Raw genomic sequence first — 72,089 nt, 5'->3', positions numbered from 1 at the left:
GACTGGAGAAGACTTTGGCTGGCCCCAGGCCTTTTTGCAAAGAAACAGCTGACAAAGCGCCCCACAATGTTCCAGTTGTGGGTGTTTCCTTCAATAACAGAGAGTTTAAAACAGCACTCTGGCCTCTCCCCACCTCCTCCAAGTGATGGGCGGCAGGCCCACGGGCCACGAGGCTTCCTGTAGGAGAAGGCTCTCTGCTTCCCTCAGAGCAGCTCTCTAAGAAAATAAATAGCATGTGGTCATTATTCAAATGAGGTTTAATTAATGTAAAACTCGCCCCCTAAACTTTCCAAGACACCCATGATAATGAGCTCCCAGCTCTCTTCCCCTCCAGTTTGTGATGTCAAGCGGAAGAGGTGCATGTGACAGAACCTGGGAAACTTAGGACCCGAAAGCAGTTTGACTCCACAGTCTCACAACTTGTAGAAGTATCTCGGCCCCAAAGCCTGTGTTCAGCCATCCTTTCAGGGGTAAAGGAGGTGTGGTTGGTGACATGCTCCCCAGATAGCCTCTAAGGTTAAAAAAGAGGCTCAACTCAAGAGACTTTGAGGCTGTCTCTAATTTACACACCTGAACCAGCCCTGGCACTAATTCCTGCCAAAACATTTCATAAATAGGACAGTGAAAGGCACTGTGTCACGCTGACCTTTATTCATAGCCTCACGTCCTTGCTCAACTGACAAGAATACACCTCCAGAGTCCTGGAGGAAGCACTATTGTGCCTGTGGTTTGAACAAGGCAGGTTAGAGGAACTGGAGAGTTAAGGGTGACGCTAAAATGGAGAGAAGCTATCTTCAGGTGTCTAGCCTTTGTCTCCTGATAGCTGAGCATCAGAAACATCAACGCAACTGACCCAGCAAAGGCTGCCTGCAGAGATAGTGCATGTTTTCCTAAAGATATCTCAGTCCAGGCTGAGAAACACATGGGCCTGAAGAGATAGCCCATCAGTAAAGAGCATGTTCCAAACTCGCATGGAACCCAAATTCTGTTCTTAGGATCCACTTAAGCAGCTCACAGCTGCCTGTAAATCAGATCCCGGGAACCTGAGGTCCTCTCCTGGCCTCCAAGGCAATCTGCAAAAAATATGCATGCACGTGCATGCGTGTGTGTGCACACACACACACAATTGAAACTGTCCTTACTGAGGGTCAGGAAGTGTATTGCCTGTGGTTTCACGCGGTTACTAATCCACTCTCATTCCTAGATCCAAACGATGTAACTCATAAAACCATGTTGGAAATTTATTTCCAAAAAGAAAATCACCGAAGAGAAACAAGGGATGGGCTTGAGAGATGGGTCAGTCCTAAAGAGCAATGGCTGCTCTTGCAGAGGACCAGAGTTCCATTCCCAGCACCCATGTGGAGCTGACTACCATCCATAAGTCCAGTTCGAATGGATCAGACATCCTCTTCTGATCTCTAAGGGTACCATATGCATATAGCACACGCACATAGGTGCAAGTACTTATAAAATAACAAAATATATCTAAAAAATTTAAATAAAAACAAGTATATTCAATTACTATATTTTACCTAATTTTTAAACTTCACTTTGTCCTTCAACCTTGCTGTAAATTATATCTTTTGAAAAATGGTGCCTGAAAAGCCAAAGAAGTTTGTATAAAGCTCTCTTAAATGCCCATGTTCAAATCAGAAACAGTGACAGTCACCTTCTCTGTGTAATAAACTCACTAATTTCCCCCTGTGGTTTAGAAGAGGATACAGTTTTACCTGAATTGAGGTCTCTGAATGGGACAGGAACTGCTCAGTCTGTGACTGCAGAATCCAGTGTCCCCACCACTGCTGACAAAGGAAAGAGCCCTCCCCACGGGTCCCACAGACTCCAAATGCTGGTGCAATAATCGAGTCTCTTGATTTTCCTCTCTGTGAGAAAAAGGTATCCATTCACCTGGAATTCATCCAGAACCTTCAAGAGTCAGAAACATCCTGCAGAACAAAGCAGCTTCTCTGGCCCTCTCCAAGGTCCTGAGAACATCACTAAGTCAAGTCCACTGAGAAGATGAGGGCACCCTGCCATTGCCACAACCTCCTTGCTAACAGAGAGGGTGGGCAGAGGAGGCAAACAATCTCTTTTTCCCATTCCTCATTGTTCCCATTCCTTACATATTAAATATGCAACTTGCAGACTCATCAGACAAAACACCAGGGCCTGGGAGATGGCTCATTATGTTAGGGATTCAATGATCATAATTTAAATTCTCAGCCCTGAGCACTCTGTCAGGAGACACAGTCATATCGATGTGGGTTCTGAGAACAGGAAGATATCTGGCTGCCATGTACAGGGCAGTACTGTAGCCCCACACCCTTTCAGTCTTACATTCACTCTATAATCAGTAATCATGGGGTTCAGTGCAGAGGCCACTGGCTTGAAGAAGAGCCTGAGAACATCGAGTGTGTGCTAATTCAGCCTGATATCACGATGTTTCCGTGATGTCAGAGGCACAGTCTCCAAGATACCACCTGGACCCATTCTCTCTCTGATTTAACACCTTAATTGGAAAGCACATAACGGGAGGATACTGGAGAAATTCCAGTTTAGTTCAAGTCCTGCCAAATTCCCAGTAGCGAAGTGGTCTCACAGACACAAACACTTTCACCGCTCCATCCACTTAAGCTTGTGATTCACGAATGATATTAATAGAAACCAACCAGGCATGGCCATGACTACGGTGCTATTTCCAGCAACAGATGTTTCTTATTGTGGTTGTAGTAGAATAACCATAACTCAAGATTGCAGCCCACTCATCATTGCCAGATCACCTTCACTAACAAGGGTGGTGGTGCGATGGAAAAGGCAGCTGGAACTTAAGCTGTTCGTAAGCTGGTCCTGACTGAAATTGATCTGTTTCTTCGAGAGGGAAAATGAGGAATGTGATTACTTTCACATGTGTTTCTCTCAGCTCTGATATTGATGCCTTTGTTAGTCAGTATCTGAGATGGCCCAGAGGCCCTAGGGATTGTGGCTTGGGACAGGAGAGATGCTTTTCATCCTAATTCACCATGGTTCCCCCAAGTCATGACAACATGGTTTGCCTGGTCATTTGATGCTGTCCTGGCCAGTCTGCTGGCTAAGAGAGGAGCAGCACCTCTTCCTCTGCATCCAGCAAGGTCTATGCTCAACCCCCTACCAGCCCCAGACCTGCTTCTCCTATTTACTATGAGCACAATGAATTTTTAAAGAATTTTAGGGCCCCCAAAATGAGGGAAACCATGTGGTAATTGTCCATTTTGTTTGGGATGGGCCCTCCCAATGTAAGCCCTTCTCTATTTAAAAGATCATATACCAAACATACCCACAGAGCCATATCTCTACCCAGGAGCTTAGGAAAATACTCAAATTTCAGAGAAACCTGAAATCCAGCTATATACCCTTTTTCCTGCTATGTCCCAACACATGAACACACACACACTCACACACACACACACTCACACACACACACACACACACACACACACACACAATCTCTGGGTGCCCTTTCTTCTCCTATAGTAGAAATTGTAGGTAATAATGTTTGCTTTACATGTTCCCAAAGATCCCTGTGCCATGGTCTATCTGAACACTGAAATAAATTGATGCCTTAGAAAACGTGACTTGCCAGTACTCTGATTCTAGGTGCGGGGGATAGGGAGTGGGCACATGGCCAACCTCACTGTCCCCAATTCTATCTGCCTTGGTCCTAGTTTCCTTGTACAAAGACAGACAGTCTGGTGTCTACTCCACTCCAGGAAACCCATGCCCACAACTGCACCTCTGAAATTATTTCTCTTCCTCCAAGGAAAGAACTTCTTGATATTTAGAAGGTTGAGGCAGGGGAACCATTGCAAGCATGAGGCCAGCCTAGGCTATATAATGAGACACTGTCCTGAAAGGGGGAGTGGAGTAAGAAGGGGAAGGGAAAAGGAGCAGAAGGAAGCAGAGGGGTAAGGAGGGATAGAGGGATGGGGTGCTGTAAACATCTATCTCCAATGCTCACCAATATAGTTATAGGTTTCATTAACTCGATGAAGAGTCCCAATGTAAGGGTGCACAGTCATTCACCGAACACACACACACACACACACACACACACACACACACACACACACACACACAGAGTCATCTCATGGAAAGCCTCCATCTAAAGAGAGAACACACAGCTTAGGCTCAGACCCTCTCGGTAAATGGCAGTCAGCCTGAGCATTTGGCCATCATACCCATAGGATTCAGAGGCAACACATCAGAGGACACTTGCACACCATGCTTACTGTGGCACTATTCTCAATAGCCAAGATGTGGCATCTGCCTTTGCGTCCATCAATAGACCATTGAATAACTCATGGTACACATACACAATGGAATTTTATCCAGCCACAAAAGGGATTGAATTAAGTCTTTGGTAGGAAAACTAGAGACCACCACATAAAGCAAAATCAACCAGACACTGAGTAGAAATACTGTAATTTTTGTCTCGTTTGTGAGTCCTGTAATTCTTTACAGAATCTTTATGGGTTCTAAACAGATCTCAAAAAAATATGTCCATATGTCACGAATGCAGACAAAGGCCTGGAGAAGGAAAGAGACTAGGCCGGGGGTTGGGGGATGGGGGTGAACAGGAAGGTCTAATACGGTAAAGCACGTGACATGATTAATGGAAGTTGTCTTGAAGCAACCCAGCACTGTAGGTAATGAATAGACACTGATATAAAAAAAAAATGAAGAAGGAAAAAGAAAAAGTAAAGGTTACAATTTCAGCGTCAGAAACACTGATAAAGCTGAGGACCGCCACCTAGATTCCAAATGCACCAAGAGCCATGGCCCCCTGGCCTGAAATGGCTTAGGTGTCTTTCCTTTGCAATTTCAAAACACTCGTAGAGACAAATATGAGCATTCGACATACACTACAGAACCTGGGGAAATGGACCCACAATAAAGCACTTTCCATGGAAACAGAGATGTACAACTCCCCTCCCCTGGAAACCCACATAAATGGGGGGAGGGGTCAAAGGGGTGGGTGTTGAAGTGGCCTATAATTAAAAACTGGGAAGGCAGAGTTAGGGAATCCAGAGAGGAAAGTGGCAAGCATAACTCATCGTATCAATTAGTCTGATTTAGACTGAAAGACCTTGCTGCGGAGAATCTGAGAGGAAAGCAATGAAAATCTATGACATCATATCACACATACATACATTTGTGCACAATACACATTCAAACACATGAGTACACAAACATATCTCTCACACACTCACAAAGAAAGAAAGAAAGAAAGAAAGAAAGAAAGAAAGAAAGAAAGAAAGAAAAAAAGAAAGAAAGGAGGAAATGGATAGATTAAATACATAAGTAGAAACTGCAATTAGGCTCCATTTATCTGTTTTTGATAAAAAAAGAAAGGTGTTGGTCGAAATGCCCTGTTTTGTTCTTTAAGTAGTGCTGAAGACCAAATCCAAGACCTTGTGCAGCTAAACTCTCTTCCTGTAGCCCTATTAGGCGCTCACGGACCTACAAAGGGCAGATGGCCCCATCAAATTGGAGGGATACTTCTGTGCCCAGGTCAGAGGTGGATGCAGGTCTCCCAGGTGAGATCTCATGGAGATATCGTCCCTCTGACTGGCGCTAGAGGGCGCATGTGGCCTGGAGCCCCTCTCTGTGCTCTTCAATCTCGGATAATCCAGGCAGGGCTCTCCAAACCCCCACCCTCAACCCACCCTAAACCCGGAAAGTGGGGACAGAACCTGAAACAGCTTTGCAACTGTCAAGATGGGGGGACACTGCCTGTTCCTTCTCCTGCCACCCCATAGCTGGTCGGAGGGACTGGAGGAAGGTTTTCCTTGTGCACCCTAGAAGAGACCTCAACTTGTACAGAAGTTTTTCTCCATGCACAGTGGAAGTCAAGTCTTAGATATCTTGATGATCACTTTTGCTTTAGGATCAGTGGGTGGGGGTGGATATTTGCAGCAGTGTCTCTGAGGATGTCTTAAAGTGTCAGACATACCGAGAGTGAATCTCTCTCTGCCCTGCCCTTTGCTGTGTGGACCTGAACAAAGACATCTCTGAATTTCAGTTCTTTCTAGCCCGGAGACAGGATGAGTACCTCTTACCTGTAGGCTTGGGACAAAGACTGTATACCATCCTATACCTGCAGGTGGCTCAGAGAGCACCTGTAGAGACACGAGCCTCCTGCCACCCACAAGCAGCTCCAGTGCTGATTTTTCTGCCCAGGAAAAGAAATGCTTATTTTCATTGATCCATCTAATGGCTTTGTGTGGTTAATCAGCCTGAACTCCATCCTATTGTGTGTCTGCAGTTAGATCTAACTGTTGATCTAATTACCCAGGTCTAGAATTAGACTCTCACCCAGAGCTGGGAGAACTGCTTCAACAATCTACTCCTTCTAATGAAAACCTTTCTGAGACTGACAGCATCCTCCCTGAAGCCTCAAAGTTGCCTTGAGCTAAAATGTCAGGTAGCAAAGGAAATCTTATTTCCCCCCAAGCCCTAACTAATTACAAGATGTCATCACAGCCCGATTAGTATTTACCCAACAATGTGCTGATTCCTTATCCAGCCAAAAGCTTAACTGCCATTAAAATGGAGGACAATATTTAAATCTTAATTTCATTATCTGCTGGTAATAATCTTAGAATTATAAATCCAAAGTATCACTCAGAATACATTTTGCTACGTAAAAGAATCTGTCCTCATTGTTGTTCCATGGCACACATGGCTGTTGGTTTGACTTTCAAACCAGAGCTGAATATCCTTTTATGGAGAAAGAGATAATGGGATTTTCCTTGCACCGAAACCTGCTTGGAGAGGGAGAGAAACACATCCACACCATAAAAGGGCATCTGGGCAAGCACCAGTGCTACGACTGTAACCTGTGAGATATGAGCTACCTCTGTGTGGTTTACTGATTCTCTCACATTTCTGCTAACATGTCAGTCAATACAACAAAAGCTACTTCAGAATTCCAGGACATGCAACACTAATTGTCACAGAAGGGGCAGTGGAGACTGTCAGCCTCTGCAGAACTCTCAGGCTGCCATGGCCTCGATGCCTATATTCTGGCTGTTATATCTCTAGGGCAACATTCTCCCAGAAGAATAGAGTGTTTGCAGGGTTATCAGCACACGTGTGTGCACATGCGCAGAAAAGAACCATCTCAGCAGCTGGGAGTCCTACACCAATGGAACGGGAAGTCTCTGGTCCTGCCAAGACTGAACTCCCCAGTGAATGGGATTGATGGGAAAGGGCAGAATGTGGGGGTGCATCAGGAGAGGAACACCCCTATAGAAGCAGAGTGGGAGGTCCTAGGGAGATGTTAGCCTGGAAACCAGGAAAGGGAAAAACATTTGAAATGTAAATAAGAAATACCCAATTTAATAAAGATGGAATAAAAAAAGACACTCCTTCTGGAAGAGGAGAATGTATGATTTCTTTTCACCATCTGTGGGAAGACTTTGGACATCTGGGCAAATGTGGAATGACCTATAGGTCCTTGGAAACATTTGGATACTTCCAGAAACTCCTGGAAAAGTGGAAAATCCAAGATATCTATGGCAAGAGAGGAAGGTTTATGTGAACCTACAATGTGTGGGGAAGTTACTTGTCCAAGTTTGTTAGTAGAAGAATCAGCAGAAGGTGGGCCAGGCATAGTGTGATAATCTTTGAATCTTTCACTGTTTTCTCCATTACTGTGTTTGTAGATGTTGCAGGCACTCTGGCTAATAACTCATCAAAGGCCACATGTTCTTCAAACCCAGTAGACATAATTCGGCTTTTTTTTTTTCACCTTCCAAGAATTGGCACTAAAGATGAGGCCACTCTTTTTCTAGTAGCAGGATGTAAGCAGATATTCTTGTATCCCTGGTCCTCAGCACTGAGACGTATTAAAAAATTAACAATTAAAACACTTGTTTTATATGTTCCCACCACACCTGTTATTTACAATATGTGTCAAGGAATCCAGACTCACCCCTAGTTAAATACTTCTTTAGTTGTATTAATACGCAGCCCGTGGAATCTTATATTTCCAAATACTCCTTCCCTTCGGCTCTAGGTTGTTGTCTATTTTATATTAACTTCATATGTGAACATATATTGCTATTATTTCATGTTACAGAGCAATCATGACTGAAAATGTTAATTTTAACCCTGTTTTAATTACTCTGTTCCTCATGCACTGACTTCTGTGTATGATAATCAATTTCTGACTCATTATTTTGTCTCCTTAAATGATTCTTCTGTAACATTCTATTTCAAAGTCTACTTATTAATTTTTAATTATCTCTGTGAGTTTACGTGTGTGTGTGTGTGTGTGTGTGTGTGTGTGTGTGTGTGTGTGTGTGTGTGTGTATACACATATGAGCATGATGTCCAAGAAAGCCAGCAGGGGGTAGTAGATTCCCTGGAGCTGAAATAGCACGTCGTCGTGGGTCACAAAACACAGGAGCCTGAATCCAAACTCAGATCTTCTGTAAAAGCAGTTTGGATTCTAAATTACTATGTCGTCTCTGTGGTACCCTTCTAACATTTCTTCAATTAGTCCAGTTGGTTAGCAATTCCACTAGATGTTGTGTGGGAAAAAAAAAACAAAACTTTTTAAAAGTTTTATCTTTAATAGGTACTTTTTTTCTTCTGAGCACAGAATTGGAACTTTAGAATTACTTATTTCGGAAGTGAACTTGTGCCACACTGCCTGTTTTGCAGTGGGCGTGATTTCCAGTCTAACCACACCCGTAGCCTCTGTTTTCATTCTCTGTTCTTTTCCTTGTTTTATTTCTTTTAATCTTTTCCACTACCAAGTTCTTCATTATATAAATACATGATGTTATTAATTATGTATCTCCCAGCTCAGCATTTAACTCTCATGAGCACTGAATGCTGTTTCTGGCTGTACTATGTGTTCAGCACCTAGGATAGCTCCCGGGTCTCGGAAACATTAACTGTTTGTTAAACAAAGGAGCTTTTTATTCTTATTTTACAAATGAGATGCCTCAGGCAGAGAAAGGTTATGGTAACTGAACACACTGGGATTCCTAACGTGGTTTCTGAGAGACTTAATGAGTTGAAGACAGAACAGGAGAGCCTAGGTTTCTTAGGGTTGTTCTTAGCCACAGAAGATGAAAGGTAACACGTTCAGTATGGCGAGAACAGCTCAGATTTAGGTTACTGAAACTCAGTGTGGATCCGCTCACATCAGCCCCTCCCTGGATGTGTGGCTTGCCTGGAAGAGTGTTAAGACAATTGTACATTGAATCCTGTTCTGACATGCAAGCGTAGATGTTGAGGACAAATAATCTATCTATGATTATAGGTATAAAATTTTATTTTTTTGTGTTTATTATATTTTATTGTATTTATTGTATTTTGTTGCATTATGACATACACTAGGTACACTGATAATTGAAGGACATATTCTGATCTGTGACATAGACTAGGTACACTGATATTTGGAGGAAATTTTCTCATCTGTGACATAGACTAGGGAAACTGATAATTGGAGGAATTTTTTTTGATCTGTGACATACTCTAATTCTGCCTCTTGCCAGAGTATGTCCTGTGCATTGGGTACCTCTCTCACTTATTTTTCTTCATTTCAGGAAGTCAGTTACGCTATGATGTTTAGACATAGACATAGCACATCCTCTGACGTGTGATGTGCAGTGAGCCATTTCCAAAGAGTGTCACTGAGATTGGGTTTTAAAGCAATCACCTTCTGCTACAGTAAACCATTCCTCATCTAGCAAGTCGCTTCGGCTCTTCAAATGCACTTTCGAGTTTGGAATTTATTTGTATACAAATGGCTAGCTCTGTAACTACATTTCAGGACTTTCTTTATTCTGTCATTAGACTCAGAACAAGATTTTAGATTTATAAGGTATGTTTCAGACTAGGTCTCAGAAAGTCTTTTATGTCAACTACAACATCAGAAACTTCCAAATCTACCCTTAAAACATGCATTGGGTTAAGGAATCCAATTAGCCTTTTATTACTTTGATCATTCGAACAAAGAATTTCTGTTACATCTAACTGATACAGACATAAATTGCACTGTTATTGTGTTGGCTCGGTGTCCCTGAGTGCATTGCACCTGGACAGAGGATTCACAATAGTCCAGTTCTGTAACAATTCACAATGTTGCATTTCCAAATACAAAAGAATCCGCATCCACTCTCCATGAGTTTCTCACTATCAAACATTCTGTTCAATTCTTCAAATCAAAATTTATCATAGGCCACATATTTACTGAAGTCATCTTGAACATTACAGCATTTTAAAATATAACCTTTATAGCAAAGAAACAGAAGGGCACAGGATGTTACCATTTGGTAACTAAAAAACAACAACTAAAAAATATACATAATGAAAAACGGGACATAACTATTTCTAACCCTGCAACTTAGCTCTGATATATACTGAAATGATCACCACTATTTTTATATCAAATATTCATTTTTATTTATTTCTCAATATTTTATGCCATGTTTTAATTTCTTATTATGTGGAATCAGAAAAAGAATGTATTATTCTTTAACTCCAAGGAAACAATATAACTTACCTTCTGATACATAACCCTGAATATTCTACATTCTCATGAGGAATAAAATAGCGTATAGGTAAAATTATTGTGTCTGTATGTAGACTAGAAATTAAGTCTGTTATAAATATAAAGTTGAGACAAGAAGTTACCTTACTGTGAAAGACAAACTAAGCGCGAGTATCTCCTCTGAACAAAGATGCATTATCATCCTTTCTCATGTGTAGGTCAGATTTATAGACACCATTGCTAGATTTTTTCATGTAGGGACATGAAAAAAAGTGAAATTAGTGTCTCAAATTATTATCTTATTTCAATATAAACTATGTAGACATCCTGGAAAAATATACTGATACCTTTAAACTTCACATAATTCCTTTAGTGGTAAATAAGTTTGTTTTTAAAAGAAAAGTTTTAAGGGAGTTCAAAATGGATTAAAGATAAGAGTAACTGCTGTGCAAGTTTCATGATATCATTGAGTTCCATGACTCGATGCTGGAAAGTTGGATTCTAGTTACACACCTGTGAAGTGTGACATATACATGTGCAGACATATATGCAAATAAATATAGAGATGCACACACATTCATCCATGAAGGCACACACACTATAACAAACATATATTTTCAAAGGTGGTTTTGTTTTGTTTTGTTTTCTTTGCTTTGATTTCATTTACTAGTAAAGACTCATGCCTTTAATTATACCGTCAAATCTGAGAAGGGGCTGACAAGAAGGAGGCCAGAGCTTCACATGTGAGAACTTCAGAGCAGTTAGTACAAGGCTAACATGAAAAACATGAGAAGTTTTCTCAAAATCCTAAGAGCTTGAAATATAGATCAGGGCCTGCCTGGCACACACTAGGTTATGGCTTTGCTCTTCAGAACTGAATTTTTTCAAACAAATTTCAGGTACTTCTCTATTGAATGATTTTCAAATAACCCAATTGTGATTAATTTTTAGAAATCGTTTTGTGTTCAAATGTAAATATCCTAAACTCTAACTTTATCTCTGACTTTCTAAACCAGAAAAAGCATAGGAACATTCAATCTATCAGGCTTTTTTGTTGTATATTTTCATTTTAAATGGCTTCTTTTATAGCATTATACTGTTCCTGGGACTTACAGATTACCTCCTTGGAATATTAGGGGATACAGACTTAGAACCTTTGGGTCAGACCTTCACTGGTTCTTTCACACAATTTATCATTCCTCTTTCAGGTGACATAAGGAGCTGTTGCTGAGCTGTGGCTAAGACTGAGTGTGGATTAAAATAGTGTCGACATCCTTCTCCAATGTGAAGCCATACATGTTCCCTAAACACATTCTTGAAAGATAGTTTCCATAATTCATGGAGTTTTCATTAGATAGCTACATTCTTTCATTTTTGGAGGATGTTTTTGAAGGCTATTCTGACATTTATGTCAATTGCCATCCCTCTTTCATGGGAAATTCCTGTTTCTTTTCTGGATGCTTCTAGGAACTGTGTTTCTGCTGTTTGCCGGGTTCAGTTTGATCACCTGGGTTCAGATTTCTTTTTATTTATCATGCCTGACATTTGTTTGTTTGAGTATTATATTGTTCTCATTCTATGATTCCTTCATTGTTATACCTGCATAATTTTCTCTTCTTATTTTGACTTTTCCTCCTTTTACTCTTCTGTAGACCCATTGCTCTTCCACCTGATTGAAGCCTGGGTATTGCCCATCACTATTTCGCATGTATGAGCTGTTCCATAGAGTTATAAGTTTTCAGTCTCTAAGAGAATAGATTCTAGTTTTTGGTATTTATGAAATTTGCAGAGATCATAACTTCTAGAATAACATGATATCCTTACCTTTTCCTTTTTTAGTTTTTCTGGAATGATTAAAATTAACAATTTATAGAGAATAACAAACATAAGAAAAATGTATATTATGAACATATTTCTGCAAGAGGTGTCATGTATTCATGCAGCTGAAATAACGAGATATGCTATGCTCTCTGTGACTGCCCCTACATCTCCCTTCCCCTTTCCCCACAGTGATAGTATTTACTCATTTACTTTTCTTCTGCCCTTACATTTGTTTATTCATTATTTGTGTGCTCAAGTGACACAGTATTCTAGTTAGTTGAGAGGACAATTTTCAGAAGTTACCTATTAACTTCTGTCACGTGGGTCACAGGGATTGATCTCACCAGGTCAAGCTCAGCTTGGCAAACAACCACCCTTAGCCAGGGAACCTTTATGCAATCCCCAAATTTATTATTTCCTAATACTATATGAGAGCATTTCTGTGATTTCAGAATTAGTACCTGGATTATTTTACTGGAAAGTGATTATTTGGGAGTTAATTTTGTACATTATAGCCACAGTGCTATAATGGTACCCATTCTTCCATTTTATGCACTACTCATTACTTTTGTATATGTGTTTTAAAAAACCCTGCTTTGCCAACAAGCACAACCTCTGCTGATAATATTATGTAGCTTCCTTATGTTGATGGCTATGTCTCTACATCATTTTATGCTCACTGTTTTGGCATACTGATTTCTCTTTAATTTATCCTTATGATGCACATCATGGAGACCCTTTTGTTTTGGCTCTTTGGATGATAGTATTTTCCCTGATATTATTTCAATGAGGAAACAAACACTTACCGAACATTCACATATTTACATTTATACTGTATATTTTTATCTGGTGATTAGGCTATACTATTTATGGTGAAGCAGAAAGCAATCTCTAGTGAAGTAACAGTGTTTAAAAAATTGACTACCTGTATTCTTTTTATCTATCACTTATTTTCATAGTACGATACAAAGAAGCCTCTCTCATCCTAGTATTTACTGATACTTGTTTAAAAAAATAATTAGCAAATTAATTAAATTATTTTACTATAGTAGTTTCTCTATGCTTATAGTACCTAGATGTAATACTTTAGCCATGAGCTTTCGGAACTCTCCTGCATACTATAGAGTAAATACATTTAGTGTGTATGAGAACTACACATAAGAGGCTACAAAAATATCTCAGCTGTTAAAGGCTTGTGACCCAACAAAAATGTCAATGAAACTGAAATTAGTCACTGTATATTAGGTATTTGTATGAAATAGTCACATATTAGCTCTTTGTAATCTCTACATCATATCAGGTCTAATTATAATGATAGTGAATCCATCCAATTACAAAATTTACCATTATAGATAATACCTTATTTGAGTTTAACATATGTTTTGGTTTCATCTTCCTATCCTATACAAAATGAAGCATAGTTAGTGCTCTCCTATAATCAAATACCACTTCGTCTGCGGTAGTCTGGTACGTTAGAAAAATATCAAAATTGGTTTCTTTAGTTCATTTACTTTGTAGAGATCTGATCACAGCAAAAATGCTGAAATGAAATATAAGTAAAATAAACAAACTGAACAAAATATAAATCTTTATGAAAGGCCGAATGGCTGAGAAACACCTAAAGAAATTTTCAACATCTTTAGTCATAAGGGAAATGCAAATCAAAGCAACCCTGAGATTTCACCCCACACCAGTTCCAATGGCTTAGATCAAAAACTCAGGTGACAGCAAATGCTGGCGAGAATGTGGAGAAAGAGGAACACTCCTCCATTGTTTGTGGGGTGGCAGACTGGTACATCCATTCTGGAAATCAGTCTGGAGGTTCCTCAGATTATTGGACATTGAACTGCTTGAGGATCCAGCTATACCTCTCTTAGGCATATACCAAAAAGATGTCCCAACATATAAAAAATACACATTCTCCACTATGTTCATCGCATCCTTATTTATAATAGTCAGGAGTTGGAAAGAACCCAGATGTCCTTCAACAGAGGAATGGATACAAGGAATGTGGTACATCTACACAATGTAATATTATTCAGCTATCAAAAAAATGACTTTATGAAATTCGTAGGCAAATGGTTGGAACTGGAAAAGATCATCCTGAGTGAGCTAACCCAATCACAGAAAGAAATACATGGTACGCACTCATTGATAATTGGCTATTAGCCCAAATGCTTGAATTACCCTAGGTGCCTAGAACAAATGAAACTCAAGACGGATGATCCAAATGTGAATGCTTCACTCCTTCTTTAAAAGGGGAACAAGAATACCCTTGGCTGGGAAGAGAGAGGCATTGATTAAAACAGAGACTGAAGGAACACCCATTTAGAGCCTGCCCCACATGTGGCCCATACATATACAGCCACCCAATTAGACAAGATGGATGAAGCAAAGAAGTGCAGACCGACAGGAGCCGGATGTAGATCGCTCCTGAGAGACACAGCCAGAATACCGCAAATACAGAGGCGAATGCCAGCAGCAAACCAAGGAACTGAGTATTGTACGTCTGTTGAAGGAATCAGAGAAAGAACTGGAATAGCTTGAAGTGGCTCGAGACCCCATATGTACATCAATGCCAAGCAACCAAAGCTTCCAGAGACTAAACCACTATGTAAAGACTATACATGGACTGACCTTGGACTCCGACCTCATAGGTAGCAATGAATATCCTGGTAAGAGCACCAGTGGAAGGGGAAGCCCTGGGTCCTGCTAAGACTGAACCCCCAGTGACCTAGACTGTTGGGGGGAGGGCGGCAATGGGGGTAGGGTAGGGAGGGGAACACCCATAATGAAGGGGAGGGGGGGGATGTTTGCCCGGAAACCGGGAAAGGGAATAACACTTGAAATGTATATAAGAAATACTCAAGTTAAAATAAAAAAAAAAACTAAAAACAGAAAACAAAAAAAGATAAATGATATAGTAAAATAAGTTATAAAACAGAGAAATAAATCAAAAATTGAAACTCAGATTACCCCCACCAAAATCAAGATCACTGAAAATAAAGACCATGGCCCCCTTATATAAGTAAGTACCTGTGAGCACATGCTTGACAACACTCTAAGTTCTTTCTCTCCATTTACATTAAGGGAGCAGAGGTAATGAGTTCCCCTATGTTCTCTGAATTATTCATGGATCTGCTCAAGATGCAACAAAAAATCTAAAATGCCTGTTTATGGAAGATTCAGGTTTTTTTTTTCTTATTTGCATCCGTAATGTTTCATAATCGTTGAAATTCTAGATGCCTAGTGAAGATGTGTTATATAAATAAGTGATGAAGAAGATTCAATTTTAAATTATATTATGTTTATTAGAAGAATTTTTCCACTCAATTTCATAATCCATTTTATATATTACAGAATCTGTCATTGTTCTCCACAGATTCCAGTCAGGATGTATCTTAATACACCTCGCTTATTCAAGTGTATTTTGTACTTATTTGTATCCACCTCCCCATGACAATGCCCTCAATACATATTTCATATACTGGCAATGCCTACCCTGATACTTCCATTTATTAGGATGATACTATCAAGAAGATACAAGTTTCCTGTTTCTGGCTGAGTCCAGAGATGACATACTACAATAGCTCACTGTACCCAAAATCTGAGGGGGAGATAGCTGGACTCGCAGAATCATGGAAAATTCTGAGAACTTAGGAGAAACCATTACCTCTTTTCACATTCCTGTGCTGAGAGGAAGCTGCTTAGAGCCCTATGGACACAGGAACCTTGGGAGAGTAAGGGAGGTGATCCTTCCAGTATCTACCTGTGTTCAGAGATGAAAGCCAGTGGCCAGGAAAAGTAACACAACTGAGAACACAGGCAAGACCAACACTTCTGCTACAAGTAACCAGGCTGGAGGCCTCAGGACACAGAATACAAGAGTAGTTTCCGACAGGACACTTCCTGTTTCTGCTTGCACCCATTGCTGATCTGGTCCTACATATCTCTCTACCCACATCTTGGTGGGAGAAAAGAAGTCTATAGGAACAGTGACAAAGAGTTTTACAGGATGGTCATGCCACTGTCAGAGACAGCAAGACCACGAAACACCAGAGGAAACCTGATGACAAGAGTCAAGCACAGAAACCTAAGCAATAGAAACCAAAACTACTTGGCATCATCAGAGCTCCCTTATCCCAAGAAAGCAAAAATTGGATACCCCAACAAACTGAAAAAGCAAGATGTGGATTCAAAATCATTTTTCATGATCATGATAGAGGACATTGAGTAGGGAACAAATAAAACTCTTCAAGATATACAGTACAACACAGGTATAAAGTAGAAGCCCTTAAAGGGGAAACACAAAATTCCTACAAGAATCACAGGAAAACACAGTCAAACAGATGAAGGAATTTAAAAAAATCTAGGATCAATAAGTGGAAATAGAAGTAATAAAGAAAGCACAAAGAGAGACAACCCTGGAATTGGAAAACCTAGGGAAGGAAATCAGAAATCATAGACAGAAGCATCAGAAAGAGAATACAAGAGATAAAAAGTAAAAATCTCATGGGCAGAAAGTACTGTAGAAATCATTTACACAACCATCAAAGAAAATGTAAAGCTCAAAGAGCTCCGAATGGACAACAACCAGTAAATCCAGGACAGAGCGAGAAGATCAAACAAAGGATAATGGGTATAAAAGAGAGCGAAGATTCCCATAAAAAAGGGCCAGTAAATATCATCAAAAATTTTTGGAGAAAACTTCCCTAACCTAAAGATTGAAATGCCTATAATAATAAAAGTATCATACGTTTTTCCATATATATTGGACCAAGAAGAAATTTCTCCCTTCACATAATAGTCTCAACACCAAATGCATAAAACAAACAAACAAAAAAAAAGAATATTAAAGTCAGTAACGAAAAAGTCAGGTATCATATATAGGCATACCTATAACTATTACACCAGACTTCTCACCAGAGACTATGAAAGTCAGATCCAGAGTGGATTTTATAATACTCTAAGAGAAAATAAATGCCAGCCCAGGTTATTCTCCCCTGCAAAACTTTCAATCAGCGCAGCTGGAGAAACCAATATATTTTATGATAAGCTAAATTTGCACAGTATATTTCACAAATCATGCCCTATGAAAGATAATAGATGGGAAAATCCAACAAAAGGAGGGAAATTACACCCTATAAAAAGAAAAAAGTAATCCTCTTTCAACAAACCCAAAAGAAGAGAGTCACACAAACATAATTCCACCTCTTCCAAAATAACAGAATACCACAATAACTATTCCTAAATATCTCTTAGCATCAATGCAAATTCTCCAATAAAAAGACATAGACTAACAGACCGCATACATAAAGAAGAACTAGAATTTTGTTGCATTAAGGAAACACAGCTCAATGACAAAAACAGATAGTATCTCAGAAAAAAAGACTGGAAAACAATTTTCCAAGAAAATGGTCTGTAGAAACATTGTGGGGCATACATTCCAATATCTAATTCAACCAAAAGTTATCAAAAAAAAAAAAAAAGATAAGGAGGGACACTCCATTTTCATCAGGGAACAAATTACCACCTGGGTCATTTCTCTATCCTGAATATCTATAAACTACATCCAACGGCACCTAAATTTATAAAGGAAACCGTACTAAAGCTCAGGCTAACGAAATAGTCGTGGGAGACTTGAACAACCCACACTCAGCAATGAACAGATCATGGAATGGGAAACCGGAGACACAGAGAAATTAACAGATTTTGAACTAAATGTATTTAAGAAATATCTATAGAATATTTCATCCTTGAACAAAAGAACATACCTTATTCTCAGGAACTCATGGTACATTCTCCAAAACTGATCATACAGTTGGTCATAAAAGAGGCATCCACAGATACAAAAGAATGAAATAACCCCATGCATTTTCTCACACTAACATGACCTAAGGCTGGACTTTAATAACAAAAAAAAAATGTCAGAAAGCCCAAATACACATGGACGTTGAACAATATTTAATCAGTGATAACTTGGTAGAGGAAGAACTAAAGAAAAAAACTAAAAATGTTTTGGAATTTAAGGAAAAGTAAGGCACAACAAACTCAAACTTATGGGACACAATGATAATATAGCTAAGAGGAAAACTCAAAACTCTGAGTGTATCCAAAGTGAAACTAGAGAGAGCATACATTAGCAGCTTGACAACAAATAAAAAGCTCAAAAACAAAAAGAAGCAGATACACCAAAGAGGACGAGAAGGCAGGAAATAATCAAACTCAAGGCTGAAATCAACAAAGGAGAAACAAAAAGAACTCTACAAAGAATCAATACAACCAGGAGCTGGACCCAAGTGTAAATCAACATGATAGATAAATCTGAGCTAGAATAAAAAAACGGCACAGAGAAAAAATGCAAATAATAAAATCAGAAAAGAGAGGGAAACAAAACAACAGAATCTGCAGAAATTCAAAACATTATCATACCCTATTACTGAAATTTATATTCAAGAAAAGTAGAAAATCTGGATCAAATGATCAATTTTCTATGCAGGCAGCAGATACCAAAGTTATGTCAGGGTCAGATAAAATATCTAAACTGTACCTTGAACCCTAAAAAAAATAGAAATAATTATTAAAAGGCTCCCAATTGGGAAAAGATCCCATGACCAGATGATTTTAGTTGAAACTTCTATCAACCCTTCCTAGAACCAAATACCACTATTGGTCAAAATATTCCACAAAACACAAACAGAGGAAAACTTCCCAATTCCAACGATGAAGCCAAAGTTATGCTTATACCTAAAGCATACAAGGACCCAATAAAGAAAGTGAACTTCAGACCAATTACCCTTATGAATATTGACGAAAAATAGTCAATCAAATCATTGGAAACCAAATCCATGAACACATCAAAATGATCATCCATCACTCTAAAGGAGACTTCTTAACAGGAATGCAAGGATAGTTCAATATGGAATTCCATCAACATATTCCACTACATAATCGAACAGAAAGAAAAAAAAAAACATTTTCATCTCACTAGATGCTGCGAAAGCATTTGACAAAATAAAACACCCCTTCATAGCCAAAATCTTACAATGATAGGAATTCAAGGCCCATACTCAACAACAGTAACGTAATGTACAGCAAACCAGCAGCCAAAAATCAAACTAAATGAAGAGAAAATTTAAGCTCTCCCTCTAAAATCAGGGACTAGACAAGGCTATTCATTCTCTCCCTACTTATTCAATATAGTACTCAATGTGCTAGCCTGACCAATTAGACAACAAAAGGAGGACAAAGGGATACAAATATTAAAAGAAGAGATCAATATATCACTATTTGCAGGTGATATGATAGTATACTTAAGTGACTCCATAATTTCCACCAGAGAACTACTGCACGTGATAAACAGCTTCAGAAAAGTCCTGGATGTAGAATTAACTCAAACATATCAGTAACCTTCCATGAATAAACAGACCAAGAAAGAAACTAGGCAAATTACACTCTTCACAATAATCACAAATAACAAAATATACCTCTGCATAACTCAAACTAGGCAAGGGAAAGCGCCGTATGAAAAGAACTTAATTTCTCTAAAACAAGAAAATTTCAGAAGATGTAAAGACTTTTCATATTCAAGGACTGGCACTAATGAAATAGCAAAAATGGCCCTTTGCCAAAAGCATTGTACATATTCAATGGAATCCCCAAGAAAATCTCAACAAAATTCTTTATACAGTTAGAAAGAGAAATATGCAAGTTCATTTAGAAAAAGAAAAAAAAAACAAGGAAGTGGAAACTATTCTCAAAATAATAGAAATTCTGTGGAAATCAACATCCCTAAACTCAAGTTGAATACCCAGCAATAGAGATAAAAATTATATGGTACAGGTACAGAGACAGGCAAGTAGATCACCTGTGTTAGTTCATCTAGATATCAGAAAGTAAATGAATGTAAATCCATCCATTCTTATCACGCTGTACAAAGCTGAAGTCCAAGTTGATTAAGGGCATCCAGAAAAAAGAGATATACACAAACCAATAGAAGAAAAAGTGGGGAAATGCTTGAACACATGATAACAATGGAAAAGTTCTTGAACAGAACATCAAACCAGTGGCTTATTCTTTTCGTTGAAGAGTTGACTGATTGGACCTTGTAAAATGCAAAGTGTCTGTAAGGCAAGGAACACTGTCATTATAACAAAATGGCAACTAATATCTTGTAAAAAGATCTTTGCTATCCTATATCTGAAAGAGAATTAATAATCAGTATGTACAAAAAACTCAAGAAGTTATACTCCAGAAAGTCAAATAACCCTATTTTAAAAGGGGTACAGATCTAAACAAATAATTTTCAGGAGAAGAATTTTGAATGGCTGAGAAATACATAAAGAAAAGTTCAATGTCATTGTTCATCAAGGTAATGCAAATCAAAAGATACACAAGGCAGAATGGCTAAGATAAAAAATTCAGTTAACAGCAGATGCTGGTCACAATGTGGAGAAAGAGGAAGACTCCTCCATTATTGTTGGGATTAAAATGAGGAACAATATTCCGGAAATTACTCCGGACTTTCCTCTGAACATAGTATATGCTGAGGACTTAAATATCCCACTCGTGGGCATATTCCCAAATGATGCCCCAACATATAACTAGGACACGTTTTGTACTATGTTATAGCAGCTGTATTCATGGTAGCCAGAATCTAGGAAGAACCCATGTGATTTGACTACATGAATGGATATAGAAAATGTGGTTCATCTACATAATTGAGTGCAATTCAGTAATCAATACAATGACATCATGAAATTCATAAGCAAATGAAGGAAACTATAAAATACCATCCTGAATGAGTCAACCAAATCTCACACACACACACACACACACACACACACACACACACACACACACACACTACCCCAAAACCTTGAATTATGCAACATACAATTCACATACCGCTTTAAGTTCAAGAAGAAAGATGAACCAAGTGAGGATGGTCTTTATTAAAAGGGGAAACAAAAATATTCATAGGACATGATATAGAGTAAGTTTAGACCCGAGATTGAAGGAATAGCCATTCTGAGCCTTTACCACCTGGGGATCCAGCCCACATACATACAGCCTCCAAACCTAAACAATATTGCTGATGCCAACAAGTGCATGCTTACAGGAGCCTGATATAGCTGTCTCCTGAGAGGCTCTTCCAGATTATGGCAAATACCGAGGATGATGCTTCCAGTCAACCATTGAACTTAGAACAGGTTCACCTTTGGAGAAGATAGAGAAAGTATTAAAGGAGTTGAAGTGCCTTTCAACCCAGTAAGGACAACAGTGGTCACAAACCAGAGCTTCATGGGAATAAAGCACTTCCTTAAGACTGCACATGGACCGAATGGTGGCTCTAGCTGCATATGTAGCAAAGCATGACCATGTTCTATACCAATGGGAGAAGCCCTTGGTCATCCAAGGCTGGACCTTCTAGTAAATAGAATGTCATCCTGAGGAGGGAACAAGGGGATGTTTTTTGTGGAGGGGAAAACACCTTGGAAGAAGACAGGGCAGCTGAAGTGGATAGGGATAGAGTTCTTATGGATGGAGACCACACACATAGAGCCTTTATTTTTTTCTATGGCTTTAACAGCTCAATGGCAAGGCCACTTCTAACCTCCATGTGGCTAAACTATCCCACCCTGATATTCACACGTTATTATTTGCTAAAATCTATATCCCATCTTTCTTGCCCTGGACACCATTGGGCAGCTCTCCTGGGTTTGCTTATTCTCATGCTCTTCTATGTCAGCTGCTTCTCTGTCCTGAAAGTCTGTCCTGGAGAATCTCCATGCATCTTCCTCTCTTGACCTTCGTTTAAGCATTCTGAAACTCCTGCTCTGTATGCCCTGCCAAGACACTGGCTATCAATATGTCTATTTTCCAATCAGAACCAACTGAGGCAGGGTCCCTTATTCATAAGTTCAGGACACTATGAGAAGTATGAGAATAAAATCAGCTACAATAACTATTTGTATGTGATTTTCTGGGAACAATATTCCCCAAACCAGAGAGAGATACCTGTTAAAGTACTAGAATCATAGAAAATATAAAGTAGACACATAATAATAATAATAATAATAATAATAAATATTAATAATATAATATATTATAATAAAAGTGAAAAAATAATAATTATAATAATTATAATAGTAAATAATAATAAAAATAAACTAAACATCATCATCATTATCAAAATCATCATAATCATCAAAGTCAAACTGAACAGAGATATAAAAATACAAAAACTGTGAAGGAAAAAGACTAAGTCACACGTAAACTGATCACATGAGACTAACACCTGATTTTTCAATGGATATTCTAAACTATAAATGTGCTAGGATCACATTTCAACACGTTTTCAAAGAATACAGATACTAGCCTAAAATTTATTACTGAGCAAATTTATCATTCACTTCAACAAAAGAGGAGAAACTTTACATAGCATAATCACCAGGAAGCCATGTCTCTTCAGCAATCTTATCTAAAAATAGGAAACTGCATTCTGAAAATAATGGATATTATCAAGAGGAAAGAAATGGTAAATAAACCTGTAGTAATTCATCGGAAGAGGGAAAAAGTATGTGGAAACAACAAAATAAAAAAGACCCATAAATACTCCTCATTAATAAAGCTAAGCATAGTGTTTGGGGATTTGCCTTAGTGGTAGAGCGCTTGTCTAGCAAGTGCAAAAACCTGGTTTCGGTCCCCAGATCCAAAAAAAAAAAAAAAAAAAAAAAAAAGAATGAAAGAAAGAAATAACTCTAACCATTAACTGTCCCACATCAATAATATACAGTCTATCAGTTTGTATAAGAAAACAGGTTTATTTATCCTGCATCCAAAAAGTACAATTGTTTTAGATACAATTGCATACTCGTGTTTAGAATGCAATTGCCCATATTTCTTTTTTTTTCTTTTTCTTTTTTCTTTTTTTTCGTAAGTATATTTATTGTTCATTAGTTTTTTATAAAAATCTAGAAGAGTTTCTGTTTAATTGTAAGTATAGAATTTTCATTTAAATGTATTTCTTTTTTTGTAAGTATATTTATTGTTCATTAGTTTTTTATAAAAATCTAGAAGATTTTCTGTTTAATTGTCAGTATAGAATTTTCATTTAAATGTATTTCTTATTTTTTCTTCTTTTTGGGGAGGTGTTCCCCTCTCCATCCTCCCCCCATTACCGCCCTTTCCACAGCAATCAAGTTCACTGGGGGTTCAGTCTTAGCAGGACCATGGGCTTCCTCTTCCACTGGTCCTGTTACTAGGTTATTCATTGCTACCTATGAGGTTGGATCTCAGGGTCAGTCCATGCATAGTCTTTGGGTAGTGGCTTAGTCCCTGGAAGCTCTAGGTGGTTGGGATTGTTGTTCATAAGGTGTCTCGAGACCCTTCAAGCTCTTCCAGTCCTTTCTCTGATTCATTCAACGGGCGTCCTGTTCTCAGTTCAGTGGTTTGCTGCTGGCATTCGCCTCTGTATTTGCTGTATTCTGGCTGTGTCTCTCAGGAGAAATCTACATCCGGTTCCTGTCAGCCTGCAATTCTTTGCGTCATCCATATTGTCTAATTGGGTCGCTGTATATGTATGACCCACATGTGGGGCAGGCTATGAATGGATGTTCCTTCTTTCTCTGCTTTAATCTTTGGCTCCCAATTCCCTGCCAAGGGTATTCTTGTTCCCCTTTTAAAGAATGTATGAAGCATTCACATTTTGATCATCGGTTTTGAGTTCCATGTGTTCTATGCATCTAGGGTAATTCAATCATTTGGGCTAATAGACACTTTCAATGAGAGCATACCATGTGTGTTTTAATGTGGTTGTGTTTATCTCACTCAGGATGATTCCAGTTCCCTACATTTGACTATGAATTACATAAAGTCATTGTTTTTGATAGCTGAGTATTATTCCTTTGGGTAGATTTACCCCATATCATAAGGCAATATTTTATATGCTAGAAAGTATACTCTTAGGAGAATATTTTTTTTGTAAATTTAATTTATCCGTTTTCATTAGATTTATCTGAATGAATAAGATATGATAATATGTTTAAATTTTTAGGTAACTTTGTGTTTGAGTGTGTATATGTGTGTTTGTGTTTGATAATTCAACTCTAATATGACCTGGATATTGCTTGAGTAATAATGATAATTTATGGACACTGAGAATTTCTGTATATACTTTATATATAAACTTTATATATCTATATGTGTGTGTGTGTAATGTATATATACTTATATACATGAAAATATGTTCTGTATATTTTTTCAAAGCACTGTTTAGATATGTATACTAGATTAAGCCTTCTAATTGCAGTTTCAGCTTTTTCCAATGCTAATTTTATCTTATTAGGTGTCTAGAAAGAAATATATGGAAGCATGTATCATCTCAACTTCAAATGTAGGTACATTCAATGTTATATCTTCCTTTTAACATGATTGTTCATCTTTGGTCCATAAATATATATATATATATATTTAATTTGCTCTATTTATATTAGAAAAGTGTGCTACATTGTATATATGTATTTGTTGATAACTTTCTCCTGTGAACAAATTTTATGCATAAATGACTTATGTACATTATTATAAAATCTAAGATCACTGATTTTTTTCCCGAAATCAAATACCATAGTGCCTAAATATAAGAAGCATGTCCTGACTGTGGCTATTAACAAAAAATATTTCATATACAATTTCTATAAACTTATTATGATATTGTCCATTAAAGTTTCTACAAGGAGTTGTTCAACTTTTAGTAAAGGGAAGTCACCAATTATTCAATAATTTTTTCATTCTATATTCCTTTAAATTGTAAAATACATTTTTTAAATAAGTCATAACAAAAACGGAAATATTATATAGACAGCAAAAGAGACCAAAGGAAATTAGTACCAAACTCTAATATTTGTGTCAATATCAGAAATGGCAAATGACAATTACTGTATTATTAATTTAATGAGACAAAATACCATTTTTATTTAATAATTTTTCCTGAATATTTTATGTATTTACATTTCAAATGTTATTTCCTTTTTTTTCTCCCATAACACCCTGACCGTCTTCTGTGAAAATGTTCCAATTACCACCAATCAACTTCAACCTCAGTTTGAAGCTCTGGCATTACCCTACATCGGGGATACAAGCCTTCACAGGATTAAGAGCTTTTCTTTCAAATGAATTTAAACAGAGCAATCATCTGCCACATATGTGGCTGGACTCATGGGTCTCTCAATCTGTACTCACTAGTGGGTAGTTTAATCCCTCTAATTTCTGGTAGGTATGGTTGGTTGATATTGTTGTTCTTCCTGGGTATTTGCAAACCCCTTCAGCTCATTAAGTATACTCTCTAACAACTTCATTGAACCCCCCTTGTTCAATCCAGTGTTTAGCTACAATCATCCTCACCATTCTCAGTAGGGTCCTGTCAGAGTCTCTCAGGAAATATCCATATCTGACAACTGTCAACAAGGACTTGATGGCATCAGCAATAGTGACTGGTTTGTGTGACTGCATATGGGACAGATCCCCACATGGGGCAGTCTCTGGTTGACCCTTTCTTCAGTCCCTTCTTAACTCTTTATCCTTGAATTTCTTCCCATGAATAATTTTTTCCCTTCAAAGAAGTAATGTAACATCTGCAATTTGGTCTTCTTCCTGCTTTGGATTCACATGACCTGTGAATTCTTTCTTATGTATTCCACACTTTTTGGATGATACACACTTACATTTAATGTATACCATTTGCGTTCTTTTCTGAAAGGGTTACCTCACAGAGAATGATAATTTTTGGTCTATCCTAAGAATTTTATGCAAACATTGTTTTAGATAATTTAGAAGAACACAGATGTGTAGATGTACTATATTTCATTTATTCATTACTATGTCTAGGGACATCTGGTTCCTTTTTAGCTTCTGGCTATTATAAAAAAGAAAGGTTGCTCTCAACCTGTAGCATCATGTGCCCTTCTTATATGTTGGAGCATCTGTTGGGTGTATATAAAAGAAATGGGATTGTGGTATCCTCAGGTAGTACTATATCCAACTTTGTGAGAAAATTCCAGACTGATTTCCAGAATGGTTATACCAGCTTGCAATCTGACCAACAATGGATGAGAGTTCCTCTTTCTCCACCTCCTTACCAGAATCTGTTGTGAATTTCTTATCTTAGCCACTCTGAGTGGTGTGCTGTGTAACCTCAGAATTTGTTGATTTGCCTTTTCCTGATGGCTAAGGATGTTGATATTCCACAGTAGAGAATTCTTTGTTTAGTGCTAGTCACCATTTTTGAAAGGGACTATTTGATTTTCTGGAGTCTAACTCCTTGAGTCTTTGTATAGACTGATTTTTGCTCTCTATCAGTTGGAAGATTGGTAAAGATCTTTTCTTAACTTATTGATTTTACCTTTTTCCAAATTCCAGTGTCCTATCCCTTACAAAAGGTTTATGAAGTTCCATTTGTCAATTCTCGATCTTGGAGCAGACATTTTGCTGTTCAGTTCAGAAATTTTCCCCACCTTTTATCTATTAGTTTAAGATTATGTTTCTTGTGGAGATCCTTGATCCACTTCGACCTGAGGTTTGTACAGTGTGATAAGAATTGATTTATTTCCATTCTTCTACATGCTAACCTCCAGTCGAATGGGAACCGTTTGTGGATAATGTTATCGTTCCATTGGATGGTTTAGGTTCATTGTCAAATATCAAGTAGCCATAGGTGTATGCCTTCATTTCTGGGCCTACAATTATATTACATTGATCTACCTGACACTCTCTTTACCATTCCCATTCAATTTTTATTATTATTGTTCTCTAATACAGCTTGAAGTCATCGATAGTGATTGCCCCACAATTTCTCATATTGTTGATGAATGTTTTCTCTATCATGGGGTTTTTGTTATTCCAACTGAATTTTCAAATTACTCTTTCTAACTCTGTGAAGAATTGAGTTGGAATTTTGATGGAGATTGCCTTGAATCGGTTGATTGCTTTTGGCAAGATGGTCATTTTTACAATATTAACCCTGCACATGCATGAGCATGGGAAATTATTCCATCTTCTGAGATCTTCTTCAATATTTTTCTTCAGAGACTTGAAGTTTGTGTCATACACAACTTTCACTTGCTTGTTTTGAGTCAACCTGAGGTATTTATTATTTTTTGTGTCTATCTTGAAGGCTGTCATTTCCTTAATTTCTCCTCAAAATGTTTATCCTTGAAGTAGAAAGCTACTGATTGGTTTGATTTAAGTTTACATCCAGCCACTTTGTTGAAGTTGTTTATCAGCTGAAGGAGTACTCTGGTGGAATTTTTGGGGTCACTAAAATATACTATCACATCATCTAAAAATCGTGATATTTTAACTTCTTGCTTTCTAAATTTTTCCGTTTGCCTCGTGTTTTTGTCTAATTTTTGTGAATAAGATTTCCAGAACTATATTGATAGAGTAAGTAGAGATTAGGCAACCTTTTCTAGTTCGTGATTTTTGTGGTATTGCCTAAAGTTTCTCTCGAGTAAGTTTGATGTTGGCAACTTTTTTTTTTAATATTGCTTTTACTATGTTTAAGTATTGGCGTTGAATTCCTAATATTTTCCAAGACTTCTAACTTGAAGAAATATTGATTTTTTTTAAATTTTTTATCAGCATCTAAAAAGATGATCATTTGTTCCCACCCCCAGGAGTTTAGATAATTGATTCTTCTATATGCTGACATCCAGTTGAACCATAATTCTTGATAATATTGTCTTTTTTCAATTTCATGGTTTTAGCAACTTTTTCAAAGACAAAGTGAACATAGGTGTGTGCATTCATTTCTGGATCTTCAGGCTAGGATATATGGTGAAATTTTCAATTACATGGATGGAGAAACCGAGACATTCCATGACAATGCCAAATGTATACAATATCTTTTCCACAATTTCAACCCTACAAATGATAGTAGATGGAAACTTCCAACACAAGGAGGGAAACTACACCTTAGCAAAAAATAGGGAATTAATCTTTCAACAAACCCAAAGATGATATCCACACAACTGTCATTACTTTTCTAACAACAAAAATATCAAGAAGCAACAGTCCATTTCATTTAATATCTCTTATCATCAATGGACAAAATACCCCAAATTAAAAGACATAAACTAATGGACTGAATACGTAAAGAGGATCCAAGATTTTGCTCCATACATTAAATACATTTTAGAGATAAAGACAGAGTATCTCAGGGTAAAAGGATGGAGAAAAATTCTAAACAAATGTTCCCAAGGAACAAACTGGAGTAGCCTTTCTAATATTGAACAACATTGACTTACAACAAAAAGTTATGAAAAATGACTAGGAAGGGAAACATACCTGTCAAAGAAAACATAATACTAAGATGAACTTTCAATTCTGAACAACTATGTTTCAAAAGCAAGGACTCCTAAATTCATAAAGGAAACATAACTATAGCTCAAAGCAAATATTGCACCACACGCAATAAATTGTTGGAGACTTCACTTCTCCACTCTCATCAACGGAATATTTATGGAAACTGTAACTAAACAGATATGTTTAAAAAACATACGTTATTTTAATAACTTAAAAAATCCAAATGGATTTAACAGGTATTTAGCTAACATTTAATCCTAAATCAGGAGAATATACCTTTTCCTATGCACCTCATTGTAACTTCTCCAAATTTGACCATATACTCATTCACATAACAGGCCTCAATTGATACCAGAATATTGAAGTAATCCTATGCATCCTATCAGATCACCATGGACTAGGGCTGCTCATCTATATTTTATTATTATTTGTATTTGTTTAAATTATCAATGATTTATTTATGTGGTATTTTTGAAACATCATCTTTTTTGATAGATTGTCACTATGCAATAAAGACTGGATTAAACCTAGATGTAGTTCTTCCATTTTTGCCTCTACAGTTGCAAGAGTGAGCTCTCCATTCCAATCTTGGTTTAAGTACTACATTTTGAGTTAACTCTCTGTGCATACATTGCATTTAATGTTTTCCTGTTTGTTTTAATATATATTAGTATTACCTGACCTAACAAATTTGTAATTCTATAATGAAATTTTTAATTTCATAACTTCTGACTATAACTTTGATCTCATTTTGCTTATATTTTCTCCATTTTAAATGCATTTTTTCTTTGTGAATACTTTTCCCTCTTTATGAATATTCATGCCTTTATGGGATTTTATTATTGTTCAACAATGGAAAAATTCATTTTATTCACAGAAGCAGCCATATATGAAGATGAATACAAGAGTTAACTAGCTATTTCAATAGGATGGATTACTTATTAAAATAAGAATCTCTGAAAAAAAGAACAATGATGAACTTCACACCACCCTTCCCCAATGATCCCAGCATGCAATAATGCCAGGTAGTGTGTTGTGCTCATGTGGTGGTGGGAAATAATTTATGGAAGAATAAAAGAACATACCATGGAAAATTTAAAGAATCCCTTTTCCCTTACACACAGATACATAATGGGATTGTAGGGAGGTCAATACAAATAATTGAAGCAGAAGTAAACAACTATGTTGCTACAAAAAATTTAAGTCAAGGAAGAGTTTTAAACCATGGTCAACTATATAATTGTGAAAATTTGTTCCCAAAATTGTAGGTTGTTCCCCAGGACAATAATAGCTGCACTGAACCCACATTTTATGTATACAAAGTGGGGAACCATGGCCCTAATTGGAATGATGAAGAAAAAAACAAAAACAATAGCAAAAGAGTATATTAATAGAAGAAAACCATTAATGCAAACTACCACAAACAACTTTATGTTCTAACCAGAAAAGGCACCAAAACTAAAGTCACATCTGAGCACCCCATGTGAAGACAAAAGTGAGAAGGCCATGGAATTTCTCCCTTTCATGTTTTTCAAATACTTTACAGAAACAGGAAACTCAGACTGCTTTTCCATGATTTATTAAAGGTTTTTATAGCCCTCATGTATTAAAATACCATTTGAAAGAATTGATAGCTGCTGTCTAGGTTTATTCCAAATTCACAAATTTATTGGACTAAAGTTCCAAAAAGAAACTAGGCCCAACCCTGAGCTGTATAATTATGACAAGGCAATAATAACAGATATTTTCAAGGCCCAAGCACTAAAGTACTATACTATTCAGTACAGTGATCCAAATTAATTCAAATAGCTCAAGAGAGTAGGAAGATACATCTAAAAAAGGGTTAGAAAAGTGTAGAAATATCAACTCCTTCCTCATGTATGAAAGCATTTAAGGTTCTGCAGTAAGTCCTATGAGGCAGTATTCAAGTAGCAATGGGAAGAAAGAATTCATTACAAGACAGGAGTTAAACTAGCCTGGTGGGTTTATATAAGAGAAATACTTAGAAATGAAAATGTCTTGTAAACTTAAAAAAAGATTTTTTTCCATTTTTTTTCATTCCAATCAAAACAGACATCCATGAATAATTCCCCTCTAAGGCTTCCATAAAACTGGTTAAACAAAAATTAACATAAACATATAAAAATTTGAAAATGAAACAAAAAAAAAAAAAACTTGCGTATGTTTCAGAGCAGGATCACAGGGAAATGAGGTGAATCTGTGCAAGATGAAACCTAGAGTGGCAAACAGGATCTAGAATTAAGAACTGCATGAGAGGCGCAGTGGAGTAGTGACAGGAACATGGCCACGCTTGACAGATAAGGCTGGGCCCTTTACAGGAGCAAAGAATGAGGTAAGAAAATATTTCAAATAAAGCAGAACCTTTCCTTTCTTCTCACCTCAAGTATCCCATCCCTGAAAAAAACCCGTTTTGATAATAATACAGAAAAGTTATGGTATGTCACTCACTTCCCGTTTGCTTTTAACCCTCTCTCCGAAGTCAGGAAATATGAACATTTCGAATTTCCAAGAAGAAAAATTCATCGGCAAGTATATGGATGTACTGTGGAACAAGTGACAAATTGAAATATGTGAGGACAGAGGAGGTGGAGACTGTCTCATTCCACAGAGCAGAAATGTGTCTGCCCAAATTAAGAAGGGATAAGGCAACCATAACAGGTAAACTAGTTCTCAAAACATTAAGCTTATTTACATTACTCATAACTATACTTAGTTCAAAGCACTTTCCAGCTCAATCTTCATTTTGAATGATGCTGATCTATCCTGCAATGTGTCTGTACCATCTTCTCTTCCTAGTATTTGGCTTCATCATGGGGATAATAGATGATTGTGGCTGCATAGGTGATGTTTTTATTTCTATATATCACTCCCTTTACGTACTATATGTGTAGTAACATATGTGGATTCTCAGCCTCCACATACTGGAAGCCCATTCAGTGTCCCCCAAGCGGAGTATAACAGCAGACTCCAAAGGGGGAAGACCTTGAGGGTTCCCAGCCTCTGCCACTTGAGAATGCCTTCAGTGTATCCCAACCGGATTATAACATCCAACCCCAAGAGGGGAAGCACTTGAACAGCAGAGACCCGAGCGACATTCCACCTCCGGGATTACTTAGATGTACTCGGCACAAGTTCAGGTGCTCAAAACCCTAGGAAGACAAGAGATTCAAAAAATCTGATGCTCGTGTTACATAAATCCTTCAGAAATTAAAAAATCATATGAAGGGTTCAGTTAGTAAGAGGGCCCTAGATCCCAGAAGGGAACTGACAGAGAAGAAGAAATGGACTGTTCCACTTCCTCTGACGGTTCCTTAGGGCATGAGTAATCGAGTGACCAAGGATAGTAGATTACTGAGTAACCCACTGGCATAATATATATGTCGTATGTATGTAGTATGTGTATAGTATGTATGTGTGTAATACGTGTATATATATGTAGTATGTATGTATGTATGTATGTATGTATGTATGTATGTATGTATGTATGTACAGTCATGTGCAGTGACCTAGAGTTGGGGACCATATGATATAGTTGCTGGGAACTGAACCCAGGTCCTCTGAGGGGAATGCAAATCATCTTAACTGACATTATTTCAGTTTCCCATCATTTGTGAAACATCTTAGCATCCATTGTGTCTTGTACTATGCAGTATTCGTTTCTTAGTGCAATGGTTTACCTTCACTCAGACTGGGTTTTGACGGTCTGTTGAATATATAAGTCTGGCATGGCAGAAGGATATGGGGGGGGTGCTCTGATGCAAAGAGGGACACTGCTCTAACTGCCTCAGTCACTGTCTCAGCTGGCCTGCACTCTGCAGCATGTGCCTTCTGCAAAGGCAACATCTTTCGGTATTGCCTGAGCTGACAGCCCTTGCAGCCTCCTCTAGATCCTCCTCTGTACATCCACAGGGTATCATCTTGAGGGATCCATGAAAGGAAATCCCAGATAAAATTTCTCCAGTGCTTACTAGAACCTCAGGCAAAAGCCCAAACTCGTTGTTGGGAAATAAAACCATCTCCCAGTCAACCACAGCCTGACATCGGGTCCTATTCATCCTGCCTGCCATTCAGCCCACTAACACTTCTATTCTGATAGGGTAAATGATCATATTTGTTTTGGGACCTAGCACATTCCAGTGTGGCCTTCATTATAACCACTTACATCTGAAATGACTCTTCTTCCAATGGATATCACAGCCTGAGAAGCCAGGTGTTAGGATGAAAAGAGAGGCTGGTGCATAAGCCAGACATTCATCCTGTCTGCGATATTGACTAACTTCATTAAATGATTTAAAAAATGTATAAATAATTAGAGAAGTTCGCACCCGAAGAATGGATTAGCACTTTCATGTTTATAATACCTTCACTGCTCTCTATATGCCTCTACTACCTCCAGGGACTCAGTTAAGCCAGAATTCATTCCCTGTTTCCACTCTAGATAAGGCACAAGTAATCCGTAGAAAACTGCTAAACTGAGACTTGAGGAAACCTGTTGGAGACATCAGTTCAGGAAGCCAGATGCCCTGGCCAAGACCTTCGAGATGGGTCTTCACAGAGTTGGCAGATTTGGAAAGTCAACAAGGTTGAAGACATGATGCCTTTCTTGGTAAGGAATTGGAGACCTGCCCTTCAGAGAAGATGGCTTCAAAGAATGAAGTCTTCAAGCACCTCTCCTTATAACAAGTGCTTGTTCCTATGGGGGTTGGGGGGCAGCTGCATTTCAACTCAGGTCCTGGAGAGTGACGTGTCCAGAACTTCATGAACTGGCTCAGTGTGGGTTGACTTAGGTGGAGAACCACTAGCTTCCTCACATCAACTAGACCAAGGAAGGATGGTCTGCTCTGTCTCTCTGCCTTGGAAAGACACCTTCATCCCTGTTCATGCCCAAGGCTTCCTATGGTCCTCACCTGTTTGCTTATGAGTCAGCTGAGGTATGTTGACATACCTCACTTTGTGCTAGCATTCCTTAAGATCTCTAAACCCCCAACCTGTCCTGTACACTCCATCTCTATTTTTCTATTTAGCTTGATTTATATTTCTTCAACAAAACATGAGCAGGAAGTGGATTTCTCAAATGGATAATGCTTGCAGTCTTCTAAAGTTGAGGTCCAGGTGAACAAAATGAATTGTGGTTCGTATCTCACACAGACAGGTCTTTGTGCCTATTTTCTTGGCTTTCGATGATGTTTAAAATGTGAGTTTTTGGGGCAGGAAATTACAAAATGGTAGCAACAACGAACCATCGTGTGTCTCTGTTAAGGTTTGTTTTATTCAAAGTGACAAACGCTCCGCCCATCACTCCATATTTAAGGAGGTACAGAGGTGAGCTAGGTCCATAAAGCGATGGGCTTAGGACCCAGGGCTGGTGGTTGTCTTCCACAGTTTGTCCTTCAAATATATCTTGCCCTCAACCTGTTATATCTGCAGTTCACAACCTTTGTGTGTCACGATCCCTGTGAGAAACTTCAGTCTCCAAAGTGATTACCTACTACGATTCATTACAGAAGTGAAATTACAATAATGAAGAAGCAACAAGAATAATTTTTCATCAAGAGACGTAACAACATAGGAACAGTGTTAAAGGGTGGCAGCATTAGGAAGGTAGATCACTTAATTATAGTCCAAGAAAAAATGTCTAGCTATGGGCCAAATAAACAAAATACAGTATTTCAAGCATGCCAGTAACATGGGATTAAATGCAAGCTGTGGAGATAGTTTTGTGGGAAGCAGTACCTGCTGTGAAATTACCAGCATGACAGCCCATAACTCATGATTGGAGGGATAATGACAGGACACATGGTGGGTCCCATGGCTCCAGCCACATATATAGCAGAGGATGTCATTGTCTGGCATCAATAGGAGGAGAATACCTTCGTCCTGTGAAGGTTCATTTCCCCAGCGTGGGGGAATGCCAGGGTGTTGAGGTGGGAGTGGATGGGAGGAAGAGCATCCTCATAATATCAATGGGGGCTGCTGAGAATAAGTATACAAAAAAAAATCTATGATAGCTACCTGTGACACTCTCCTTGATTGTATTTATCAATGTTATGTAGTATTGTTTCTCACAAAGAGAATAGATCATCAATGCTGACCATGGCCACACAAGGTCTGTTTGAGGGTCCATGCCCTCTCCAGGCTCTGTGGATGGAGCCAAGAGAACCCTACAGGGCTTAGTGAAGCACTGACTCTAATTCACATGGCCCTGACATGAAGAGGGAGCATATCGATTCTTCTTGTTTTCGCTATGACAAAATACAAAGCAAAAACTTAACGAAGACAGGAGTGCTTGTTGAGAGGAGTCGGATATGGATGTCTCCTGAGAGGCTTCGCCAGAGCCTTACTGATACAGATGAGGATGCTTACAGCTAATCATTAGACTGAGGAACAGGACCCCAATGGAGGAGGAGTTAAAGAATGGACTGGAGGAGCTGAAGGGGGTTGCAACCCCATGGGAAGAGCAACAATATCAACCAACCAGACCCCCACCTCCCAGAGCTCCCAGTGACTAATCCACCAACCGAAGGGTACACATGGAGGGTCCTATGGCTCCAGCCACATATATAGCAGAGGATGGCATTGTCTGTCATCAATAGGAGGTGAAGCCCTTGTTCCTCTGAAGGCTCATTTCCCAAATGTGGTGGAATGCCAGGGTGTTGAGATGGGAGTGGGTGGGAAGAAAAGCATCATCACTGAAGCAGGGGGAGAGAGAAGGGGAGAGAGGGGATCCAGGAAAGGGGATAACATTTGAAATTTAAATACATAAAATTCCAATAAAAAAGAGACAGGAAGTGTTTATTTTGACCCATTGTTTTAGTTGGTACTATCCATCATGATGGGGAAAGCAGAGCAACTCGAGTGTGATGGTCACATTGCAGACCTGGAGTGTGTTCAGCTTTCTTTCTTTCTTTCTTTCTTTCTTTCTTTCTTTCTTTCTTTCTTTCTTTCTTTCTTTCTTTCTTTCCTTGTTTTAAATTCCATATACTGGTGTTTCCCTTGCTTTTATGTATCTGTATAAAAGATCCATATACAGAAGCCACAAGAAACTTAGGGAAGAAAAGCAGGTATAGCTGTCCAATAAATGTTGATTGCCAAAGGAGGGGAGGGTCTTTATGTCCTCTCCCATCTGTAATGAAGTGTTGAGTGGCCTATTCTTGTGCCCATGACCATAGCCACAATAAGTTTAAGAGTTCAATGACTAGGTACAATCTAAAAAATATCCTTTTGCTGTCCACTTCCCCATCTTCTGGTTCATATATTCCTTTCACCCACTCTCTCATGATGTTCTCTGAGCTGTTGAGGAGAAGACTTAGCTGACCTATATCCACATGATTAGTTCAACACCACTGATTCCCAACACTTTGTCCAGTTGTACGACTCTGCCCATGGTAGTCAGAGGCTTCTTCTCTGATGAGAGCTGAGTGCAACGCTGATCTGTAGATACAAATATGGATATTTGGAAGGAAGTTCGACAATGTATTTAGCATTAGGTTCTTTCATAGGGCCTATATCACCCTAAATATAGGTTATTGATGACTTTACAGAACCTCGTGTTGAATATGCCTTGTATCAAATTGGAAAGCCACCGGTTACTCCCATGACTGTGATGCCACTAACACATTATGGGCACATCTTGCCTGACATTTTCCCTTGAATGATTCACCCCCGATTAAGGTCGTAGATGATTTTCTCCCCTAGAAGCATACATAGCACTTTCTTGAACCATGAAGGCTATCCATTATAGAGGATGATTCCACCTCAACTTCACATTTACCCTTCTGTGACCTGTGAACAAAAGGATTCAGTACCTTCAGAAATAGTGTCTTACCATCAAGTTCTGGAGGCCTACAAAGAACAATGGCAACAGCCTGTAAAGTTGTTAGGGCTTTTGTGATCTCGCTGGTCAGCAACTTTCAGGAAGACATCCCACATCTGGCACTGTGATTTTTGCTTAATTTTGGTTTTCTGTTGCTCTGATGATACACTCACCAGAGCCAACTTGGGAAGAGAAATCTTTGTTTCATTTTATCTGTTCCAGCCCATCATCAAGGAAAACCAAGACAGGATTGTGAAACAGAAGCTACAGCTACAGAGATTGCTCAGTGGCTTTCTTCTAAGCTCACATTCAACTACTTTTACAGAGTCCAGACCCACCTGCATAGGGCAGTGCTGCCAACAGTAGACCAGGCACTCCAACATCAGTTAACAGTCAAGGAAATTCCACCTAGACGTAGTCATGGCCAATCTGACGGAGGAATCTCCTCAACCGAGGTTGATTCTTCCTAGAATAGCCATCAATGACTAGACTAGAAATCAATGAAAATAAAAAAAGAAAAGAAATAAATATCTTCAGGAGGAGCTTGGCTTTTCCATGGAGGGTGCCTCCATTTGAACTCAACAGTCGATTTTGTAAATATATTCTGTAACACAACGTTTTATAACCCCTCTCACCAAACCCGGTTCTAACCTAATCACCTAAGGGGAGATGGAGTGGAAAGTAAGTTTTAAAAAAATAATTGGAGCAGAAAGAAATGCTTCTTGGAAATAATGCAAAAAAGGAAGCATTTCTGTATTCTAGATGCTTTCCTGGCATCATCTGTGCAAAGGTAATGAAAACCGTTACGTTCCAGTTACCATAATTTCCAGTGTTACAAATCATATAAATAATATTGCTTATCATTCATAAAACACATTGGCACTAATCATTTTTTTTTGGTTCTTTTTTTCGGAGCTGGGGACCGAACCCAGGGCCTTGCGCTTCCTAGGCAAACGCTCTACCACTGAGCCAAATCCCCAACCCCGGCACTAATCGTTTTGATGTGTTTTTTTAACTCATTCCTAATGTAGATCTGATGAAGTGGAATTGTTCGCCTGCTCATTTATATATGAGGGAAGTGAGGTTTAAATTTCGAGCTAATTTCCCATTACTCTAAAGTAATAAATGGCAGAGTAAGACATCCACACCTTCTCTGGCTTCATGGCATGGCCTCGTGAGCAATGCAAGTCACGGTACCTTGGCAGGGAATTCCAAGGATCAGTACATGGCAGCTGAAAGTTTTCTTGGATGCAATACTGGGAGTAAGGCTCAAGTCAGCCAAGCCCCACCTCAGGATTCCTGAAACGGTACACCAGAATATGTTAGAGAGCGAGGAGACTAAACTAATCATCTGGTTGTCCTCAGCAGGTTGTATACATCCGTTACTGAGGGTTCATAATTATGTTGGTCTTTATGGGGATGGAAAGGAACACTTATTTAGATCGCCACCTCCTACTATGTGCGACTACAGTGGAGACAATGCCTTATGACCAAAGTTTTTTGTTTTGTTCGTGTGTGTGTGTGTGTGTGTGTGTGTGTGTGTGTGTGTGAGTCTGTGTGTGTGTGTGTGTGTGTGTGTACATGCATACAAGTGCAGTGTATAAAGTATGGACTAATACATTTCTCTTCTACCTTATTCATTGAAGCAGCATTTCTCAGTCAAAACCAGAGTTCTCCAATATGACTACACTTGACAGCTATCTTGCCCTGGGTATCTGCCCTAACTCTTCCTCCCTGGACTGGGATTCTATGTGAGCAACAAAGCCTACTCATCATTTACCTGAGACCTGTGAGCCATCTCCTCAACTGCTAAGGTTCAAGTCCCGGTGTTGGGCCCATCTCCTTTACTTTTGTTTTCTTATTTTTTTTGTCTTGGTCATAATATCAGAACCAGGTTAAGGTATGACTGGCTCACTCAAACAATCACTCAAATCCCACAAACAAATGTGTCCTAATAAGGAGGAGGACCCTGCTGACTCTTTGTTCTGTAAAGTCTTACCTTAACAGATGATTTAAAGGATGGGATTATTCTAGTAGGTGATTGTGGATGCTGTTGTTGATGTTGAAGGAGGCTGGCAAATGAGGGGCCACAGCTGTGTCAATTATAATAACAGATACAAAGCTGAGTGTGGTAGTGCATACCTATATTCTCAATACTCGCAAAGATCACAAGTTCAAATCCAGCCTGGGCTACATAGTAAGTCCAATGGAAGCCTGGGCTACATCGTAAATCCCAGGCCAGCTTGGGCTACAGAATAAGTCCATGTCTAGCCTGGGCTACATAGTAAGTCCAAGGACAACCTGGGCTACATAGAAAGTCCAAGGTCTGCTTGGCCTACTTACATGACTCTTCTCCAAACAACAACAGTTTTTTTTTTCTTTTTTGGTTTCTGTCTCTTCTATTTCCGGTACACCAATTCCAGTGCTGTAGTTTGGGGTTGTGGAGGAGAACTTTCGTCATGTCTGATGGTCCAGGATTTCCCAAGCAGCATGGCAAACAAAACAGTGCAGCAAACAAGTCCGTTTCGATTGTTGAAGAAAAATATGACACATGGAAAGTGCTGTCTGAAGAAATGGCTCTAAGATGAGACAACGCCTCGGGAGACTGGGCTTGAATCTTGTGCTAGTTTCCTCATGATAAAAACAATGATGTTCTAAACCACATTCTGTTTTGGGAATACAATGCTGTGCTTCCATTTCAACAGTGCATTATCTCCATATGGCAACCCTGGAAATCTTGTCTGATATTAAACAGATTATAGGAGAGACAGGTAGAGAATAAACACTGTCATTAAAAAGGGATTATAAAATGAATATTTTTTTAATTTTTGTCTGTCGTACCAGGTTCAGTGTTCTGCATAAACTCTAAAACACGACAATTACTTTTTGTTTTTAAAATTGCCAAAGAGAATGGACCTTATACTTTCTATCTAGGTCTAATTGAGACGATGAAATACCATTCAATGCTTTAAAAAAGAAAACAAATTGTGTTTCATTGTCTTTTTTTGTTAATTTCTTATTTTTAGTGTTTTGGGGTTCATTTTAACAATTATTTTTTTCATTGAATTAATTATTTTCTTATTTTCTAGTGTAGATAAAAATTTAGGTTGCTGGTCTTTGTTTCTAATCTAAGAATTATTGTTTTAAATAAAGTTTCCTCTTAGCACCGTCATAGTTATGTCTTACATATTTTGATAGTATGTTTCCTATCTTCTTCTTTTTTTCTTACTGTTACATAATTTAATTATTTCTTGACATATGTATTACTTGTGAATGTGTAATTTAATGTTTCTAGACTGGGAGACTCCTGTTGTCTCTCATTGAAGACTTCTATTTTAGTTTTGTTGTATTAGCAGAACACATTCCTAGGGGCTGGAGATGCAGCTCAGTGGACAGAGTGCTCACTTGGCTCTCACACAGCTCTGGTCTCCACCTACAGTGGTGTGGTGGTACATGCCCATAGTCCCTTTACCAGGAGAAGAATCAAGACTTCAAAATCATCTTGGGTGCATAGTGTGTTTGAGGCCAGCCTGGGCTACATGAAACCTGTATAAACATATATGTCCCAAAACACATCTTTTCTTAGGCATTTTCCACACTTTGTTCTATGGTTTCTGAGTGTCTGAAAAGTCCAGGGGTACTTGAAGGAAAAGAACAACCTGGTGCTACTAGGGACTGTTAGTTCAGAGACATTGCCTGGTGAAGCCATCTCATCCTAGCTGGTTTCTGCCTGCCTCTGTTGCTGATGGGCTGATGTGTGTCCACAGCTTTACTCATAATTGCCCTGCTTCATTTTTAGCTGGACACATTCTTGCTTCCTGGTAAGGCTTTGATGGAGTAGTGACATAAAGAATTGGGGTATCCTTCATGCCCACTGATTCTCTCAACAATAAGGTCTTTCTCTGTAGAAATAGTTTCTCTGTTGCATACATTATCAGAAATAAATAAAACAGTCTTTTGTGTTTTATTTTGACACTGAGTTTCATTATGTAGGTAGGGCTGGCCTGAAACTCACTTTATTAACCTGGTAGGCATTGAACTCACAGAAATCACCTTACTTCTGAGTACTGGGATTAAAGGGACATACCTGGCTCCTTCTCTTTTTAATTTGTTTTTTTAATTTTTCTCTATGGTGTGTGTGTGTGTGTGTGTGTGTGTGTGTGTGTGTGTGTGTGTGTGTGTTTTGACCAAAGAGTCTATCAGATCCTCTGAACCCTGATCCTCTGTAAGAGCAACCAGTGTTCCTATGCAGTAGGCCATCTCACCAAGCCCTTCTGCCTGTTTTGTAGGTTTCTCATTGACGACGCTTGAATCCTGGCTTTAAAATCCTTGTTGACAATTCTGACAATGGTTTTCTCTTGGTGTCACCACCAGGGAACTGGTTTTTCTCCTCTGCTTTTCATTTAGGGGGATTGTCATGGTGTGACGTGATTTCCATTTTGACACCACTTGTCTAGATGTCAGTAGTCCTGACACTGTGGGTACAGTGGCTGTGTATCCTTCATAAACTTTTGGTGGTGTATTGTTTTTTTTTTGGGTTTGCCTGATTGAATAAAAGGGATTATAACTCCAGTTCATACCAACAGACATATTTTAGACGGGTCAGGAAGAGTGGTTTCCAACCTTCCTAACACAACCTTTTAATACAGCTCCACCAACTGTAACATTATTTCATTGCTACTTCATAACTTTAATTTTGCTATAGTTATGAGTTGTAATGTAAATATCTGGAATACAGCATATATGATATGTGACTCCTGTGCAAGGGCAATTTGAGCTCCCAAAGCGGTCTCAATCCAAGGATTAAGGACCACTGATCTGGACTTAGTGGGATGCCCTTACCGACGTAGATGGGTTTCCCAGTGTTGGTGGGGAGGAGTCTCCTCTCTTGAAGGCAAAGGATCTTCCAAGATCAGGCTTTTTCCTGGGTCCCTCTATAATAGTGTACACACTCTTGATGGTTACTGATGTATCAAGTGACTCCAGGCAGTTTTCTTTCACATCCTCGAAGATAGGATTCTAAAAAGGGTTCTGCTAGACAAAAGCAGTGGCTGAAGCTATCCCTAGTGATCTTTCCCTTTTCCTAATGGCTCCTTGTCCACGAAAGGCCAACAGTAGATGTCTGAGTCCATTCTAAGCTGCAACTTTCCAATCTACACTCTTCCTCTGTGCTGTTTCTTTAACAAAGAGCACACATGCTAAACTGAAACCATCTTGTCTTCAGTCAGCACTAACAACCTAGTCCTCTCTGCCAGCTATGCTTTCCCATATGACCCAGCTGCTCACAATTCTGAGGCATGTTCATGCTTCTATGGACAAACAGAATGGCACTGATTGGCTAGTGTATAATGACACAGATTCTGTATTATTATGATTCAGAAACCTGTAAATACAAGATGAAGAGACCATCGGCAGAGGAAGGAGTTCTTGTGGGATGTTGTCACCACAGAAGGGATCCAGGGGGCTAGGAATAAAAGAGAGGGAGCCAAACTCCTTTTTCATAATTTAACCTTTTTCCACAATAGCATCATTAATGGATCTTTATTTGTAGGTTGCATCCTCTTAATCTAATCAATTCTTCACAACTACATTCCCACTGTGGATTAATCTTCAGAAAATAAATGTTGGGTGATCACATTCAAACCAGAGATGATGGTGAATATTTGGAAATCTATAGTGGGGGTGGGTATTATTCTTCCCACGTGGTGTACCCTTAAGATCTCTAACTACCTCCTTCCCCACGGTAGCCTCACTGAATGACATGAATTCCGGGTTATTAATGAGGTACAGAAACCAAAGCTCATTGCCATATCCTGTCACAAGTATCAAGCTCACAACAGCAAGAGCCCAGTGGGAAGGAAAATATGAATAAACTTTATGGTATCTCTAAAGCATAAACCCCCAATTTAATCAAAACATTGTTTTAGACTCAGCTCTCTTATATCGATATTCTTTAAATGTACAAGTCAGTGGGCTTGCATGTGACTCCTAGTACAGGTTTATACTGTACATTAGCCATCTTCTTTCTCACAACTCACCACCATTTCCACCTGCACACACACACACACTCACACACACACACACACTCACACACACACACACACACACACACACATACACACACACACCCTGCTGCTCCCCTTCCTTTTCCTAAATGCCCAATTTCACATAATATCCCTTATTAAAATCTAAATTTTGCAATCATCTGTTTGAGTCTGGCTTGTTTCACTTAATATACTGTATTTTACAGTTCCATCCGTTTTTCTGAGAACAAAACCCTTTGCTCTTACACATAGATGAAAATCACATCAATGTATATCAACTTTTTTAAGCCATTCATCCAGTGATCAACAGCTAAGGTTATTCCAATGGCTTGTCTATTGCACACAGTGTGGCAATCAGAATGAATGTGCAGGGGTCCTGGTTAGTTTTTATTGTCAGTTTGACTCAACCTGGGAAAAAGGAGCCTCAGCTGAAGAATTGCCTCCATCAGAACGTCCTTTGGCACATTTGTAAGGATTTTTTTTTGATGGTTGATGTAGAAGGGTCTAGCCCACTATGCATAGTGTCATCCCCTATGAAGGTGGCCCTGGGTTGTATGAGAAGGAGAGAAAGCTGAGTAGGTCATGGATAGCAATCCAGTACTCAGCATTTCTAAGTTGTCTCTGCTTCCTTTCCTGCCTCTAGAGTCCTGCCTGAGTTCCTGCCCCTACTTTGCTCAGTAACAGTCTGGTACTTAGAAGCCTAGAGTGTGAAAATTTTCCTCCTCAAGTTGATGGCTATGATGAGATTATTCTTCTTGTTGCCTACTTGTTCTTCACTTTTTTGAAAGTTCTGTCTGTTTAATGTTCTTAAAATGATGATATCACATGTTTTCTCATGGGCTCTCTGTCTCTCACCGTGTCTCTCTCTGTCTCTGTCTCTGTCTCTCTCTGTATTTGTGTGTTTGAGTGTGTATATGTGTATGTTTGTGTGTGTGTTTGTGTGTGCATGTGTGTGTGTTTGTGTGTGTATGTATGTGTGTGTGTTTGTGTTTCTATGAGTGTTTCTGTGTGTATGTGCGTATGTTTGTGTATGTGTGTGTGTGTGTGTGTGTGTGTGTGTGTGTGTGTGTGCTTTCCAGGGTTAAAAAAAATCCCCAATGCTTTAAATCTCTGCAGGTGCCTAGAGAAGGAAGATTAAGGGGAGAGAGGGGGGGAATTCATGTCATTTGAGTTAACCCCACATTGAGGTCAGCCACATAGTCGACCAACAGTCACATAATGGCAGAGTAGTCATAAGAGCAGAGAGAGAGTAAAACTCAAAGTGTGAAAGAAAATGTGCTTAAAACTACGATAGAAGGAGAAAAAGAAGATGGTGCACTTAGAAAATTGGACAGATTTTAAAAAGCTGACATAAGTTGTTAAGCTCTAAGTACATTTAAAAAATTATAATGTTAAAGTGGAAGGGAATTATTGGGAAGAGGGAAGGGATGGTCAGAGTGTAGTGGGGACAGGGGAGGGTTCTAAAAAGAATCCTTTTGAAGATCTGAAGAACTATGTGACACAAACAATTAAAGTGGCCTGTAATTTACAGGTAAATTCCATACTTACCTGGATCCAGTATTCTGTCTACCCATATTTCAAAAACAAAATTACCTCATCTATTTCATCCTGTTTTACTGCATTTGATCTAATAAATTCCTTGTAATCAGAAGTGCTGATAAATTTTAAAGACATTTAAAATATGACTGGTCGATATTGGGTTTGTGATAAGTTTATTGCGACTTTGGAAGCAGGTCCAGGAGCTAATTTTTCCTCGCTCTTTGCAAAGAATCCATAATTCATGATTGCCATTGTCTTCAATACAAGGTATTTAATCTTGTCAAATTCCAGCTTTGTTTCAATAAAAATGGCCCTCCTCTAATTGTGGGTTTTGATAGAGCTAATTTTGTTGTTCTATGCTGTGTGCTGCCTCGGAAAGAGAGCCTAGCAATATTTCTGATACGGAGAATAACTTAAAGTTAACCAAAGAAAACATAGGAGCTGGGAAAATAACCACCAAGGATGTTGGTGACTCAGAAACCAAAGAGTTTTTCAGAAAAATAAAAAGCATGAAAAGAGCTACTTGGGCAGACTGTGACTCGAGTCATCAGAATATTTGGGTGGGGACTTTATTTTGGTTCACCAGGAGGCTACATGAGAAGCTAAAACCTAGATGCTGGAAGTTTCTAAGCGTAACTAGGGAAGGAACTGGCCTGAGAGGGGTTCTATGACGTAAGCAGAGCCTGGATGATGTCACAGAGCACAAGGGCGGAGGTTGCGCATCTCTTCCACTTGGAGGCGCTATACTACTTTGAAGGTGGGTTCACTATCTTTGGAGCGGGGTGTGAAAGCTAGTTCAGCTCCTGAACCCCACAACTGTTCAACAACCTATTGGTGCCTGACCGGTTTCAGAAGACAGAATCTGGACGACTAGGACATTTTCTTTTGGTAAATACGTTTATGAAGATAACTGGGACCCTTGTAGCACAGAAAGCTAAAAGTTTTCCCTCGTACAGCAAGTAACCTTACGTTCTAATGTCTTCCACGTTTGAGAGCTAGGCAGATGGTCTAGGCTAGTCAGTCTCCGGAGTTTATTATTCTTTGCTAACAATATCTAATTCAAAATTCTACTAAAATGCCAAAGCTCCTCTCTGTGCCTGTGTATTTTTGGAGAAAATATTTCTCTTTTTTTTTTTTTTTTTTTTAATGGAGCTGAGGAACCCAGGGCCCTGTGCTTGCTACGCAACTGCTCTACCACTGAGTTAAATCCCAACCCCAGTAGATATTATTTCTAAAAGGCTATTGTTGCCTACACAAAAGACTCTTGTTGCGGTCGAAAATGCAACAGCTTCGGGGAATAAACCTGGGGCTGGGTCAGGATGCACAGTAGAGAAGGCCAGTGGACTGCTGTGCTTTGTCTCTGGGCAGATACTTGTGGATGTTGCCAAATAGCTCATAGTTAGAGGGTAGAGAAGGGGTGTGGCCACCCTTCTGGCTCCTTTGCTATCCTTTCTCTGTTCTGCTTGCTTAAAGTGGGGACAAGGATACTTAATCCCACACTGACCTAGCCATTCAAGGAGATGTTCCTCAGCATAGGCAAAGTGCCTCGGGCTGAAGAAATATGTCTAAATATGTTATTCTGAGCTGTAGAGAACCATTTTTTCATTTTCCTTTGAACTTTAGATTTTGATTTATGAGATTGGGTTTTTCTGTGGGTAGTTTTGTCTATCCTGGAACTAATTCTGTAAACCAGCCTGGCCTTGATCTCACAGAGGTCTGCTTCCCTCTGCTTCTGGAGTGCTGGAATTAAAGGTGTGCTCCACCATTGCCCAGCACTTCTATGAACTTCTGATTATGACAGCATTAGATTCAGATGCTCAAACCTGTTTACCATCGCCTTCCTCACCTGCTCCAAAGTTCTCATAGACAAGAGCCTTGGTCCAGCACCCTCCCCAACCCCACCCCCATTGTTATTGCAGGTACTCATATGACAGAGGTACCAGCTTTGTCTCTGGTTTAAGCAGGTGAGCTCTTCAAACCCAGGCCATGGGAAAGTATGAAGCCTGAACGCAGAACAATAGCCACAAGACAGTGGACCAGGAGTACCGTGGCCTACCACACTAGGTCTACAGCCAAGAAGAAGAGGGTGTCTGTGAGGAGGATGAGCACACCATCCTTCCAGAAGCGGAAGAGGAAGAGGCCTTCTCCCCAGTCCCTGGGGAACATTGTGGGGTGCAGAATTTCACACGGATGGAAGGAAGGTGATGAGCCCGTCACCCAATGGAAGGCCATAGTTCTAGATCAACTGCCAACAAATCCCTCTCTCTATCTGGTCAAGTATGATGGAGTTGATTGTGTCTATGGACTGGCACTTCACAGTGATGAGAGGATTTTAAAGCTTAAGGTCTTGACTCACAAAGTTGTGTTTCCTCAAGTGAAAGACGCCCATCTCGCAAGTGCCATGGTTGGCCGTGCTGTGGAGCATAAATTTGAGAGCAAACATGGCTCTAAGGACAACTGGAGGGGGGTGGTCCTAGCCCAGGTGCCAATCATGAAGGACTGGTTTTACATCACCTATGAGAAAGATCCAGTCCTATATATCTATCAACTCCTGGATGATTACACAGAAGGTAATCTCCGTATCATTCCAGAGATTTCGCCAGCAGAGGTGAAGTCAGAAGTTGGCAGCGACATCTTAACAGGTCAATGTGTGCAGTTCACCAGAAGTGACGGGTCCAAAAAGATCGGCAAAGTCATTTACCAAGTTCTAGCCAAGCCTTCCGTGTACTTCATCAAGTTTGATGGCGACGTCCACATCTATGTCTATAATCTGATGGAAAAGATCCATTAAGGTGAAATTCACAAAGTGAGGGGACATATATGGGGAATTTATAGGATTGGGGTGAAAATGTTTGTTTTTCTGTGTTTCAGATACCCAATGGCCTTTGACATCCCCAGTATCTTTTCCAGTGGAATTTGTTTTTGCTCTAAAAATTAAAATGTGTGATGTGATGTGTTGTGTATGCACACTTTTGTGGAGGAGACTGGCTGTGGTGGATGGAACATTGAGAGGAAGCCGGAAAGTTCAAGGCTGTGAACAGTAAGTCTAATGTCACATACACTAAAACAAACAGTACTGAGCTAGTCTGGTCTTTAGGGAGAGGAAAAAACTGGAGATAAGTCTTAGAGGACCAGGGATGGCACAGGGAAAAAAAAAGATGGATGTTTAGGAAGCAGTGGAGAGGGGCCAGAAATAGATAGACTCTCTGAGGGGAAGTTTGAGGGAGAAACAGATAGTTGGCGAAAGAGTGGCAGGTAACAGAGAGGTGGTCTTGGAACTCAAGGGGAAACCCAATAAACTGATCCAAGCAGACTCAGAATCAGAGAAGATCAGGGATTGTTTGACTAACAAAACCTAATGAAACCTGTTTCACATATGTAGATGTATTATTTTTATTTATCTGGGTAGGGCAAGGAATGAATACAGGAGACCACAGTGACAAGAATAGTCAGGTCCCCTGGAGCTGAAATTAAAGGTGGTTGGGAGCCATCGGACATGAGCTCAAAGAACAAATCCCAGTCCTCTTTCAAAGCAGATGAGCTCTTAATCCATTGGTTATCTCTGAAGGCCCCTAAAGTCATCTTTTTAAATAAATCCAACCTTCACATGCAGAGAAGAGACCAGGATGAGGGTAAGAAAGAATAAATTGATGGTGATGTGGAAGAAAGACTAAAGAACACATGTGGGAGTTGAGGATACTGAGGGACGAAGGAATTCCAAGATGGAGTTCTCAAAAAGTGAAGCAGGAGACCCAGGAAGAACAGAAAGGTTCTCGAATGACTTGAACTTGGGCCACATCCATATTGGTCTCTTTGCTTCCTTAAAGAACAGCCAAGCTATCACTACAGAGGGTGGATGTGAGGTGGTGGCTTCCCCAGAGGACATTTTGACGAGGATAACTCAAGAATAGTGAATGACAAATTAAGTTTATATCTATCGATTCCTGAAAGTGCCATAAAGCCCATTATTTTGTATGATCAGTAAAAAGAAATTTAAAAAAGAACATGAGGATGCCATGAGCTTATGTCAGGTATTACGTGGATCCTTTGTTTAGCTTCCCTGAGCACTGTTAGACTCTGTTGGATCCTGTAATATTTTTGAGGTCTCTTCTGAATGCCCCTAGATGACCACAAAGGGCTCCTGCACTGGCTTATCTTGCCTGACTCTCCTTCGACTGGATGGCTTCCTACAGACCTCTGGGCCCTTTTACCTTATCTAGCCCCAGGAAGTTCCCATCTTTTACTCACATGAAAGCTTATCCTCAGAAAACTCTTGATGGTGCATCCAATGCAGAGGTGCTGATCGCTCCTATGCCATTTGCCGTGACATTAAAATGCTTTGCGGTTCCTGACCACGTAGCTCTCTCCTCCTGAGAAGCTCCTGTGCACTACATGGGGACTCTCTGAGCCACATCTACACTCCAAGTGTTTCTTTGTAGGCAACCTTACCTTCTACTCATTCATTGCTGTTTCTTCTCTCAAGAATAAGTTTCTCATTGTAGGACTTGAAAATATTTTCTATCTTTGATTAATTCTGCTGTTTGGAATTTTTATACTGGCTGGTTGTCTACCAGTTTCATTTCTGCGAAAAGACACCATGACCAATGCAACTTATAAGGGATAAAATTTTCTGGGGGGGGGGTTCTATTTTTTTCAGAGTTGGGGATCATACCCAGGGCCTTGGGCTTCCTTGGCAAGCGCTCTACAACTGAGGTAAATCCCAAACCCCAAGGGACAACATTTAATTAGGGCAGGCTTTCAGGTTCAGAAGTTCAGCCTATTTTCATCAAGGCAGGAATCATGGAAGCGTCTAGGCAGACATGTTGTTGGAGAAGCATATCACCCCCACAGTGATATGCTTTCTCCAACAACACCACACCTACTCCCACAAGGCCACACCTCCTACTTGTGCCACACTTACCATGGGAAAATCACATTCTAAACACCACCCTGATTTTATGCCAACTTGAAACAAGCTAGAGTCATCAGAGAAGAGGGCGCCTCATTTGAGAACATGCCTGTATAAGATCCAAATGTAGGGCATTTTCTTAGTGATTTGTGGGGGAGGGCCCAGCCCACTGTGAGCGGCACCATTCCTAGGCTGGTGGTCCGGGTTCTATAAGAAAGCAAGCTAAGCAAGACATGAGGAGCAAGACAGTAAGCAGTGCCACTCCATAGCCTCTGCCTCAGTTCCTGCCTCCAGAATCCTGCCTGTTTGAGTTCCTGTCCCAACTTCCTTTGGTGATGAGCAGCAATGTAGAAGTGTAAGCTGAATAAAACTTCTCTCCCTAAATTGCTCTTTTGGTCACAATGTTTCCTTACACCAATAGGAACCCTAAGTAAGACAATGTCTTATAGAAACAGTGTATCTAGTAGAGCCACAGACTCTTACCTCATAATCACAAATAAAAGGTATAGACACTTTGTTTTAATTTAAAGGTAAGGGTTGCTCATGTACTGATCTGTGAAGTTCTAGTTTGCTTCCTTCTCTCGGTGATGAATGTCATGATCAAAACTACCTTGCGTAGGAAAGGGTTATTTGCCTTACAGGTTAGAGACCATCACTGAGGGAAACCAGAACAGGAGCTTGAAGCGGTAACAAGGACACTTTGTTGGCTTGCCCCCTGTCTCAGTCATTGTTCTGTTGCTGTGAAGAGACACCATGGTCAGGGCAACTGCTATAAATGAAATTATGTAATTGGAGGATAAATTACAATTTCAGAAGTCTGGTCCATCATAATGGCAGGGAGCAGAACACTGGAGAAATAGAGAACTACTGCTTTGTAAGCAGAGAGAGAGAGCGAGAGAGCGAGAGAGAGAGAGAGAGAGAGAGAGAGAGAGAGAGAGAGAGAGAGAGAGAGAGAAATTCTGGGAAAGCACTGGGCTCTTGAAAAATCAAACACCACCCTTGTCAACACACCCACTTCCTCCAATGAGGCCACACGTCTTAATGCTTCTAATCCTTGAAAATTTTGTCACTCCCTGTTAACTAAATATTCAAATATATCACTGTGGGAGCCTTTCTTATTCAAACCGCCACACTCCCCATGTCTTGCTCCATTACTATTTCTTACAGCCTAAAAGGCTATTCCTTTTATACATGACTACTGATAAACTTTCCCACAATGGTGGGCCCTTCCACAATAATCATTAATCAAGAAAATGTTCCAAAGACTTACCCAAAGACTAACTATTGGAGGCAGTTCTTGAATTGTTCTCTCGTCTAAGTTGACTCCAGATTGTCAAATTGGGGGAAAACGAGAGAGAGAGAGAGAGAGAGAGAGAGACCCAGCACCGTAATGTTTCTCTTACTCCATGTTACATACTCACCACCAGACACTCTCTTCTCTCAGTGTATAGACCCACTTCCCTGTATGGTAGAACTGAAGAGTAACTACTGTCACCAACATGAATACTTGAGTATATATGACAAGAAATGAATACATTCTACAGCTCAAAATGCCAAGCAAAAGCATTTTAGTGTGTGCTACACTTACTGGGAGACTGTCAGTCACTAGCCATTTAATGGCTCACAGTAGACCACAGAACCAAAAAGTAACAACTTACATATCATCTCCTCTCAGCAGGAGACAAAACCCTTTCTCAAAACCCATGAATATATCTGTACGCTTAGATTTTTTCAAAACCTACTTTATTTAGGGTTCTAAAACACTTCAAACACCCTTCTAGCCCACCAACCAGAGGTAAGAGAGAGAGAAAGTTGATAGGAAAAGGTTGAGAGTTGTGGACCTATTTAGAAGTAATTCTTTGGGGTAACTCCAATCTTCATTGTGCAGTACTGTCCAATAGGAGATGCAAAAAATGAATCAGTAGCAGTGCTTTGATCTGGCAGAGACCACAAGTCTCAAAGAAACCAAAGAAGCAGCAGAAGCATTCAGAATCAGCCCGAATAGCTCAGGTTCTTTTGTGCATTTATCATTGCGGAAGGAAGACTATCGAAGAACATTGAAGCCTTGCTGGTGTAGCAATGTAAAAATGTCATCTCCCTGTCTGTGGGATTTCATTTATGTTCTTCATAAACATCCTGTCCCATTCAAGCGTGTGCTCCAGCGAAATATCATGTGCCTTCTCATGTGTCTGCTTCAGCAAAATATCCTCTACTAACATAGCTTCCAGAAAAACATCCTGTGACAAAAGTGAGTTTCCAAAGAAACTAAATTTTTTCCACTTCATCTAGTCTTATCTCCCACTTGGCCATGACATCTCAAAACATATTATGGCAGTCTTGCAAGGCTCCTAGGCCTCAGCTCCATCACCAACTGGAGCTTCTGCAACTGAACTCCGTGAAACTCATCCCCTTTTATGAGCACAACCTTCAGTTATCCCCGCAAACATTGTGTTCTCTCCATCTTTGCTCTCAGCCAATAGCTGTCCAACTAACAGCCAACTAGGCTGTGACCTGAAAAACCCTCATCAAGAAAGCCAATGAATTTGACATGATTTTTTTTTCCCTGATGGAACGGAGTGTTCTGCTTGTATGGTTAACCTGGTGTCTGAGTCATCTGTAATAAAACCCACTACTATTAAGATCAAAATCACAGGAACTATGACAAATAGCAAATCACACGACAAGCATCATAGTTGTCCAAGCCTTTTCTGCAGCCTTATTGAAGTATAATGTACATACTTAAAAATCCATTTATTTTAAGTGTGTATTTTAATGATTTTATAGCAAAATTTATAGCTTCCTTCCCTTTTTTAATACTCATTTCCCACTATTTCATACGATATCGAAGTCTATTAAAAACACAGAAGTGAATACAGGAGAACAACAAGAGGAGGAAGCAGGAGGTTCTTGATTTGCTAAGGCAACAGATACATTGGCAGAATCGTCTGGATAAAACCACTTGGGATACATTGGTTCTTCTCTTAGAGTGCAGCCTCCAGAAAAAGTGTTTAAAGGATTAAGTCATGGGTCCTCCTACATCATATCCAGACATGACCTGGTATGGTCAGCATCACTTTGGCCACTTTCATGTTAATCCCATTCATCACTCTTACAAGTTGCCTAGCAACTCACATAGTTAACAAACTTATTTGGTTCATGGTTTCATTGGTTTCAGTCCATGGTCACATGATCATGAAAGGGTCACGATAGAGCTCAACTGCTAATCCCACTGGCATCCAGGAAGCATCAACACAGGAAGAGACCAAGAACAAAAAACACCCTCCAAGACATGTCGCAAATGACTAAATTCCTTAATTTCCTATCTCCCAGTTTCCTGCCACCTTCATACACATCCATCAACAGATGAACTCATTGATTACAGCACACAGGGTCCAATTGCTTTTCATAGTCCCACCTTTGAACATTGTACTGGGACAATGTGTATCTTAAACCCATAGGGTAGGGCCAGAAGGTTGTGTCAGAGGTCTAAACTTCACCTCACATTAGAAACAGCTGGGTAGGTTTCTCAAAATCTCCTATTTCTTTCTGGTACTGAGCTACACCATGTCTGCATTGCAGCATTTTGTCTGCAATCAATTGTAAAGATGCCCCCCACCATGTGTTGGTTTGAATGTAAAATGGGACATCACTAATATAGACACACAAGTATATACACAGACTCAAAGTGAGAGGCAAAAAGGGAAGGAGTTGAGTCTTAGGAACCCACAAGGAAGAGGGAGTGGAAATATAAGATACAGATGTTATCGAGACCCAGAACAAAGCATTGTCTTCTATACAAGACAGGACCACTAGCGTCAGCCCTAGCTGACAGGAAAGGGAGAGTCAGTTTTCTACAAACATAAAGATGGTGATAAGTTGGGCAGGCTCCAGTGGCTTGCCCAATGCCCATGAATTTATGGGCAGCATAAATGACTTTAGTGGGTTATTACAGAGGGTAGAAAGAGAGCCTGAATTTGGGAAAAGGAATTAGGTGTATATGGAACTGGGAGGAGTTGGGAAGAGAAGTGAGAAGTAAATTCTATCATTATATAATGTACAAAGTTCTCAAGGAACTAATAAAAGTGGTTTTTAAAATACCATATCTGTACTGAACACATACAAACCCTATTTCTTTACATCTCCTAAATAACAGCCCCTCATACAAACTCATACTTGATTCTTTCAATAAATCTACCTGTAACTCATGTGTTTGTTGATATTAGGATTAAAACACAAATTGGATATCTCGACTTAAGAGTTTAACGTGTGTGAATAGCTGCCAGTGGAAAGACTTGTCCTTGGATTTCTCAAAAGGCATGAAAAAGCCACCGTGGAGTTACTGAATTTTGTTTCAAAGACTTTAGCTCCTTGTCTGCAGGGATGCAGAGCCTCAAAGGAAGGGCACGGGACCTCCTAAGAGGTAGCATCCAACAACTGAGGCCACAGAGAGAGGTAGCCTTTCTCAGAATATGGAGATAGGAGAGCTAAAAATTAATGCAACATATCGATCAAATCGCTGTAATAAAACGACGGCAGTCAGTTCACAGAGCGAAGGAGCTGTCAGCGACTCGGCCAAGAACTAAGAGAATTTGAAAAGATAATAACAACACAGAGTTCACAGAAGGCACTATAGACTCATGGGGTCTTCGATTTAATCCCATGTACTGTGGGCTGAGAAAACAATCCAAACCAGAGATCCCTCTTGCTCAGCCCAACCGAAAGCTGTGCCGTGCCGCGGATGTCCCACGTCAAGGTCTCAACCTAGATGTTGGACGCCGTTGAGAAACCGGAACTAGTTCATTTAAGTGCAGACACCGGAAATGGCTCAAGTCTGCACCTTCATTGGAAGGAGAAAAAATAAGTCACACAGCATAGGAAGTAATCCTTGTCAGGGTCTGTATGAGGTCGGAAGTATACGGCGCCCTGATCAATCAGTAAGCACTGCCTACACGTGTCCGTGAGCCCACACAAATGAGGAAATCATTTTTAAATTTAAACACAATTTCTAATAACTAGTAACTTTTAAGTGTCCAGTGTTAGCACAAGCTTCCAGATTATGTGGTTTCTCAGGCAGAACAACGCCGCAAAAGAAGTGAGTTTGAAACTTTGGAGGTTCCCACTATATGACAGCAAACTAAGAAAAGCATGGAGGGAAGGAGAAGGGGAGGGGGAGCGGTAAGAGGAGGGGGAGGGGGAGAGAGGGAGACAGAGACAGACACAGAAAGGGAGACAGACACAGAGACATACACACAGACACACACATGCAGAGATATACACGAAGACACACTCAGCCCAATTGAGGATTTATAGAAAGATAGCCATCAAAGGACCCGAATATTTGGTGCAAAATTAGGTGAGCTGTGTGGAGGAATGAGTGCCAACCAAATTTTGTAAGTTCTGCAGCCACCTGCATGTTTCTGCACCCCCTTAGCTGTCGGGGTATCGCATACATGGCTGTCACTCCTGCTTTCTTCATTTGTATTTTACTTTAAATCTCCCTTCTCCCCTGTTCAATGTGGCCAGCGGTTTTCCATGTGGAAGGACTTCACAATGCACTGTGTTGAGGGAGGCAGGGAAAACAATTTCAAAATAGGCTCAGTGCTAGGGCAAACAGTACAAACAATCCATACTTCACCTCCCAAGGAGGGGCTCAAAGAATACAGAGGCTCTGGCTGGAGCACAGAGCCAAGCTTACAAAGTTAGGGCCCACAGCATCACTGGGAACCAACCAGCAGCTCTCACTCAGCCCTCCATGCTAATGACTCATTCTCATCTCTTGAGACCAGAGGAAGACGCATTTGGAAGATCTTCTCCCTAAAAATGAGGCTTTTATGGAAACTCTTACGAAACATAAGAACAATTTTTAATAGGAAAGCACACACACAGTAAAAAAAAAAATAAATGGCAGATTCGACAGCCTTTTCTGTGATACCATCATGTACACACACACACACACACACACACACCAGAAGAATAGACCTACATAAAGGATATATTTCCAGGCACAGATATCTGTTGGGAGGAGTTTGACGTTCTAACAAACTTCAGCCAAGGACTCCATTTGGAAGATTCAGAAGGTCAAGACATTGGTTTACTCCTAGGAGCAGATCACTATCTATCTCACAGAACCTTTATGGAAAACAAAGGCAGATCACCCTAGAATGAGTTAAATAGAATCCCTTTCAAGGCTATTTAAGAAATTTGGAGCCAAACTCCACAGACAGTTAACAGCAAAGAAAGTTACCCATGACTGCAGTTTGTATAATACTACTGAACCTGGTGAAACATTTCCTAGTCTCCTAGGAATCATAGAAGTGAGAGGGAACCAAGGCAGCCTGGGCATCAGACTTCAGTCTCCATACCAAGTGCACTTTGCAGGCTAACACCCACATGGCTAGTCTGCAGTTCACCAATCCTGGTCATGAAGACATTGAAGAACAGTAGACGCCCAACCTGGTAGAGCCACTGTCTCTGGTTCCTGCCTTCAGGAGGCTCCATGGTCATTCCACTCTTAACTCTCCACAATCCTGTTGACAAGTGTCTGGGCTTTATCTTTGACTTAGGAGTATATTTTAGTCCTTTAGATCTCTCTCTCTCTCTCTCTCTCTCTCTCTCTCTCTCTCTCTCTCTCTCTCTTCTTCTTCTTCTCTGTGTGTTTGTGTGTGTTTGTGTTTGTGTGTGTGTGTGTGTGTGTGTGTAAATGTTATAAAGATTAATAAAAAGAAAAAGTTTCTGGTTACAGTAAAAAATTAAATAAAGATTCATTTTTTAAAGCTTTATTTATTTATTCCATGTATGTGAGAACACTGTCACTGTCTTCAGACACACTACCAAAAGAGGGCATCAGATCACATTACAGATGGCTGTGAGCCACCATGTGGTGGCTGGGAATTGAACTCAGCCCCTTTGGAAGAGCAGTCAGTGCTCTTAACCACTGAGCCATCTCTCCAGCCCTAAAATATAGTTTCTTAAGAGAGCAGTATAGCGTGGGAAGCAATAAAGATGCCCCATTTATGGATGAGCACTCAGTCTCTTTGAACCCCTGGGACTCGGGAAGCACCTTGGACAAGGAGGTGGGAAGAGTGTAAGACCCAGAGGGTGAGAAGAAGGGCTGGGATTTGCTGCCTTCAGGACATGACATGGCTGCTGCAATTGTGAGCTCACAGCAGCTGTGGTCACCTGCATAGGTCTATAAAGGTCCACCAGCTAGACAGAATCCCTTACTGAGGAGGTTTTCAGGTCCTGATGGCTGCTGGGGTAAAAGAATCATTCTTCTCTAAGGGTTCCGTCACTGGTAGAATTCCCACATTCCTGTAGATGGTCACACACCCATAAGTACATAACCAATGCTAACTGGGCTTAGTGGTTAAAGGTTGGGAAAGAATTTATGAATTTTGAGGGATGGTTATTGGCAGGGAATTTGGACAGTGCTGAGGGTGAAATGGAAGAGGTTATGGCCATGTTTCATTGTATACATGTATGAAATTCTCAAGGATAAAGACAATTTATTATTTAATAGAAAATTTAGACTATTAGCTTTAGCTCCGTAATATAAGGCTGTATGACTTTAAAGAATTCAAATATTGAACATAAATCAAACTAATTGACTGCCTTATGATTCAAGGAGCAAATTATACGTACTTAATATAATACACGTTCTCCCTCTTTCAGTCTCTTTCTATCTCTTTTCTCTATGTCTCTCTGTCTCTCTCTCTCAAACACACACACACACACACACGCAGATGCACACTTACATTATTTTTATGTTAAGGTGTTAAAATTCATGACACAATCAATGTGAAGGAATAGAGGTTTTATGGGCAAACAGTCACAGTCATTGTGTTCAGACTGTCGTGGAAATGACCACATGGCAACAGTGTATTGATCTGTGTCACTGAGAACTTGCAGGAGCCCTGTTTATATTTGGGTGGATCAGGCATCCAAGAGTTCAGTCTGAACCAGCCAGCTCCCTCCTTCTTGCCCCAGTGACCTACTTCTGCTAGGGCACATCCTGAAAGATTCCTCCACCTTCCTAGACAGTGCCATCAGCTTGACACAAAGTGTTCCCACAGATGAGACCCTGGGGAAATTTCACACTCAAGCCCTAACAACAAGGAGCGAGGCAACTGGGAAATGCTTTATGAAAACAGTTTAATTTCAGTTCTGTAAACAGGACAGGGAAGAACCCTTTGATATGGATTGATTTAGTCTTTAGCTTACAGAGTGCACCCCAAAAGATACATAGTGTAGAAAATGCACAGTTTTCTATGTAGCAAGCATGGTGCTGAAAACAACACATTAATGAAAAAAAATGCAAAGAACTGGGATATATAGTAACAATTCCAATAGTCAGTTTAAAAGGCTTTTTATTTTTATATGCGAGCTGTCGTTATTAGTTCCCACCTGGGTTAATTTTACAAGGAAAGAAAATCTCAAGCTCTGACTATCCCATCGACCATGGTGTCATTCATCTCGGTGTTATGGGTCTCTCATCTAGGGATTAATAATCAGGGTTTGACCACAAAATCCATCAGCTCAATACATGAGGCTTTAGCGGAGAAAGTGAGGTTACAAGTATGTAATGCCCTTTAGTGTCTTCTCTGCCTGTCTGTTGCATGCATGCCTTGTTGTTGACTATTGTCAATGGTAGTGGTTGTTGTTGTTTTTAAATATGAAATGTTGAATGCAAGGGCAAGTGGCAGTGATCCAATAGATCTTTGCATCCTCACTTTCTCTTTCCTATCTCGCGCTAAGTCTCCCAATCCTCAGCAATCATTCAAATACACTGAAACAACTCAAATATAATGAAACAAGGTGAAATCAAGACACTGAAACAACTCAAATATACCGAAACAAGGTGAGGTCAAGATGCACTTGCCATCTATAATTTGTGTTTGCATGTTGACCATAATCGTTTGGTAACCCTTAAAAACCACATGATGGGACTTAGGAGGATCGGTGGGTGAAACCGCTTGCTGCCTAGGCAGAACTGAACTCAGATCCCAGTCATCATGAAACAGGCAGGGGAAACCTGTAACCCCAGGGACAGGAAGGGGGAACAGAATCATTAAGGTCTGCAGGCTTCCAGCCCGGAGGAAATTTTGAGAATTTGGGATCAGGCAATGACACCACCTGTCTTAGTTAGGGTTACATTTCTGTGAGGAGACACCATGACCAAGGCAACTCTTAATAAAGGAAATATTTAATTAGGGCTGACTTACTGTTTCAGAGGTTCAGTCCATTATCATCATGGTGGGAAGCATGGCAGTGTCCTGGTATACATGGTGCTGGAGAGTGTTCTATATCTAAATCCGAAGGCAGCCCAGAAAGAGACTTGTAGCCACAGGCAGCCAGGAAGAGCATCAAATCTACCTCATTGGGCAGAGTTTGAATACTAGGAGTCCTCAGAGCTGGCCTACACAGTGACAAACTTTCTCCAACAAGGCCACACCTCCTATTAGTGGTACTTACCATGGGCCAAGCATATTCACACCACCGAAGTGCATCAAAAGAAAATCGCAGAGAGACATAGAGAAAGATACTGCATGGTATCCTCTTGTAGCACGGTGCTGCAACCCCCCCACACACACACATAAACCCATGCACCTGTGCACACATGAGCAGATTTATTTATTTATTTACTTTGTTTTATTTTTTTTTCCTTAAAAACTTGGTACATTCACATAATGTGTTTGAGCGAATCCATCCCCATCCCCTCCCCTCAAATCCCTCCCCTTTCCTCCCTCCTAATACCACTTGCATTTTAATAGAAACGTCTGAGTCCATTTATTGCTGACTAGATATGTGGGGGTGAGTACAAACATCCAGTGGAGCATGGACAGCCGTCAGGGGCCAAATCCATGAAGAAAATGGGCCCTCTGACCTGTAGTCATCAGTTGCCATTAGTTCCTCAGTAGGGGGAGGGGAGCTTCAAGACTTTCCACCCGACTATTCTGGGATTTATCTGTGCAGATTTTGTAGATGGCATCCTAGACACTGTGAAACATATGACCACACAAACACACACACACACACACACACACACACACACACACACACACACACACACCAAAATTTAAACCCGAGAATGGTTTTTAAAAGGTTACACAATGTTCTAAATTCAGTTCCTTGGTGTGAAATATTTGAACTCCACACCAGATCATAATACTATCTATATAAAATAAAATTATTCAAATGAATATTTTAAAGTTCAGCGGATATTTATCTGTTAAATAGCACAGGCTGAATGAAATCAGTTGGTGCCAAACTTCCCTAAGGCTGCACAAGAAAAATTGTAAATCAGAGTTCAAAAGCATCAATACACAAGGGTGAGGGTATCATCAGAGATAGAGGACCTACAGAATAGGGTACAGAGGCTCAGTAGACCAGACAGGTGGATCATAAGCAAAGAGCCTGGAAAACGGGCCATTCATACCTTGACAACCTTCAAAGGCTAGGGGAAACGTAAGGGATAGGTACCACCCAAAGAGAAAAAAAAAACTTTAATACATTTACAGGACACTTAGCTTCTAAATACAGTGTGGATTCGAATCTACAGTGTGATTATTTTCTTGTGATTATGTAAGATGCTAATATATGGAAATCATGTGTAGGTTATATGGGAAACTTCAACTTTCCAAGAGATTTCTAAATAAATGTGTTTTTTAATGCAAAGTCGGTAGTGATATTTATTCCACTTCCATTTTTCAAGTCTCTGTCTATTCTAAAATATATGTGTTTATTTTATCTACAGTAGAAAATGTCCTTGTAATGTAATGAAACATTAGTCAGCCCAACTAAGATGCTTTCTGGAAATCAGTTAACCTCAGGCACTGAGAGCTGTGATGACTTAAGATGACGCTAAAGCACTTTCAGGATCGCGAACTTATGAGCATGGGCTTGTGGACACATTCACTCACAAAAGTGACCACACACACAGACACAGACACACACACACACACACACACACACCACACCACACACACAACACACACACACACACACACACACACACACACACACAGTGGACATCACTAACTATACCTCAGCTAGAGCTATGGCTTTGGGATCCTGGAGGAGGTGGCACTGGGTTTATATGGCCTTATACTTAGGCACAAGCATACAGCCACACTCACAACTCTCCCTCTGGTCCCCCTCTTCCTTCACAGCGACTTCCAACACAATTTGTTATTTCTGATTTTATCCATCCAGTCTGGTCATCCCTCTTCCAGAACATAAATTTTGTTCAGTGTTTGTGTTTGTGTGTGTGTGTGTGGGTGTGGGTGTGTGTGTGTGTGTGTGTGTAAGAGAGACTCTGTGTGTGTGTGACAGAGAGAGTTAGAGAGGGAGAGAAAGAGAGAGAGTGAAAGAGAGAGACAGAGAAATAATTAGACACCCAGTTAACACATGAGCATGCACACACATGTGGAAGACCAAGGTACATTCAGGAAATATCCTTAATGTCTTGTCTGTCTTGTTCACTGTGGCAGCAACTCTCACTCACAGGCAAAGCTCCACTTGGTATGGGTCATCTTTCCAGACAGCTTGCTCTGGGCATCATGCCTCTGCCTTCCTAGGTGGAATTAAAGGATGGTCTCCACATCCATGGGGCATCTATGTAAGTTTCTGAGGAGCGAGTACTTAACTGCTAGACGGTCTCCCTAGCCCCTTCCAGAACTTTCTGTCCCAAAGCCCCTTTACCTTTCTTTTTGAGATTTATCGAGTATGCTTGACAAATGGAGACTGTATACATTTGAAGTATGAGGTGTAATATTCTGATCATATTATACATTGAACAAATATTTTAAGATCAAGCTCATTCTCTCTCTCTCTGTCTCTCTCTCTCTCTCTTTCTCTCTCTCTATCTCTCTCTCTCTCAGATCCACTGTTTTAACATACACCACATACACAAAACCTCAGTGACATCAGTTTGAAGGGTTAAAATTTCTAATAGTTAGTCATGAACAAAGTCTGGCTATGCCTAAAAAAAATTGAGGTAGGGCTCACTGGCCCGACTATCAGCTCCCAAGGACACTGGCCATCTGGAGCCACCCCCTCCCCTTCCTACACTCCCTGAGGATGGGTCATCCCCCTGCTGCAGTGAGATGAGTTGCCCTGCCCACATTGCTGAGATCCTAGATTACACATATGCTTTGTTGATGTACCTCCGTGCCAAAAGTAACTGTGCACCCTTTGTATTAGCCAATTATGTGTATCCACACGAAACCCCTGGTTTTCCTTATATAAGCTCCTGCCTAGAGAGGCTCAGGGCTTGACTCAATCTCCTGTGTGAGATACGTGTCAGCCGGAGATCTCGTAAATAAAACTGCCTGTTGTTGATTACATCAAGAACGGCGTCTTGTGTTTCCTGAGGGTACCACAACCCGTGACTGGAGCGAGAGTCTTCCGAAGTCTGGGGGTCTTTCAAGTTTACTGTTCCCAGGCTCTGATGTGTTGTTCATCCTGTAACCGAGTGATGTTATGCATTCTGTCCAATCTATTTCTCACAAGGAAAAATGAGGATGCCAGCCACCCAGTTAAAACCCTCAAATGGCTCCATGTCACTGAGGTTACGTTGCAAAGCCCCTCTGTTGAAGTCCCTCCGTTGATAGACAAATGCTGTTCCAGAAAGACCAAAAGCTATGACACACCATACCGAGGCTGGGAAATCATAAGTTTAGTTTCTTGTGTTTGTAAACTGAACAGAAAATGGGGATTACAAGACAAGGAGAATGTAAAATTTCGTGTTCCTATAATACTAAGTCACATAGGATATAGAGCGGCTGAACTCAGGTTTTGACAGGGGTGTGGTTGGGGGATTCATGTGTGTGTATGAGTTGAGTGCCTTTTCACATGTGTGAGGGCACATACAAGTGTACATACGTGCAGAGATGAGTAGAATGTGCATTCTCTTACTCACTATTCTCCGTCTTTCAATGAACCACAGCCCACTATTTTGACTTGTGTGGCTGGCCAGGATGCTCTTGGCAATCGAAAGAGTAAGGACAAAACAGCTCCCTTTGGCAACCATCTCTGCTAAGCGAGTTCCCCATCAGAGCCAGAGGTTTTTCACTGCTGCTTCAGGTCCTGATCATGGCTGTAATGCCTGTCTGTGGTGCTGACCTTTTCCTCATAAAGTTCTTTCTAAGGAGTAATTTACCTCCACCCTACAATGTTGAAGACAGGATTAGCCATGCCTAGAGTTTTACAAAGGTGCAGAGAGAATATGAACTGTTCAGGCTTGCAAAGCAAAGGCTCTTGCACACTGAGCTATCTTCCCAATCCCCATCAGGATATTGTCTATTGCATCCTTCATGCCATGCTTTCTGCTGTGTGTGTTTCTCAGTGTCCCAAGGGATTTTCTCTCACAAAAACGGTTCCACCTCCACATGGCTCTGTGCTTGCACCCAGAACAGACTGTCTCTTTTATCAGGAGAACTAATTCAGAGGTGGACATGTTCTGATTGCAGCCTGTAAGTTACAGAAAAGAATAACTGCATCTTCAAGACTTGGGCTTTCTTACCCTGTGAACTGAAAGCTGGTGTCCCTCCCTGGAGGATTGAGAAATGGAGAGAAGTATGAGGGAAAGAGAAGGAGGCAAAGGTGTAGGGGAGAGGTTGAAGTCACACTAAAATTTCCAAGTTAGCGTCAAACCTGAAGAGTAGATAGGGAGAAATTGACAGTGTTACTGCTGTCACCACACACACACACACACACACACACACACACACACACACACACACACATCTGCTGTGCCTCTGGTGTCATTACCCCACTAAATAAAATGCTCTATTAGGCTTATCTGTCCATCTCAAGAGTAGCCTGTAATTAAATAACCACCCTTTAAAATCCTGCTAGACTGAAAGAAAGCCATTTGAGCATTTTACTTAGCTGGTGAATTACACAGACTAGTGGTCCTTGATAAATAGGAATGTTCTAAAGAGATGCATGAGAAAAAGTAAACACGTCTAAAACAATTGATGGGGGATTAGGTTTCAAGTCTCCCGCCTCACTCAGTAGACTCTGTCCCCAGCAGGGAGCAGAGCCCAACTAGGACCAGCTGCAACACTGGTCTTCCAGAGTGTGTAAGGTACAGAAGGGCCCCTTTCAGGACTCTGTCAGACCTCGCTTTTCCCAGAACAAATGCAGTTGCTGCCATCCTGAGACACTGAAGCCAAAAGAGTGAGGACAAAACAGCTCCCTTTGGCAACCATCTCTGCTAAGGGAGTTCCCCATCAGAGACAGAGGTTTTTCACTGCTGCTTCAGGTCCCGATCATGGCTGTAATGGCTGTCTGTGGTGCTGACCTTTTCCTCATGAAGTTCTTTCTAAAGAGTAATCTGTCTCCTGATCCTTCCCATGGAACCCACCATGCCATTTACATAACCGATGTCAGAATATCTTTTTAAAAAGAACACAACTCAATCCAATTCTACCCTCTGGCATCCAAATCGCTTATCATTTTCATAGCAAAGTACTTTAGAGTGCTGACTCACTCCTGAATCAAAAATCTCATCTAAATCAGTTCCTGGTGAGACTCGGGTATGATTCACCTTGGGGCATATCTCTGCACCGTTTATGAGTCTACAGAATCAAGAAAACAAGATGCATGCTGCAGCTAGCATAAACTGGTTAACTATAATCTCTGATCAACTCAGCATCATTTGAAGAGAGAGAAAGACAGACAGACAGAGATACAGACAGACACACAGGTGAGGGGGGGGTTTAGCAAAAATCTTATTGTGTTATTCTTTTGGTCTGTGGACAGGCCTATGAGGAATTGCATTGATTGTTGACTGACTTACGAGGGCCAAGCCCACTGTGGGCTGCACCATTCCCTAGGCAGGCCATTCTGAGATGTATAAGAAAGCTAGTTGAGCTTGAGCAAGCCAACAAGCAGAGTCCCTTGGTGGCATCAGCCTCAAGACCTTGTTGTAGTTCCTACTCTGACTCCCCTCCATGACCTGAAAGTTGAAGTCAAAATATTTTTCTCCCCTACACTACTTTCCATCCAAGCATTTTATCACAGCCACAGAAAGGAAAGTAGAACAGACTCCATGAGGCAGCAGGGTGGAATGATGCTTCACAGATTCTCAGGAGCCTGTGCTTGCAGCTTCTGACTCTTCTATCACTGTAAGCCACAGTGAACTGGGCAGGCTCAAGGGAAGGAAGGACAGTCTGCATTACGTAGGAGATGACACAGTGACTTCTGTCCTCATTCCATGTACAAGAAAGATTGCTAATGACCCAGTGGTTATAATGTTTATCAGTGGAAACAGAAAGAGAGGATGAACTTAACGCTTCCTTCAGGGCCAACAAGAGGACCAGAGGCAGAAGTTAAGCTGGACTCTGTAGTACATTTCCTATGTGGTCTACCTTCCCCCACCTAGTAACCAAACAGAAGATTCTCAGTCAAGAAAGAAAGAAGAGAGCCACAAGACAAAAGAAACACAAGTATCTCAATAATGCCCCTGCTTCAGCTCCACAGCCCAGTGTTTTGTGAGTCTGTGGACATGTCTACGAGGAACTGCTTTGATTATTCACAGACTTAGGAGGTTCAAGCCCATTGTGGGCAGTAGCATTCCCTAGGCAGGTGGCTTCTGAGCTGTATAAAAAGACCCAGTTTTGGAGCTTGTCTGCTGCTCATGTTTTGTTTTGTTTTGTTTTTTTGTTTTCTAACTGACAGAGAGGGCTACGGTATTGCCTACAGCGAAGCATTGAGCCTGCTGCACCAAACTCAGCATCTTATTGTAAAAGAACTCAAGGAAAATTCCAGATCTCATGAAACAGATAGTGGCCACCTTCCACCTTCTCCAATTTCTAGTCATTAACAAATTTTTAAGCTCCTGTTATCCCAACTTAACCACAACACAGTCTGATTTTCATAAGACTGCTGGCACTCAAGCAGTGAAAGCCACCAGACAGAGGAAAGAGGTAACAAATGTTAACATCCACCTCAGTTCCCAACTCAAATGCTTACAAAAGCCTTGTCAACCTTCAGTCAAAACAGGCATCAAGTTTCTCTCATTACCTACCATTTAATTGTCAAAACATTTGCACGTCTATGTTATTTCTGTTAAAGGGGTGGGGGAACTACCATCTGCTGGCTTCCCTGAGCTCCAGGCATGCCCAATGTAAATATACATGCATGCAAATAAAACACCCCTACAAATAATATATATATATACGTATATATATATGTATGTATATATATATATGTATATATATATATGTATATATATATACGTATATATATATAAGACTTAGAAGACAAGGAGGAATAGATAAAGAAGAAAGAGAAGGAGGCAGCCCTATGAAAGCCATAAAGACACTGCGTTCAATTTTTTTTTTATTTACTTTATTTATGAGTACACTGTAGCCATCTTCAGACACACCAGAGGAGGGCATCAGATCCCATTACAGATGGTTGTGAGCCATGATGTGGTTTCTGGGATTTGAACTCAGGACGTCTAGGAAGAGTAATCAGTGCTCTTAAAATCTGAGCTATCTATCCAGTTCCTTGATTATTTTAACTTTGTACTCCATATGTCCGGGCTCTTACTTTGAAGGAAATGCTGGGAGTGTGTGTGCACACTGTATATTATTAATCTGGTGCTGATGTATAGAGATAGGTGGATCCTGAGGCTTGAGAGGCCAGCCTATCTAGCCTAACTGGTGAGATCCAGGACAATGGGAAACCTTGATTCAGATGATTTGGGTGGTGTTCCCGAGACTGACACCAGTCTTTCAGCCTCCACAAACATGTGCACACAACCGTGAGTACACATGATGCATACATTACAAAAATGAAAAATGAAATGTGGTAATTCAATAAAGAAAGCTCCTTTTCAGCTGGTGAGGTATAGAAAGTATTGCTTCTACGAGTATAGTTATCTCTGAAGAGGAAGTCAATAAATGACTCAGACAAGAGCTTTTGAAATATCAGCTGCCTAGCCAGGGCCAGACCTCCTCTCTGTCTGCAATTACCTTCTTAACATGGCTCCACATTGTCTCATGGGACCCAGGTTTCCCCTTCCCCATAGCTCTGCCCTACTTTGAGCCTACGAACCCACAGAGCTAGCCAAGAAAGGATGGGAGAAAGAACACAAAGGCCTGAAGAGGAGGCTGCCAGTAATCCAGTCATATACATAGACCATTCCATTGGCACTAAGTCCATGGATGCCAGGCAATATCACTGAGCTGGATGCCCAGGAGGCAAAGGCACGGTTTAATAATCACATAGGTGGCAGTTTTTCCCACAGTAAGTATAGCCAGCTGTGAACACAGTCAGAATGACACCTGTCTGTGAAGTGTGAAATCCTGAGTGTGTGTGTATCCTTGTGTAGAAGGACTGTGTGTCTATGTGTGTGCGAACGCCTGCATTTTTATTTAAGCTGGGTTTCTTTCTATTAATTTCATATATTTTTAGTCCTGGGACTATTCATGACTTAATAAATCTTCCCATATTTCTTCCACTGTGCCTGTTTTCTCTGAAAACCCCTGCTGGTCACCCGAGGGTGAGCTTTACCTTGTCAATGATTTCAGGGGACTCGTGGGTGAGACACTTTCCGTGAAGCCCAGGAGAAAAGAAGAGAACAGAAGCCCCACCTAGGCAACATTGGGTACAACTTTGTCTGAAATGATTCTGTGTGGGCGAGAACTCGGATAAGAGAATGCGATGTGAGAACTGAGCTCAAGCTGGACACACAAATGGGGACATTTAACCCCAAACAACCTCCCCACCAAACGGTGCCTGCGGGTTTAGGAATAAAAGTACCCTTCCATGGAGAGCCCAAAGGAATCTGTACTGAGTCTGTTGGGACACTGGGGAGAATAGAAAGCCTTTGCCTCTGCTCTCAGTAGAAGAGATGGCAATAAAATGGGTTACGGATGTGGGGTTATTGGCAGAAGCAGATTTAAAGAAAAGAACTTGACTCATCAGCTTTGACTTGAAATCTTTATTTTGGCAAGTGGTGGTTATTAGATGAAGATGCCTCACACATCCTCCGTTCATTCACCATGGCACTTTCAGCCCATGTCAGCTGGTTATGTGTTCATGGATTAAAAGCCTTTTAATAATATCTATTAATTTTTTTTTGCTCTCTCCCAGGGCAATGTAGTAGCAAAACGCGCTGTATGTCCATTATCTGAAGCCTGGACCAGAAAGATAAAGGCCCAAGGTTTACAAGGCAGGTGGAAACGATCAATTATACCCCCACAACTGACAGCATAGCTCTCTTACGTGATCAGGAGGAGTGCTGGAGTTAACCTGGAATTCAGTAGCAGCAGATACCCTCTGTGACCGATTTGGCTTCCACGGGTGCAGGTCTGTCTCTTGTGGCAAAAGGCAGGGAGTGTTCTACCAGCAACTCTGAGAAGCAGCAAGAGGACACTTCATGGAAACCAGGGCAGGAGAGAAGAGAGGAAATGTGTCCTTCTCTGGCTCATAAACAAGAGGTCAGAGACCTGAGTACCTGCTTCTAACTGAGTACAGAGCCACTCCCACTTTGTGTGTATGAACTCTGCTGGGGTCTACAGTCTATGATCGTATTCACTTTCAGTCCATCATTTCCTACCAGAAGGAGATGACAATCAGCTCCATCTAAAGTGACACTGAGAAGCAGGCCAGTTACGGCATGGAGTACAAGACTAAGTAGCATCAACACAGACATACACTTACATGCATACAGACATGCATGACACATATATCCGCATGCATATGCACACCAAGAACATGTGCACACATGCATGCATGCACACATAAGCATACATACATGGAATGCACTGATAATTTTATAAATGCATATATACATATTAGCGTGTGTGCACTTAGTTTCACACATGTGATATCTTTTAACTATATATATACAATATACTATACATATATATATATATATATACACACACAATACATACAAACACATATATATAAACAATACACATACATATACATACATATATATGTGTATGATATATATGTATGATATATATATATATACATATATTTATATATATATTTATATATATATTTATTTATAAAATCCTAGTTTTGTGGAATCTGATTATTGTATTCACCCTAGAAAGAGTCAGCCATTTGGTGCCCATTCTGACAGATTTTCTTTTAAAATGCGTGACTGCAAAGAAGCAGGTCACTAAGTCAGTAAATTGTCTGCCTCACATAATAGTCTGCCTCTCTAGAGTTGTCATAAAGCACTCTAGCCAAAAACAACTTGTAGAAGGAAAACATTTCTTTGGCTTGCACCTTGGCTTATCAGCTTTTGTGGGCAGTCAGACAGGAACTCAGTAGAGAATTACAAAGGAATACTACTCACAGCTTTACTCACTTGCCCTTGCTAAGTTGGCGTTCTCATGAAGCCAGACACCCTGGCCTAGAAATGATGACACCCACAGTGGGCTTGGGCCAGCTTCATCAACTGTCAGTCGAGACGGTCTCTCACACTTTAGGACACAAGCCAATCTGATGGTTGCAGCTCTTAAGTTGAGGTTCTCTCTTCCCAGGTGACACTATGCCAAGTCTCTTCTAATTTATGTCAAGATGTCAGTGAAAATCAACCAGGATACAACATAAGCATGAAGACCTGGGTTTGATTCACGGAACCCACATCAAAATGTGAGTGGAGAAAGCTTCTAATGCCAGTTGGGTAAACAAGGACAGGATCTGCAGGATCTGCTGACCACCACAGCTGGCATGATTGGTAAGCTCAGGCTCGCAGGTGTAAGACCAAGGAAGCACAAAAACGAGTGAGAGGAGCACCTCCAGGCCAAGAAGGAGGAGATCATTAAGACTCTGTCCAAGGAGGAAAAGACCAAGAAATAAAGCTTTCTTCATGTCTGTGCATAGTGACCTCACTGTGGCCTCACATGATCAGTCATTAAAATAAAACAATCCTTAAATTAAAAAAGAGTTACCTTGCCTATGGTGTCTTTTCACAGCTATGGAAATCTAATTAAGACAATGTGTATTCATGCTGCCATTTCTGTTTCTCTGGAAACCCTAATACAATAGTGCTCTAGAGAGAGGAACAAGTACCCACCAGACAACATAATTTCCAGTTTAATTTTCTGGTGAATATGAAGTTGTTGTGGTATTAAAAAAAATAAAAACTTGGTTATTTGTTTGTTTTGGGGTTGTGTTGTTGCTGCTGCTTTTGTTGTCGTTGTTGTTGTATTTGTTTTTAAGGAAGAAACACATTAAGCCTCTTCATCCCTTACTGGCTGGCAAACACCCGAGCCCACATCAGCTAAAGCGATTAAGGCATTAGGAATGTGTTTACACAAAAACATAAATTTATCCTGTCAAGTGCAGATGAGAGACAACATCGGCCATGTGGGCAAGCCTAGAGCCTCTACCATTTAACACAAACAATTCAGGACACACTGTCAGAAGCCTGTCAGGCCAACAGAGAGGAGGGCCTGGGTGTTGTGTTGTTATTTTATTTTATGAATTTTTGGAGCCACCCTGCTCATTAATCCTGTTTAAAATATTAGCTCTGGCAATTTTTTCTTGCCTCATCAAATATTTCCTTAATGAATGGTCAGCTCACACCCCCCCATCTCCATTGTAATGACTTTCAAATTAAGTTCATCTGGACCACAGAGGTTTTTAGAACTCTATGATGACAGAGAACATGGGGAAAAGAACCTCTTTCATTGTGTTTGAAGAAAGACATAGTCATTTACCTGAAGCTTTCCCCCAGTGCTGACTCATCCAAAGCTCAGTGCTGAGACCTCTGCCTCATGGGCACCATCAGAGCCCTGAGATGAGCATTTCCAAACCAGGAGGTATTATACTAATGTGACCATACTGTGCTCCATCAACTACAGCCACCAGCTTCCAAACTCCTGGTGTCCCTCCTCCCCTTAAAAGATAGCTGTTGGGGTCGATTCCTCTGTCTCCTGTGTGAGATATGTGTCGACCCGGGATCCCGCTAAGACCCGGGATCTCGTTAATAAAAGCTACCTCTTGCTGTTACATCAAGAATGGCTCCTCGTGATTCCTGGGGGCACCCCACCCTGCGATCGGAGCGAGAGAGGCAGCTCCCCATTATGGGGTACGCTCTTTCATTTGGGGGCTCGTCCGGGATCGGAGCGTGACCCCCTGGAACGCCGAATGCCACTTGGATGTACGTTGGTGTGAGTGTTGAAAGCGGCCGCTGTGTATGTGTATGTATGTGTATGTGTGTATGTTGTGCTTCTCGTACTGTGTATTGTGCCATGGTCTAAGGTTTAAGTTGGGTGTGCTCGGGTGGAAGGGCTTCCCACCCCGAATTTGAGAGCACCCCGTTTTCGAGTACATCTGGGCAGATGGGTTTCTTGCCCCGTATTTGAGTGCACTCGGGCGGAAGGGTTTCCCGCCCCGGACAGACAGTACACTTGAGCAGATGGGTTTCCTGCCCTGTATTTGAGTGTACTTGAGCAGAAGGGTTTCCCGCTCCGGACAGGCGCCTGTGAGTAGAAGGGTTTCCTACTCCGAATAGTCTTTTTCTTTCTTTTTTTTCCTTTTTAGAAAGCGCACCGGGGGACGCCCCAATCGCACAGGCTCTGGGACGCGTGAGAGACGTTCCGCGAGCCAGCCTTTGTCGGGTCCTGGCTCTGGGACGCGCGAGAGACGTTCCACGAGCCGACTTTTGTCGGGAGGACCCGGCAACGGACAGTCAAAAAGATCTGACTGTGACTTGACTTCGGAGGTTGCGTTCGGCTGCCTATTTGAGTATAGGCATGGACAAGTGTGCTTAGATGTGTTAGTGTCTGTTGTCTGTATTCTATTTCTGTGTTTGGTATCCCAGAAGCAACTAAGGTTAAGCTGCAGTTTGGGCCAGGTACTGAAGGTACCAGGCATCTGTGGAAATTGGTTATAGGATGCTTTGTCTTGGTCTTGTTTGTCTGGATTGTTTTCTGTTATTGTAAAATAGTGTTTTATCTGTGCTTGTGCTCGCAGCCAGCTGTGATAAGCTGGAAAAGGATTTAAATTTTGCTCGGGAGCAAAGAATCTTAAAGGCGGAGTTTCAGCCGATATGACACTTAGTGCATAGCTGCCTAAAAGATCAGAAATGCTGTCAACAGGCTATAAAAAAAAAAAGGGACAGTCTGTGTTAGAAATGCTACAGGAAGAATGATCAATGATCTAAAAAGGCTGAGAGCTAGGTGGGGCTATAAGGAATTTCTGACTTTTGCTCACAGTAGGAGAGCACTCATTTAGAGAAGTTCTTTAAGGAAGCCTGCCTTATCTGCTGTCTTTATTCCAAGGGAGGAGTCAGTCTCCAGCACTATTAATGTTTTCTTTTCCTTGGGCCCTTTAAACCCAGTGAGACAGTTTGGTAAAGGGCTACTACTGAGGTCCTGATAGCCCCAGGAGAACTGGTTATCAGTCCCCTGGCATCTAGCACCCTAGTTCTTTTTTTTTTTTTTTGGTTCTTTTTTTTTCGGAGCTGGGGACCGAACCCAGGGCCTTGAGCTTCCTAGGTAAGCGCTCTACCACTGAGCTAAATCCCCAGCCCCCAGCACCCAGGTTCTAACCATCTCTCCATCATTTTGTTACTAGAAGCCTAGTGTCATTTGGAGGCTGGTTCTCTTCAGAGGCAAAGCCATGGAGCTGACACTGACAATGGCCTTTTGGTCCAAGAAAGGCCTCCTGGTTTAGCTGTGTGACTAAATGCTATTTGTCCTCTTCAGTGACCTCTCTTCTCTAGATTCCCTTCTTGTTTTCTCACCATCCCACGTGAGATGCTTGTTAATAACTGTTACAGATCTTCTTTACCACCGAGGAAAGACGGAATCCTACTGGAGACCAGAAAAAATGTTCCAGACACGGATAGAAGGCCCTCACTTCTGCCTGCTCTCTTCAGATGCCTGAAGGTAGGGAGTGCCAGGTCTGCCGCCAGGCTCCAAGGGTGGGTCTCTGAGGGGCTGGAAAATGCCCCACCAATCTGGCTAAGATAAGGAAAGGATATGAAGAGAAAGTTACAGAAACTTGAAGGGTTAATAAGCTAAGTCACTGAGAGAGTTATTGTAAGTT

At 40.4% G+C, this 72,089-nt stretch overlaps 1 protein-coding gene across 2 annotated transcripts; it reads left to right on the top strand.

Moving 5' to 3' along the window:
* The first annotated feature begins 44,887 nt into the window (after positions 1 to 44,887).
* Positions 44,888 to 47,094, top strand: LOC147998045 (Y-linked testis-specific protein 1-like). Of its 2 annotated transcripts, XM_087601412.1 has the most exons (3): positions 44,888 to 45,034; positions 46,108 to 46,938; positions 47,018 to 47,094. In XM_087601412.1, exon 2 carries the CDS (start codon positions 46,143 to 46,145, stop codon positions 46,935 to 46,937), a length of 795 nt encoding a protein of 264 aa, XP_087457538.1. In that variant the 5' UTR covers positions 44,888 to 45,034; positions 46,108 to 46,142; the 3' UTR covers position 46,938; positions 47,018 to 47,094. The 2 variants fall into 2 exon arrangements, with proteins under 2 accessions (XP_087457538.1, XP_087457537.1); XM_087601411.1 differs by lacking the exon at positions 44,888 to 45,034 and having other exon boundaries at positions 46,084 to 46,938.
* The last annotated feature ends 24,995 nt before the right edge of the window (positions 47,095 to 72,089 follow it).

Source organism: Rattus norvegicus, chromosome Y, assembly GCF_021556685.1.
Source record: "Rattus norvegicus strain SHRSP/BbbUtx chromosome Y, alternate assembly SHRSP_T2T, whole genome shotgun sequence".
NCBI classification, from domain to species: Eukaryota; Metazoa; Chordata; class Mammalia; order Rodentia; family Muridae; genus Rattus; species Rattus norvegicus.
The sequence above is the reverse complement of the archived record's forward strand: the minus strand, read 5'-3'. Positions and strand labels throughout refer to the sequence as shown.

Excerpts from the sequence above, each read along its gene's own strand:
- LOC147998045 (XM_087601412.1), top strand. The coding sequence starts at position 46,143 with ATGAAGCCTGAACGCAGAACAATAGCCACAAGACAGTGGACCAGGAGT.